At 42.2% G+C, this 72,089-nt stretch overlaps 3 protein-coding genes, 1 long non-coding RNA gene and 1 pseudogene across 4 annotated transcripts in view; 3 read left to right on the plus strand and 2 right to left on the minus strand.

The window, feature by feature from the left end:
* Positions 1-12,039: 12,039 nt before the first annotated feature.
* On the minus strand, positions 12,040-19,981 carry LOC134320348 (G-protein coupled receptor family C group 6 member A-like; annotated as a pseudogene).
* Positions 19,982-35,987: 16,006 nt separating this feature from the next.
* LOC134320273 (uncharacterized) lies at positions 35,988-41,438 on the plus strand. The gene is made up of 4 exons (XM_063001612.1): positions 35,988-36,115; positions 36,563-37,193; positions 37,274-37,939; positions 38,020-41,438. Exons 2-4 carry the CDS (start codon positions 36,563-36,565, stop codon positions 38,145-38,147), a joined length of 1,425 nt encoding a protein of 474 aa, XP_062857682.1. The 5' UTR covers positions 35,988-36,115; the 3' UTR covers positions 38,148-41,438.
* Positions 41,439-54,029: 12,591 nt separating this feature from the next.
* LOC134319733 (uncharacterized) lies at positions 54,030-55,016 on the plus strand. Its single transcript, XR_010013560.1, has 3 exons — positions 54,030-54,131; positions 54,668-54,823; positions 54,930-55,016. It is a non-coding gene; the product is annotated as an uncharacterized LOC134319733 (long non-coding RNA).
* An 8,538-nt stretch (positions 55,017-63,554) lies between these two features.
* Positions 63,555-66,500, plus strand: LOC134320355 (SAYSvFN domain-containing protein 1-like). Its single transcript, XM_063001709.1, has 2 exons — positions 63,555-63,590; positions 64,497-66,500. Exons 1-2 carry the CDS (start codon positions 63,555-63,557, stop codon positions 64,830-64,832), a joined length of 372 nt encoding a protein of 123 aa, XP_062857779.1. The 3' UTR covers positions 64,833-66,500.
* Positions 65,929-72,089, minus strand: part of LOC134320274 (dynein axonemal heavy chain 8-like) — a 56,392-nt gene continuing 50,231 nt past the window's right edge. The window contains exons 81-92 of the mRNA XM_063001613.1: positions 71,470-71,672; positions 71,318-71,391; positions 70,779-70,931; positions 70,528-70,683; positions 70,338-70,454; positions 69,711-69,812; positions 69,452-69,612; positions 68,134-68,290; positions 67,859-68,011; positions 67,559-67,748; positions 66,743-66,864; positions 65,929-66,373 (exon numbers count right to left, since the gene is read on the minus strand). Coding sequence (XP_062857683.1) covers positions 66,086-66,373; positions 66,743-66,864; positions 67,559-67,748; positions 67,859-68,011; positions 68,134-68,290; positions 69,452-69,612; positions 69,711-69,812; positions 70,338-70,454; positions 70,528-70,683; positions 70,779-70,931; positions 71,318-71,391; positions 71,470-71,672 — 1,876 coding nt within the window. The 3' untranslated portion in view covers positions 65,929-66,085. The remainder of the gene's footprint in view (positions 66,374-66,742; positions 66,865-67,558; positions 67,749-67,858; positions 68,012-68,133; positions 68,291-69,451; positions 69,613-69,710; positions 69,813-70,337; positions 70,455-70,527; positions 70,684-70,778; positions 70,932-71,317; positions 71,392-71,469; positions 71,673-72,089) is intronic.

Consider the following 72,089-nt stretch of genomic DNA (forward strand, 5'->3'; position numbering starts at 1 on the left):
TTTGTGAACGATATTATTAAAGTGTGAAGTTAAAGCTCTTAAGGGAAGCTAAATCTCGTGCTCTAGGGCCATAGAGAGCATGAGTTCACTACCAGTCTGAAATAATACCCACATTCTTCCCTGTGTCCCTGCCAGCAGTAATGCCCAGTCACACCGAGCTGTCCCACAGTGGCTGGCATTTGTTTGGCACCCAGTTTTTTTTTTTTACAGTGTGCATGCACATATAATACATTAGTGACATAAAGTAAAATAATACATGTCACTATTTGTAATAATTAGATATAAACAGCTTTAAAATAAATGTGCAGATGAGAGTTTCCTGTAGAAGACATGTCCAAAACACAGATATCAAACTTAAACGTTTTAAAACCCAAACTTTAACCACCAAACACTAAATTATCTGTATGTAGCTGACAATAAATTAACCAACATCAAAAAATACGGTACCCCAAGAGCTGTAATAATCACAATATATATTAGGGGAACACCCCAATTCTCAAATGTGAGGGACATATACTGACATAAAAATGACAAATAAACCTGTTGAACTTTCTAGCATTAGTCGTTGATTTGGCAGAAATGTTTAGAACATCAGGGACCCCCAGTAGAGTTGGTCCCCCCAATACTCAATTCATGGCTACTGGACTCTTGGGCTACTGGACTCTTAGGTCTTGGGTTTAAGAGGATTGCTACACTGACACTGAGATGCTCACTCTGACTCTATGATCCCATGAAGAAAAGAGGATTTCATGCACAACTTTAGATTTTTCTCAGTGCAGCCATTTTTATTCCCCACTAGGTGGAACTAAGAACATACAAAATGAACCACTACACTGCATTCAATACAGCAGGGTTTTTCAAACTTTTTTCTGGTGACCCACATCTTGTCCATGATGTTTTAACGCGACCCAGGCAACATAAAAATATATATTTCTATAAATGTATACTAAAACACAAAACAAACAAAATTCACTTACTCAATGAGAAGGATGGGCCTGTTTGCTATGTATGATCTGGTCCCATTGTGGTTCACAAGAAGAGAGGGCAACACACATATAAGCACGTTTCCTTTCAGTGCTAACGGCAGTTGGCCTATTTATTTTCAGCTCTTATATATATATAAGATATATATATATATATATATATATATATATAAGATATATATATATATATATATATATATATATATATATATATTTTTTTTTTTTTTTTTTTTTTTTTTTTTTTTTTTTTTTGTAAAATATCTAATAATATTAATGGAAAACTGGTCATGTTTAAACTATTTACTGGCTCTATCCTAGATCTGTCCTATTATTACTTAATACACCTGTCAGCCAATCAAAAACAAGGACCTTTTATAATCTTGTATTAAATAGCAGCAAGTATTTCGTAATAAGTGACCTGTATTACATTTAATTAACATAAAAACGCTAACAAATTTGCATCCAAACACAAATAATTACACCATTATAAACACATGATCACCTGACAACAAAGTGTCTCCTATTTCAGCATCTGGACGTATTTTTTAAAATCGCCCCTCAGAATGATGGAGAGGTTAAAAAAGGACTTAATCCTGATTATCTTTAATCTGGCTGGACTCGGGTTCGACCTGCTGCGCTGTAAACACTGTCCTGCTCCAAGTCTCTTCTAGAAAAGAGCAAAGATAAAAGAGCAACCATTGTGATCAGATCCAACAGAGGTGAATCATTACAAACTTACCGACATTCACTGATTATTTTATTATAAGCTTTACTCACCGAACAGATGAGATTTAAGAGAAAAGTTTATATCAGAATTATGAAAGTAGTGTTGAGGGTTACGGCTGAGTCCTTAAGTGAAGTTTTGGTTTTACAAAACAAGCATTAAGGTCAAGAATTAAATCAGTGATCTTATAATGACAGAATAAAGCGGCGCTCGGTTGGCACAGTGGTACATTTGTCCTTTACTGTTGAGATCTGGGGATCCAGGGTTTGGATGGTCAAAACAGCACTAGGAGGTGCACTTGTAAGTGCTGGTTCCAAGCCCAGACAGAAACAGGAGGGTTGTATCAGAATAAAAGCTGTGCCAAGCTATGTAAAGACCAGATACAGATGCTGTGTTGACCCCTAATATACCGGAGCAGCCAAAAGAATTATGACAGAATAAGTAAACAATCAAAAATCATTTTTAAATGTATTTTATTTATTTTTATCTATCCAAAACTCAGTTTTTCTGAGCTGCTCAGTCTGAATAAACTGTTTAGAATAACTCTTATTTATTTAAATAGTTACACACTCTGTTACATATTTTAGAAGATTAAAAGGGCCCTAGAACAGAACCTTGTGGCACACCATGCTGCATTATTTTGGCTCTGAAGTATCTGCTAAGGCCAAGATTTTCAAATGCAGTGAAGCTAATAGTAAAACTCATTGAAAGGATTATTATTATTATTATTATTATTATTATTATTCAGCTTTGGGTTTGGAGAATGCAGGGGAATTGTATGTAAGGCAGCAGGGCAGGCGTCTAAGCTGTTGTTCAGTCATGATCAGGTAAATCTTAATCTAGGGGGATTAAACTTAATCCTCCCAATCAGACTAGGTGAATGCGCTAGTGTTGCAGCTCCACGCTGCATCCTGGTCACGAGTTCAGAACGGTTCAGCAGCTAATGTGGAAGCGTCTTGGTTCTTACATAAACACTCACGAATCTTCTCACCTGGAGCGCAGTGTCTTTATTAATAGTTGACTAAAAAAGCACTATTGAGGTTCATGAGGTTCTTACACGTCTACCTCTAATTTACCTCACTGTCACACACTATATGGACAAACGTTTGTTGAACCTCTCGGTACAAAACCAAGGGCTCTTCTTCACTCCTCTTTTCTAGAAGGGCTTTCAACAGGGTCATGAAGTGTGTCAGAATTCCAAATTCTAAAAAAGGTGTGGAGTGTGGTTTGGGACAGGATGTGCATTCAACTGGAGTTCTTCCACACCACACACATTAAACCACACTTAGAGTGATTGGTATGGCTACACCAGGACTCAATAATACCTAGGGTGGTGGTAACTCAGTAGTTAAGGTACTGGGTTAGTAATCAGGTTGCCAGTCAAGCCCCACAACTGCCCCTGATCAAGGCCTGTAGTTGGATGGTCCCATAAATATAATTAGGATGGGGTGTCCACATGCTTTTGACCATATAGTGTATTGCAGATGGGTTGACACACATTTTCACATAAAGATCCTTTATAGTGATTGCAGATCATCTTGATGGCATGAAGATTCACCACAAAAACAGAACACACATTCCTCACCATGATATTTATCTGACCTGATTAGAACATTTTTCAATCCTGCAGCATGTCCTGTTACGTTAAAGAAAGTTATAGCACATCGTTTACATGGTGTTTTATGTGTTGGGACACGTTTACCTCTCACTGGCTGACGTATTATCATCACTGCCTTCATTGTGTGGTTCTGAGACACTGGATAAAGATGGTCGCTGCCTGGGAGTTGGTCTGTAGGCTAAAAAACAACTTCCTGTAAAGGTCTGGCCAGAGCAGGAACTCTGCAGTCTCCCTCTGGATACCTCTCCCCACGGTCGTGGTAATGTGGACCTACAGGAAGGTGTCAGAGCCTGGGAGGACGACTGAGTCTTCAGCTGGGTCTGAGCGCTACCAAATGATGATGAATTAGAGGCCAACAAAAATCCGTTTTCATCATCACTGCTTTTTCTGGTCCAGCTTTGGACACATGAAGATGGTGGAGCTGTGAAGGTTTCACACTGAACAGGACAGGTTGAAGATGAAGATACAGTGGGTAGACTTGGATCTCTGTGGCGTACAGAGTAACTTGAGGGTGGAATTTGGGCCCTGGAGGCCGGTGGAGTAGTGTAACTACTCTGATCTCCTGGGCTGAATTTATGGGAATGCTGGAAAAGTCTGTCAGCTTCCTGTTTATCTGAAGCAAATGTGGCAGTCAGTCAGAGATCCCTCTGAATTATTGTCCTGGCTGGGAAGCAAAGGTACCGTTTGTAGTGACACTCGTAGTCCCTGAATTCTACCACGATCCTGTCTTGGATTGCAATCATCATTGCTGTTAAAGGAGCTGTCCATTAGTACCTCGGGTGGAGGAGGTGGAAGACTGTCAGCGTCCACTTCCTCAGGCTGTACCGAGAACTCCTTTTCAGGAGGATAATTGTTGTGGTCAGTGGTGGAAACACTTGCCCTGTAGTTAGTTAATGCAGGCAGGAAAGACCCTTCTGCTTCTAAATCTTGCAGACCTGTTGCTGGGCTTGTGGTTGGACGTGTCCTGTACCCCCTGGCTGAAGGTGCAGATAAGTCGTTTGACAGCATTTTTCCCAGGTGGTTCAGGTACAAATACAGGAGGCAAGCGAGGAACTAGGTTAGGTTTAACTGTTACCCTGTTTCCATATTGTGGACTTTGTGCCGTCTTGTTTTTTTTGATGCTCTGACATCTGTCCTGCCTTTGCACCATGTAGTCTATTTTACTGTATAAGCAATCAGCAGACTGTGACCTCCATGTGCCTCTCAAACCAGGATACATAGGTTTACCTGGACAAGGTACAGGGGGGTTATTTACAGTTTGGGGTCGTCTGATGTTTCTATCTTTTCGATAAGTCTGATCAACAGTACTATTGTCTGGCCAGTTATTTTGTAGGCTGAACTGAAGCTGCGCTTTGAGGTCTTTCTGAGACTGAATCGACATATTTTTGGCTTCCAAATTACTATTCATTTCCACTTCATCTTGTACTTCCTCTTTCACATCAGGCGTGTTGTCAGCATGATCATCATCAGCAAAATCTTCATCATTTTTATCCCCTTTATCTTCTCTAAGCTGATCAGGTGAATCTTCAGGATTCTCAGGATGTCCAGTGGAAGAACCAGGTTTGGCTCCAGACCCAGAGCTTTTGCGATGGACGCGAACTCGTGCTGAACCGATCTGGCAGTCGTTGTCTGCACCGATGCCGCTGTCCTCGCTGTGCAGAGAGGAGTCTTCTGGACTGGACTTCCCTAAGCTGGCAGCTTCCACACTAGCCAACACTTGATTCAATTGTTCCTCAGCTGTTCTCTTGGCCTGCCAGTTTTTCCCCCAGCAGTTGTGAGACTGAGCCAAAATATTCAGCTGCTTCCTCTATGGCGGCGTCACCAAGTCCTTTCAGTGAATCTCCAACTTGCTTCATTTCGTCAATGAAGTGTTGGAGCATCTGCGGTAGGTCTGGAGGGGTTTCATCTGAATTCACATCATCTTCTCGGATGTCTGGGTCTATCTGTCGATCCTTTTGTGCCGTCGGCCAGTCGGCCATGTCTTTGCGAAGGTCCAGCAATTGTTCCCCCTGAGTCGTCATTTCCTCTAAGGTCTGGATGATCTCCTCATACTGTAATACTAGTAAATCCACCAAAGGTTGTATAGACAGTTGGGTTTGGGTTGTCTTGTCCAAGAGTCCTAGCAGGGACTCGTATTTGGGGGAATTGGGTTTCAGGTACTTGTAAGCTGTTTGTTGATCAATTGCTGCTCTTTTAAGAAAACCGACACTTTTTCTTTGCCTCTTTTCCTCCTGGCTGTTTTGCTGCCGTTTTTATCCTTCATGTCTGTTGTTTCCTCGGTCAGTAATTCCTCCTGTGAGTTTGTCTCTGGTACATCAACACTTTCATCAGCAGTTGTAGTAGTTTCACATAACACGTCACTGGGTGCAGATATTTTACCTTGGAGTGGTGCAGCACTGCTTTCTTCTTCTGAAACCGCTGGTCCAGTGAGAACTTCACCTGTCTCGGTCCAGCTCTGTACTTCTGTCCTGTTAGACGAGAAGTCACTGCTGCTTTGAAGCTGCAGATCTTTCTGGCTGTGGTTGTAGACTCCAGTACAGAGCTGACCTTTCAAAGGTGAGCATCCCATTTTTTATGAACCAAATGAAAATGATCCGTAGCTTTTTTAAATTAGATTGAGTTAAAGCAAACCTTACTTATCACAGATATTCCACAGTCATCTTCTTAGATTCTCAGTTTCATCCTATGACTCCTGTCTTGGCTCCTTATTATTCCCTGCAAAATCTTTCCTTCAAAAACAAATCAGTATAACCAGAAGTTTCTCATCTGTGCCGTGCCTTCTTCCACTAGTCAAGTGACTAAGAGGATAAAGCAGGATTGGTGATCCTCGCTTCTCGCAGATGGTCACTATAAGGGAATAAGGTGCCCACGTAAGAGCTCCGTTTAATCTCTTCACAGAAGTCAGGTGCCTCGGCGATTATTCCTGATTAAATAAAAATCATCATGGTTATTTAGTACCTGATACAGAAGGCATACCTGGATTATTATCTATTATTAGTATCTATAAAAAATTTCCACTGTTATGCAGATGACACACAGCTATACAAATCAGCCATTTACTTTTTTATTTAATTTTTAAACTGATTATTAAATTTCAATTCAGTAAAATCCCATTAATAAAAATAAAAGCATTTTCACTACTGGTCTTTTGGCTTCCACTATATAGCATATCGTTGCTGTCTGATGAAAAACATAAAGCAGTTTTCACTTTTTTTCATTTCATTTCATTTCCGCCTGTGGTCCCGTCTGGGACATAGGCCGCCGACAAGCTCTCTCCAGGCATCACGGTTCCGGGCGAGTCTCTCCAGCTGTCCCCACGTCTTGCCCATCTGGTTGGCGTCTGCATCCAGGTCTCGGCGCCAGGTATTTCTAGGCCGTCCTCTCTTCCTCTTCCCTTGAGGGTTCCAGGTGAGGGATTGTTTGGTGATGTTTGATGTAGGTTTGCGGAGGGTGTGGCCAATCCATCGCCAGCGTCTCTGAAGGATGTCTTGGTCAACAGGCTGCTGCTTTGTTCGTTGCCACAGTTCTACATTGCTGATCTTGTCGGGCCAGCGGATCTTTAAGATCTTCCTGAGGCAGGTGTTAATAAAGACCTGGATTTTCTTCATGGTGATGGCGGTGGTTCTCCAGGTCTCTGCTCCGTAGAGTAGTACTGGCTTTACTAAGGTGTTGAAGAGCCTGATCTTGGTGGTGATGCTGATCTCGCTGGATCCCCAGATGTTCTTCAGCTGATGGAAGGCTGTTCGTGCTTTACCGATGCGGGTTCTGACGTCTGCATCTGTTCCTCCATGGTTGTCCAGGATGCTGCCGAGATAGGTGAAACTATCCACCTCTTCCAGCGCCTCACCCTGGACTGCGATGGGTGTCTCGTTAGATGCATTGATCTTGAACACCTTGCTCTTCCCTCTGTTGATGCTAAGGCCCAATCTAGCTGAGTTGTCCGCAATGATGCTGGTCTTTTCCTGCATCTGTTGTTGGGTATGGGAGAGGAGAGCCAGATCATCGGCAAAGTCTAGATCGTCCAACTGCTTCCAAAGTGTCCACTGAATGCCGTTACGCTTCTGGTCTGTAGATGTCTTCATGATCCAGTCTATGGCCAGCAGAAACAGGAAGGGCGAGAGTAAGCAGCCTTGCCTCACTCCAGTTCTTACTTCGAAGGCGTTGGTGAGCTGTCTGCCATGCACTATTCTGCAGGTCATTCCTTCATATGACTTCCTGATGATGTTGGTAATCTTCTCTGGCACTCCGTAGTGTCTCAGTAGTCTCCAGAGGGTCTGCCTGTTGACGCTGTCAAACGCCTTCTTGTAGTCGATGAAGTTGACGTAGAGAGGCGAGTTCCATTCTAGGGACTGCTCCAGAATGATGCGCAGGGTTGCGATCTGGTCCGTGCACGATCTTTCCTTACGGAAGCCGGCTTGTTGGTCACGAAGCTGCGGGTCAACAGCGTCTTCCATTCTGTTAAGCAGGATGCGGTTAAACACCTTCCCTGGGATGGACAACAGCGTTATCCCTCGGTAATTGGAGCAAGAACTGAGGTCACCTTTCTTGGGGAGTTTAATGAGGTAGCCTTCTTTCCACTCAGTTGGTTCTTCTTCATCTTCCCAGATTTTACAGAAGAGTGGGTGGAGGAGCTCCACACTGGTCTCGACGTCCGCCTTTAGCGCTTCTGCCGGGATGCTGTCAGGTCCTGCAGACTTGCCGTTCTTCAATTGCTTGAAGGCGCTTCGGATCTCTTCCTTCGTGGGTGCACAGCACCTGATTGGCAGGTCGCTTTCGGCTGGCGGTATCTCCGGTGGGTTTGCAGGAGCTGGCCTGTTAAGTAACTCCTGAAAGTGCTCGATCCACCTCTTCTTCTGTCCTTCTTCGTCTGCTATCGCCTCTCCATTCCTGTTCTTTACTGGCCTCTCTGGCTTGGCAAACTTTCCAGATAGTTTCCTGATGATGGGATACAGGTCCTTGGTGCTGTTCTGATGCGCTGCTTCTTCTGTTTCTATTGCCAGTGACTCTATGTAACTCCGCTTGTCTACTCTGATGCTTTGCTTGACAATTCTATTAGCTTCTGTATATTCTTCTTGTGCTTTTACTTTTGTTGCTCTTGTTCTGCTGTTGTTCACCATTGCTTTCTTTTCTCTTCTTTCTTCTATCTTCTGTAGCGTCTCTGCTGAGATCCATTCCTTGTGTGTGTAAGATTTGAAGCCCAGAACTTCTTGGCATGTTGAAGTCACCGCTTCTTTCACTTTCTGCCACTTCTGTTCTATCGTCTCATCTTCAAGCAGCTCTTCTAGGACCTGGAACTTGTTGGAGAGGGTGACCTTGAACTCGTCTTTCTTCTTGCTGTTTTTCAGCGTAGCGATGTTATAGCGCTGTCGTTGGCTGGACCCCCCTGTCCAGTTCTTCTTCAGTTTCAGCTTCAATCTAGCCACAAGGAGATGATGGTCGGAAGCAACGTCTGCTCCTCGTTTGACGCGTACGTCTTGAAGAGAGCGGCGAAACTTCTTCCCGATGCACACGTGGTCGATCTGGTTTTCCGTCGACAGGTCTGGTGACACCCAAGTCGCCTTGTGTATCCTCCTGTGATGAAAAACACTTCCTCCGATGACCAGGTTACTTGCGGCGCATAGATCGGCAAATCTCTCCCCGTTTTCGTTCATCTCGCCCAGCCCTTGCTGCCCCATGATCTCCTCGTACCCTCGGTTGTCGTTGCCGATCTTGGCGTTGAAGTCACCCATTACGATGACGATGTTCCTCTTTGGTCTGTCTTGTATGGTGGTTGACAGTCTGTTGTAAAAGTTCTCCTTCTCCTCCTCTTCACTGTTGTTCGTCGGGGCGTAGCACTGGATTATGTCCATATTGATCCTCTTCCTCTTTGTATGGAAGGAGGCTGTCATGATCCGTGGTCCGTGCGCCTCCCACCCAATGAGCGCTCTCTGTGCCGACTTGGAAAGCATCAGGGCCACTCCATGGGTGTGTGCGGCTTCTTCCTGCTCGTGTCCCGAGTACAACAGTAACTCGCCGGAAGTCAGTCGCTTCTGCCCGGAGCCAGTCCACCTTGACTCGCTGATTCCTAAGACGGTGAGGTTAAACTTCCTCATCTCTGCGGCCACTTGCGCTGTCTTTCCAGTCTCATACATGGTCCGGACGTTCCATGTAGCGATGGTAGTGGTGGTCCTGGTGGAGACGATGGTCTTCGGCCCGACGGCTTCTAGATGACTCTGGCTTTCACCGTCCGACGTCATACGCCTTCCAGCTGGAGGTCCATCTTCTCCCAGGTCCGTGGTGTCTGTTAGTATTCTTGTTGGCGTTTCTGTAGCTAGGGTTTTTTTTTACAGGGTGGGGTAGCTAGCCCCACGCCCAACCCTCCTCCTTTTGCAGCCGGGCTTGGGACCGTCCTTGGCGGAGTTTTTTTACATGGGTATAAATCTCTGTCTGTCCTTAGCAGCGAATATCAAAATGACCAATAAAAAGATGAAAAATCATTCAATCTCTTTAACGAGTATTTCCATTGGCTGCTAGACCTGTCCATCAAAACCGTGTATCTCCTCCCCGACCCCCCCCCCCCCCTTGGTACTGCTTTTATTTGTTTTCTTTATTTTTATTTTTGCTTTATTTTGTGATTATATTGTAACTAATATGTAACTAATAAAGCTCAGTTTGAGTTGAGTTGAAAGATTTGGAACTTGTTTGCTGCGTCCGAGTAGTTCAAGCCTTTAAGGTAAGAATGAAACTTCTGTTTCTTTTTAAAATGAGCACTTTGGTCTCTAAAATACGCTTTTATTTGTCACAATCGTGTGTGAGCTCGCGTTCATATGAGTGGTTCTTATTACATGTTTACTTGAAGATTAGCTTGCATATTGACTAGCCAGCTAACCTTAGCCAGCTAACTTACCAAAAACTAACTAGTTCACTTTATGTTTTGCGTGAACTCAGTCTTTTTCAGACTAGAAACATCTTAGATAAGTTATGTGCAGTGGTAAATGAGCCCTATTGTATCTAAATTGCGTATCTGTGGTTTGTTTGCACCGTTACTGTCAGAGGAAAAAGTTCCTGAAAAGTTGGGTTTTTGGAGATACGTGTTTTTCAACAGACAGCGACGATATGTACAATAAATTCAGAAAATAAATTCAGACCTCTCGAATGTCTCGAAACTTGCTGTTTGGTGTTTGGAGAATTTAAAAAAAGCTAACAAAACGAAAACTGAAGTCTCTTATTCACAAAAGTATTCAGACCCAATACTTTGTAGAAGCCCTTTGGTAGCAATTACACCTGCAAGTTGCACTTGGATATGTCTCAACAAGCTTTGCACACGTGAGTTTGGGTGTAATCTTTGGGAGAGATTACAGGGTTTTTTATTTTAAATTACATCTCGGAAAACTCAAAACGTTTTCACTTAAAAACAGTAAAAAATGATAAATTATATTCTTGCAAAATCAAATTCACATCACAGAGCCTGTAAACGTCAAGGGGTCTGAATACTTTCTGAATTTACTGTATTTGTTTGAACGAGTCTGAAGATGAAACACAGACTGAAATGTTGTTCTTGTAAGAGTTGTTATGTGAGTGTTAGGTTATTTATATTCTGTTTACCTGCAGAGCAGCTTGAGCTCGGCGCTCTTAATGTGATTGAGCTGAAAGATTTAAAGTTGTTTTGCTCTTTTTTTGAGCCCCTGAGATACGTTTATACAATCTGTGTACAACCTGTAAAGATCGTATGTCTGAGATTATAGATGTTACACGTCATAACATTTTGGCCAGTGATCTGATTTTAAGGTCTTAATGTTTGTGACCCCAACATGAACCACCTCAGTGCTTCATCAGCCTTTTATCCCAGTGTGTGCCAGTAAAAATGGCTCATTAACAAATTTATATAAACACTTGAATATTGAATATTGTTAAACATTTACAGCTTTTCTCCAGTTCTCAAAGCATACAGAAGAAACATACAGTGTAAAATGTAGTAAAATGTTTTAATAAAACAGTAAAAAATACAAATACACTCATACCATTCTCACCATTCAGCATTTCATGTAAAATATACTTCATCAGTGAAATATAGAGCATACTGTACATACATGTATAATAAGATTATTAGGTAAAAAATTATTTGGCTAATTTTGTTATTACCAGGCGGCACGGTGGCTCAGTGGGTAGCACTGTCACCTCATAGCAAGAAGGTCCTGGGTTCGATTCCCAGGTGGGGCGGTCCGGGTCCTTTCTGTGTGGAGTTTGCATGTTCTCCCAGTGTCTGTGTGGGTTTCCTCCGGGAGCTCCGGTTTCCTCCCACAGTCCAAAAACATGCAGTCAGGTTCATTGTAGACACTGAATTGCCTTGTAGGTGAATGTGTGTGTGTGTGTGCCCTGTGATGGACTGAGTCCCGTCCAGGGTGTTACTGTGTGCCTTGCGCCCATTGAAGAGCTGGGATAGGCTCCAGCACTCCCTGCGACCCTGATTGGATAAGCGGTTAGGAAAATGATTAAATTTTGTTATAACCATCTTAGTAAAAACTACAAACATTCTGGCTTTTATTTTTCTTCAATGAAAACATCCTAAAACCTTCTCTTAACCTTAACACTGAAACAGGGATTAGCTTTCTACACTTCTGTCATTTAGTTTTTTCATTAAATGTTGGCGCTTTATCTTTTCTGCAGGATTTGGTACTATTTTAGGCCGTTTTTTAAACAGCCTGGATAAAATTCCTCCAGATGACATTCTGTGTAGTGAATGAACTTGTAGAGCAAGTACCGCCAGTATGATTACCAAAACTGATCAGAAGTAATTAAAAGTCATTTTGTGAGCTGATTCCTGCTTCTTGCAGCCTTTTACCCCATTTGGTCATTGAAGTCTTCATGCCAAAGTTGGGTTTGTGATGATGCGCTGGGTGAAGGTAACTCTTCTTCAGGACTAAGTCCTGAGTCCTCAGATGTTTCGCTCATGTCATCTTCGGGTTTTGGCTTCGCGTCATCGATCTTTTTCGAGATTATTTTATGCCACTTTGGGAGGACGTGGCAGACGATGACTCCATAGTTGGAGACCATCATGGCAGAGACCTGGATGAGGGTACGCTGATCCGTTTGGGTGATGAAGAGTGGAATTGAACAAAGCCAGACGAACAAATGAAAGAGCATGCTGAAGACTATCGGCTCAGTATTGTCCACTCTTCCTTTGAAGGCTAAGAAGAAGCACGACATGGCTAGAGCCGCAATGTAGACATGCATCGCTCCGACCAGAGAGCCCTGAGTGCACTGACGGATTTTGATAACTGACTCAGATAACTCCTTCTCTTCAACCTTTGGAGAACCGAATATGAACCAGAAGAAAAAAACAAGAACTTGAGCACCAGTCAGTAGAGCGATGATGATATAACGCTTGTTAAACTTACTGAAGAAGCGCTGCCTCTCAGGGCTGATAGACATGATGGCTAAGAACGACACAAAAGCTTTCGTGAGAATGCACGACACACAGAGGGTGAAGGCCAGACCATACATGGCCTGCTGGGCCCTGCAGTGGTGGTCGCTGGGCCAGCCTAAAAAGAGAATCAGACCTCCGAAACTCACCATCAGGCCAAACATCATAATACAAGACAAGACTACGTTGTCCTCGATTATGGAATTGTTCCTGTGTAGAACGAAATAGATCAGCGATGATACCAGTAGCAGGATTCCTATCACTGTTCCAATCAACACCACAATGGAGTACGCTGAGGACCACTCCAAATACTGAATCTCCCACTACAGAACCTGATAGAGAATAAGTTCCCTCTGGACACTTTTGACACTTTACTTCATCTGTGAAGAGAAAAAAGGTGGAAAAGCTACATTAGGAGAACGGCAGTGAAGGTACAGACCAGACGAGTGTTCTTAATAAAATGACCAAAGACAAACAATTGATGTAAAAGTGCAAAATGACAGGAATGTACATGTCAAAGACCGAATGACTGATAAAAAACAGGTTCTGTACAGAGCAGAGGACGTATTTTGACATTTCCAACAGGGATGCTTATAAAGGAACAAAGACTCTGGTTTAAATTTATTACAAATTCAAATCCAGTAAAGTTGAGAAAGTGAAAAATGTTGATTGATGATTTGTTAACCTCCTTTTCATTTTTTTTCTTTCAGCTGATCGCTTATATAGAGGTCTCTACAGCAAATCTGGATGCCCTCCTGAAGCAACCCTTCTATTTGTATTTGGGTTTGTGAGAGTGCACAGACAGGTACTGGTTTTTTCAGCATCGTTTTTTAATCTTACCTTTTATCCACAGAGATCGTTCATGGTTTTCTGAATGACTGAACAAATGTGACAGACTGTAAAGTACAGAGGAAACGCTGTCTGCGTCGAGCTCGCAGCATTCTTAAGGACTCCTCCCATCCTGCACACAGACTGTTTGCCCTCTTGCCCTAGACAAGACCAAGACCAGCAGATTGAGGAACAGCTTTTTCCCCAGAGCTGTCTCCATACTGAACTCTGCCCCTCGTTAACCCGCCACATCTCTCCTCCTGGTAAAGGTTGCGCTACAAACCTTTTCTCATTTGTTCATAATTTCCACCTATATCGTATACATCTGTCTATTATGTTCATTGCACCTTAATCTGTATCACCTTAATTTCAATCTGTATATTATGTCTATAGCACTCCCATCTATACATCATGTTTACAGTACATTCAATAATATATTCACCTGTATATATTGTTCATACCACTGCCCGTATTTTGTAAATAATGTATATCGTAGATACTGTACATCCTGCACTTGCTGCTTATTGCACTTCTGGTTAGATGCTAAACTGCATTTCGTTGCCTTGTACTTGTACATGTGTAATGTTAATAAAGTTGAATCTAATCTAATCAAATCTAAAATCCTTGCCTGATGAAGCTTCCCAAAAAATGACAACCCTCGACCCATCCTTACTTATGACTGAGGCTTTTGTTAATGCTCCATCACCTGTTTTTTACAGGGATCATTTGTCCACATTTTTGATACCCTTTTCCGGGCTTGGGATCAGCACTGAAGGTGCACTGATGTGCGTCCTCACAACATCCAGGTTCATGAGCCACCATGCACCATGTATTTGTAAACCATGCCCTGGATTTAAACCCCCTGAGCTGAGGCAGTACTGCTACCAGCAGCGTGGTTACCATCACACCACACCAGCTCACAGGATAAAGCAGTGCATGGTGAAAAATATATTAAAAATAAATAAATCACTGCTTTCTGTTTTGTTTGTTTTTGGTTTATTTATATTTTTCACGTCATGGAGCACATAACTGCACTAAAAAAAATACTCCAGCCGGCAGATCTGCGTAAGAACCGGATCCTTCTGTTTTAGAGGAAATGATTCTACATCCATCCATACTCACCTGACACGTAGTAAAATCCAGCATCACACTTTTTACATTCATAGCAGCAGGTCGAAAGTTCTAATATCCTAAATTCTACAGGCTCGCAGGTCTTTAAACACTTTGAGATGGGCACCTAAGATTTAAAAAAAGGTTTAGTTAAAATACTCAAAGAGGTCTGAACCTACAATTAAAGTCAAAAGTTTACATACTCAGGAGTGATTTGTATATCATGTTACATTCTGACTTTCATCATTTTTGCTTTTTAATTTTCCTTTTCTTTCTATGACTGCCATTCATAAAAATAGGAACGAACGAACTTTAATTTTAACTGTCATAACTTTGTATAGATCTGTATCCTGGCATATTTAACACACAGTTCATGTCGTACAGGTCTGAAGCACTGAACTCAGTCTCACCGTGTTGTTGGACCGTTGGATTTTGCTCTCATTGACCTCCACTTTCCCATTTCTGATGAGGAATCTTCCTACCACGTCAAGCACCCTGTCGTCACCACTCTTCTTCCACATGACGAGGTTGTATCCGTTTTCGAATTCCCCCTTGTCGTTAAAGGAAAGTGTCTGGTTGTCCATGCTAAATTTTATCTGGCGTAGAATGCTTAACAGCTAAACATTATAAAGAGTCATTTGTTACTTGAGTACTTGAGTTTTATTTTAATAATGAGTTTGTTAAACAGCTTCGATGTTGTTAACTGTTTCCCTTTTTGCATCTCGATTTAGAAACGATTCAACGACTACATTTCTCTCATCATAATCTTCAGCACTTTACTGCTGAACCACCTCAGCACCTAATAAGAAAACGTTAAGCGTAAACCACACTTTTCAGTGGACTTGGCTTTGGTGGTGGAGGTGTTACCCTGGAAGTGTTATAAGAACTAGAGAGAGTGAACAGCATTAGGCTCTGTTTTAATACAGTTTGCTTGGTGGTGCAGTTAGCTGCCCCAAAAAGGGGCTGAATTTAAGTTTTTACCGACATAAATAAACAACATTTACCTTCCAAGGAAGAAAGTCTGCGTCTCCAGAACAGGAAGTGTCGCTGCAGTTGAGGAGTTCCCTGATGGCGTTAACGATGGCATACACCGGAACTCTCTGACTGTAAGCAAGGACGGATTAAGGATAGTCTGGGCCCCTTATGAATGATTTGTATTGTATCAATTCATCTGCCAGGCTCATGTTCAGATCTGAAGGATATGCTGCAGTGAGTGAGTTAACCTTTAAAGTGAGCTCACTGTTGGACATATTGTCAGGCATGAAAAGAACATCAAATAGCTCAGTTAAGTGTGTGTATGCATTCAAACTGCTTGAAATTGCTTGTCTTAAATTTAAATAATTGCAAAATTGCTAAATTAATTTGTGTCTCTGCGCTTAAGAGAAATTGAACATAATAATTTTGAAACAATATAAATTCAGAAACATTAAGTAAGGGCCTGAATCGCATATTTGCAACAAAACGTCTGTTATGAAATATGGTAGCTTGCCTGGCAATTTGTAGGTCCCTAGAAAGTCAAGGAGCCATGATAAATGACTTCTATGGAAGTCATGGGCCCCATAGTAGGGGCCCTCGTGATCAAGGGCCCTCTAATGGTATGCCCTGCTCTTCTCTAGGGCCCTCTGGTAGGGGCTCTCATAACCAGGGCCCTCTAAAAATATGCCCCCCTCTTTCCTAGGACCCCTAATAGCCAGAAGTCGAAGTCAGAGCAGTGCCACAACGCCTCATCCATTTTCATAAGGGGCCCAAAAGCATGGCTAGGGCCCCCAAAAGCATGGCTAGGGGCCCCAAAAGCATGGTTAGGGCCCCCAAGAGGCCCTGGGGTCAAAGTCCCTAATAGTCAGAGGATCCTTAAAATGGAGGGCCCTCGGAAATAAAAATATATTGTATCATAAATGTTGATAGGCATCGCAAAATGTTTTGGGCCAGGGCCCCACGCCCTGGTGATGTACGGGAGTGTCCTACCCCAGAGAGCTGCCTTAAGGTCTTAAAAAGCTCGTTCTCGAACTCACGGCCCTGGTCGTGATGCAATTTTAAAGGGAATCCAAAGCGGAGAATAAAATCATTGAATAGCTTTTCTGCTGCGGTCTTCGCTGACTTGTTTTTGGTGGCATACGCGTGAGCAAATCTTGTGAAATGATCTATCACGACAAGTATATATTCAAACCCGCCTTTACTTTGCTCCAAGTGGAGGTAGTCGACTGAGACAAGCTCAAGGGGCAGGCTGGTGGAAATCCTACCCATTGGGGCTCTAACATGAGTCACTGGTTTCTTCTGTTTGATGCATGGACATCTTCTTGTCACGTGAGTCTCAATGTCCTTTTTCATGTAAGGCCAGAAGAATCTTTCACGAGCTAAGGAAAGGACTCTTTCCACACCCACATGGCCCATGTCATCATGGAGGTACCTTAATGCCATGCTTCTGTACTTGGTGGGTAGAACAAGTTGGCAGTGCTGACTGGTTTTACGATAGAGCAGCCCTTTATCAAGGACCAGTTTTCCCCACTCATACAGAAGCTTTCGACTGGAACCATTTACTCTCTGTTTGGCTTCATTTGTAAGTATTTGGTGTGTCTCTTTCAATTTTAGTACTTCCCCAATAGCAGGATCTTCTCTTTGTGCTTTTTCCATTTCATCATGGCTAACAGCCAACAAGGGACTCTGAACACTCTGCTCTGTTGACGTATCCAAAGTGGCCATCCAGGCTATGTCTTTACTTTTGGCCACTTGACTGCCTTCCCATGTTGCATGTATGGCTTCAGGAGACAGCTCTTCTACACAATCTGCCACATACTTGTCGATGTCTAATGGCCAGCGAGACAATGTATCCGCATCAACATTGACGGCACCTGGCCGGTATTTGATGTCAAATCTGAACTCGGAAAGTTCTCCCACCCATCTGTGACCAACTGCATTTAGCTTAGCTGTTCGCATAATGTAGGTCAAGGGATTGTTATCAGTGTATATGGTAAAGTGAGGGGCATAGTAAAGATAGTCCCTGAATTTATCACACACCGCCCACTTCAGTGCAAGGAATTCTAATTTTCCTGAGTGAAAGTGATAGTTCTTTTCTGCAGGTGTAAGTGTTCTGGACCCATAGGCGATGACCCTCAATTTTCCATTTTGGCACTGATAAAGTACAGCTCCAAGTCCCTGCTCAGAAGCATCAGTATTAAGTACAAAGGGCAACTCAAAATTTGGGTAAGCGAGGACAGGGGGGTTAGTCAGAATGTCAATTAACTTCTCTAGGGCATTTTGGTGCTCCTCTGCCCACTTGACCGGGTCTTTAGAGGGTAACTGAGTTCCTTTCCCTCTGGTCTTACTCATTTTATTTACCCCTGCAGCTGGTGGCTTTGCTTGCAAAAGCTCATAGATGGGTTTGGCAACTCTGGAGAAGTCTTGTATGTAGCTTCTATAATAGCTCAAGAACCCCAGTAATTTCCGTACCTCTCCAACAGTTGCTGGGGCCTTATCCCTAAGTGAAAGTACCGCCTCCAGATCCTTTGGATCGATTCTTACACCATCTGCTGAAACTAGGTGCCCCACGTAGCGGACCTCGCTCTTGAAGAACTCACATTTGGTAGGCCTGAGTTTGACTCCCTGTTCCCGGAGGGCTTTTAGGACTTTCCTTACACCTTCCACATGATCCTCAAATGATTTGGAATAACACAGCACATCATCAAGGTATGGGATACAATGTTCATCACGCAGTGAGTTCAACATTTCCTCCATGCTTCTTTGAAAGGCTGCAGGAGCATTTGATAAACCGAATGGGATACGCACCCATTCATACAATCCCCAAGGGGTAATGAAAGCTGTGAGATGTTGTGATCCATCAGCTATGAAGCCTTGATAATAGGCCTTCCCTTGGTCCAGGATTGAGAACCAACTATAGCCTCCAAGAGTGTCAAGGAGATCCTGGATCCTGGGTAGGGGATGCCTATCTGAAATGGTCTTCTGGTTTAGCAACCGGTAGTCAATACACAGCCTTAGTGTACCATCTTTCTTGCGTACACATACTACTGGAGCAGAATAAGGAGATTTAGATCTCACAATCCATCCCTTAACCAGTAAGTCTTGAATGTACTCCTTGACTTCTTTGTAGAGTGGCTTTGGGATAGCAGAATAGGACTTCTGAACTGGGATATCATCTTTAAGTGAGATTGACATCTGGAGACTAGGAATACAACCAATGTCATTCTCATCACGAGCGAACACTGTGGATTCTTCATAAAGCATCCTTCTAACAACTTCCTGCTGACTTTCTTCTAAGTGGCTTAAGTTGACAGGAGGGTGCCATAATTCTGCCCGATGGGTTTCCTCAACTCTCACCTCAGGTGTAACGCCAAACTGATTTACAGTGTGGTGGGCAGCCTGGTCAGTTTCAATTACTTTGGAAATGGCATGGATGGTACCAATTACTGTCTTCCGTGGAAGCATGATATTGTGCTTGGTATAATTATTAATGGGCACTTCGACATATGGACTACTAGTACGACTGACTTCCACGAGCCCTTCAGCCACAATCAGTTGCTCTAATGGTGTGCTATTGTTGTCTGTCTTAAACAGCACTACTGGTTCATGTGGACTAAAGTCAACAGGGATATTGCACTTTATGCGTGTAACTTCGCCTGGAAGGACAACAATGTCCTGGGGCCCCACCTTTGCCGGAGCTTGTTCTAAGTCAGTAGTCCTTGACTGGATGAAATTTACAATGACACTAGCCTCCTCCTCTCTAATCTCCATTGCCCCGCTCAAAAGGTTGGCCAGCGTAAGCGGTATACGTGGTCCACTTTCTTGCCCTTCAATAAGTTCTTCAATAACATTGAACCCTAGTACTGGTCTTTCAAGGCTCATGTGGCTCACTAAGAAAGGCACTTGAATGGACAAATCTGGATCATCATTCCCTGGCAGGTTCACCCTTGCTTCTACCCAACCATCAAAGGGGAGAATTTCTCCGTTTACTGCATGGACATTAAGAGCTTTGGTCCCCATCAGCTCACTTAGAGATCGGATAGGCAAATCAGGTAAGTACTTGGCTCTCCATGAGTGATCAAGAATGCTACTTGAGCTCCAGTGTCGAGGAGGACTGTTACAGAATATCCATTTATGTAACACTTGAGCAGACATTTACTACCAATTAGCTGAGCCATTTTTTCATTATTTGGTGGTCCCTCACAAGTAGCTGGCATCAGTGTCGGCGTAGTATTACGTGTTTCGACATCAGAGTGGGACTGCTTCCTTAAGCCGGTCACAGGTTGTCCCTCTGCCGTGACCGAACCTCGTTTCCCGAAGGCTTTGGTTTCCTCATGCATCCTATGACTTTATGCTCTTCTTCACCACACAGGAAGCAATGAGTGCAGTTCGTTAGGCCCTTTCGCACACACTCTGGGCATCTGTAAGGTCGACTCCTTTTTAGCATGTGGGGCTGATTAACACTACATGAATATGCATGTTCATTCACTTTAGATTGTCTCAGCGAATCAACAACAGTGGTAAGTGCTTCAATATGTGCTGTTAATTGCTGTAGTGTTTTGACTTGGCTCTTGGGTTCTAATGTCTTTTCTTGGTTTTCACAGTCAGGAGATAGCTGTGCACTATAGGCAGTAGGTGGCCTTTGACGAGGTTGGTGTCCCAACCTGCGTTGTCGTTCACTTTCATCACTTGTGAGTTTAATTACTTGTCTCAAGAGCACTTCATCAGTGACTGTATCATCGGAAAGAAGGGACCTTAATTCTCTCCTTATGTCACTGCATTTAGTGTTGAAACCTTGGAAGACTGTGTGAAGAAATACGTTCTGGACAGTATGGGCATCATACCTAATATCCGAGCCAGCCTGCCTGGATGCGAACATCACCTTTTGTTTCAGTCCTATCATACTGTAGAGAAACTGTTGGGGGGTTTCACCATCTAATTGCTTTGCACACATTAACTCTTGGAATAGTTCAGTGCTGTTCCTCTCGCCAAGATGGGACTGCAAGAAGCTTTTCAACTCTTCAAGAGACATGTCTTCCTTGTTGATCAGCATATCTTTGAAATGACCAGGTTTGATAATTCGCAATACACCTCGGATAATTTCACTGCTGCCGAAGTTTTCTTTCACACCCTCTTCTATTTGTTTCCACAAGTTGTTGTAGCTAATGTCAGCAGAATGGTCTCCAATCTGACCACCTTGAATCTTGAATTCTCTCCGTTGTAATAAGGGGAGATCTTTTAGTGGTATCATACTGTCAGCCCTAATCAGAGGTGAGTGTGCCCTTTCAGTGTTACCAGAGGATGTACTGTGATGCCTATTTGAGGGGAGTCTATCCACTGTGTGTGTCATGTGTCCTAATCCCTCTTCACTGAATGTTGGTTGATTATTATTAGCTTTGTTTGTGCTGGGACCAGTGCCTGCAATTTTAAGTGGGATGGCTGGAGGTGTGGCAGCTACCTCAATGTCTGTGTCCCCACCTAAAACGGGTGTACTTAGGTTACGCTTCTGAATAAACTCCTCAATCACATCCTGCAAAAACAGTAACTGTGCCATACCCCTATCCTCAAGTGCTAGCAAGGTAGTACAATTCAGATATTCAAACACATATTCAAAGCACGTTTCCTCATCATCTTGGCTCAAAATAGACTGATCTAGTTCAGGTACCGGAGTGATGCTTTTGGCAATCTGGAAGACTTCATCGGTGGTTAACTTGTGCAGGCTTTTCTTGATGGCCCAGACCAGTCCCTTCCTTTCTGTGTCAGACATGATGCACGCTTTTGGATGCTTGGCTCACTGTGGCACACGCTCCTGGCTAGGATTCCCCTTTCGTTTGGTCACCTTCGCCTCTCTAGCTGCCCACTTGGAGCTCCAGCTCCTTGCACGGACCTCGCGCCTCACTGTCACTCAGGAATCACTGGATCTGCTCAACCAGACTGGACAAGCGATCCCGGACGAGCCCCCATGAATCTGTTACACATCTAGGATACAAGATGTTGTAGCAGATATATCCTGTGAAAACAGGAGAAATAAAGACACAGGAGAACAGCAGTTGTGCTTCGTTTAGTGTCTCTTCTGGAATGAGCCAGAGAGAGCAACTTCCCGGTTAGCTAGAACATGTTCTCCTGTACAAGAGTGCCCTCTAGCGGCCATAGCTGGAATGAACTTACAAGGGTTTTTTTCTTTTAGATTTGAAGAATGAGTGACCCTAATAATTACAAGCATAAAAAAAAGAATTATTGTGACCATGTATGAATTTCTTTATATAGGGGTCACAAATGCGTTGAGCAACGGGAAGCCAATGAAGTTTTTGTAGAACAGGTGTAATATGATCACGGGAGCGAGTATGAGTAAGGAGGCGAGCAGCTGAATTCTGGATATACTGAAGTTTTTTTAGGATTTTGTTAGATGTACCATAAAGGATGCTATTGCAATAATCAATTCTGGATGTAATAAAAGCATGAATCAAGGTTTCGGCGGCAGAAAAGGAGAGTGATGGACGTAGACGTGCTATGTTTTTTAGATGAAAGAAAGCAATTTTGGTGATGTGATTTACATGGAGGTCAAAAGAGAGGTTGCTATCAAAAATTACACCAAGATTTCGGATGTTAGAAGACGGAGACAAAGTGTCATTATCAATGGTAATTTGAAATTTTTTTGTGGTTTTTGCCAGGGATGTAGGACCTACGATGATCATATCAGATTTTTCACAGTTTAATTTGAGGAAATTAGCTTTCATCCACAATTTCATTTCAGTGATGCAATTTGTCAGAGTGGAGTGAAGCTCAGTATTAATGGATTTGGAGGAGATGTAAAGCTGAATATCATCAGCATAGCAGTGGAAATGTAAACCATGCCGACGTATGATGTCACCAAGAGGGAGCATATAAAGAATAAACAAAAGGGGACCTAACACTGAGCCTTGGGGAACGCCTTGGGACAGTGGAGCAATGGCAGAACTACAATTGTTGATATTAACAAACTGTTGTCTGTTTACGAGATATGACCTTAACCACAAAAGGGCAGTACCAGTGATGTTGACAGAGGATTCAAGGCGGGACAGAAGAATGGAGTGATTAATGGTGTCAAAAGCTGCAGTAAGATCAAGGAGGACGAGAATATTAATTTGTCCAGAGTCTGAGGAAAGAAGAAGGTCATTTGTGACTTTGAGGAGGGCTGACTCAGTGCTGTGCTGGGGGCGGAAACCAGACTGAAATGATTCAAATAGATTATTGGAATTTAGGTGATCTTTGAGCTGTGAGGCAACAACACGTTCCAGTATTTTCGACAGAAATGGAAGATTGGAAATGGGCCGAAAGTTACTCATAATGTTAGAGTCAAGTCCAGGTTTTTTAAGTATGGGAGTAACAGCAGCCAATTTGAGTGATTGAGGGACTGAGCCAGAACTAAGAGAGGAATTGATTATCTCTGTGATAAGTGAGGAGATATCTGGAAAACAACCCTTAACAAGTTTTGATGGAGCAGGATCCAAAACACAAGTGGAGCTTCGCATCCCTGTCAAGATCTCAGATAGGTCCAAATGAGACACAGGTGAGAACTGAGACAGAGGCTGGGTAATAAATTGAGGTGAGACAGGCGGAGAAACAGAGATGACAGGGGAAACTGTCAGAAAATTGTGGATATTCTCAACTTTTGTTTGAAAAAATTAGAGGTAAGAGTTACACTTGTCAACTGTAAAGGAATTGGTAGTATTGTCAACTGGTTTGAGAAGTTTATTTATTGTGGAAAAGAGAGTCTTAGGATTTGTTGATCCAGCATGTATGAGTTCGGAATAGTAAGTGGATCGGGCTGCCGTAAGAGCGTCTTTGTAATGTTGAAGATAATCAGAATAAATCTGATAATGTACTGTTAGACCGGTTTTCTTATAAAGTCTTTCAAGCTGGCGTTTATGGGATTTCATTTGGTGAAGCTCAATTATGTACCATGGTGCAGAATGACTAAATGAAACAAATTTGGTTCTCAAAGGAGCCAGCTCATCAAGACATGAGGCGAGTATGTCATTATAGTAATCGACAAGGTCAGATGAATTACTAGACAGTACAGGACAGACAGACATCTTTTTAACAAGAGAATCTGAGAAAGCAGAGGGAGAGATATATTGAAGATTCCTGAAGGATATTTTATGTTTAGCTCTAGTGATGGGTTTAGTGACCTCAATGTCCATGATGATTGTCAAATGATCAGAGACAGTAAGGTCATGGCTGGACGGCTGATGAACTAGGACACCAGTAGAGCATACAAGGTCAAGAGTATGACCTTCTTTATGAGTTAGAAAATGTATATGTTGTGTGAAATTAAAACACTGTAACTTCCAAAAATTCCCTGGCAAATTTACAGTTGTTGTCATCAATATGGATGTTAAAATCACCCATAAGCAGTACAGAGAGAGGGCACTAAGCTGGGTTATGAGAGGGCACTAAGCTGGGTTAAAAAATCTGAAAAGTCAGAGAGAAAGGAAGCGTTTGGCTTTGGCGGACGATAAACCACAGCAGTGACCAGAGGAGTAGGCCCTGAAAACTTGAAAGCCAGGTGTTCAAAAGAAAGAGCAGCAGGAAAAGACAAAGTGGTTATTTTAATATCATCCCTATAGACTGCAGCAACACCACCACCTCGCCCTTCCATACGAGGTTCATCAATATACGAGTATCCCATTGGCGTGGTCTGATTTAACGTAAAATAATCCAAGGGTTTATGCCAAGTTTCAGTGAGATAGAAAAAGTCTAGTTCACTGTCAGATATAAATTCACTGAGTACAGTACTTTTTGTGTTTAGTGAATGAACATTAAGCAATGCCATTTTCAAGTAATATTGTTGTGTAGTTGGCTGTGAGGAACGAGGAAGAGAACGGAGATTTGCAAGGCTACTCCGTGTTTCCCATCCCACTCCGTGGACAGCATTGTCATGGAGACTACACCGCTACTAGTGTGCAAGGCAGCAGTGCTCTGAAGATGTGTTTGCGGAGCAGCAGTGCGCACGGCTGACCAGAAGGATGGAATAGCGTTACCGTTTCGAAAATAAACAAGCTTTCTCCGGGAGCCCCTGTGAATATAACGAGGCCGGCGAAGGAGTCCAAGCTGTTTGATGACTGAAATACACGATGGAGTAGTGCAATTGTTGAACTTCCTCAGCTGGTCAACGGAATAGTTCAACATTGTGCCGATCCCAGGAAAACTCATCCACCGTTCACCACCGGCCGCAGACGCGATGTGCAGTAGAAAGAACAAAAAGTATCAAAAGAACAAATAAAAATATCAAAAGTAACATAAAAGAAATAGAGCCACAAGGTGTGTAAAAAGATGAAAACGAAAAACGATAAAAATTCAGTAAAATACGATAAAATACGGTAACGGTAGCGGCAGCCAAATGCGCCAGCGTCCACCATCAATATAAAATACATCAAGAAAACTGAAATAATTGAATCTAATTCTGCACACGGGGTGGAGCTGTCTGCAATATATGCATTACACATGTAAAGTTAGATTTTAGTTCATAACTTTCTGTTTGACAAACTTGTTAGACATCCCATTCCAAAACTATGGACTTTAATATGGTGTTTGTCCCTGGGTTTGCCTTATCACACCTTGTGTTAGAGTGGGACCTCACACCTCTACATCCATCAGCCTCAGCTCAGGCTCTCCACAGGGCTGTGTGCCGAGTCCCCTGCTCTACACCCTGTATACTTACGACTGCACCACTGCTCACACCAGCAATACCATCATTAAATTTGCCGGCGACACCACCATTGTAGGGCTTATCTCTGGAGACAATGAGACTGCCAACCAGGACGAAGTGGAGCGGTTGTCGTTGTGGTGTAAGGACAACAATCTGCTTCTGAACATGGCAAAGGCAAAAGAGCTGGTTATTGATTTTAGGAAGGTGAGAAGTGTCATTCAACCCATAACCATAAATGGGGTCTGTGTGGAAAGGGTCACATACTTTCGCTTCCTGGGCATTAATATCGAGGAGGACCTAACCTGGGGTGTGAACATCACAGAACTGATGAAGAAGGCACAGCAGAGACTCTACTTTCTGAGGACACTCAGGAGAAATAACATCGATCAGAGACTGCTGGTGTCCTTCTACCGTTCTACCATAGAGAGCATCCTCACTCACGTGGTTCTCCAGTAGCGCTGCAGCACACAAAAAAGAACTACAGAGGATTGTGAGCTAACAAAATTGTAATGGACAAATCTCACCCCGGCCACCATCTGTTTCAGTTGTTACCGTCAGGCAGACGGTATAGGACTTTTAAGACAAGGACAAACCGGCTCAGAAATAGCTTCTACCCCACCGCGGTACGAACCTTGAATATTTCTTTGTAGGGTTGTTTTTGGAACACACGGGACTGTGCAATTTTCGGACAGTGTTTACAGGGGTAAATTTCCGGGCAATTTCACTATGTTTACAAGGGTAATGTGCAATTTTTAGAATTTTTTACAAATGGTTATGTGCAATTTTTCACCAGCCTGCTACCAAACAGAAATCTATTATTCTATTGTCTATTGTCTATTGTCATTGTAAAGTCTGTAAATTTTTACATTTTTGATATTTTGTAAATTCTAGTTTTTCTCTTTGGTTATTGTTTGTAAACACTTGAGAGTGTGGCACCTTAATTTCGTTATACCTGGTATAATGAGATATTCTGATTCTGATTCTGAATCAACAGTGAATCTTTAGTGAATCTACAGTGAATCTATAATAAATCAATAATGAATTAACAGTGAATCTATAATGAATCTTTAATGAATCAACAGTGAATCTTTAGTGAATCTACAGTGGATCTATAATGAATCTATAAGGATTCAACAGTGAATCTATAATGAATCAACAGTGAGTCTGTAATGCATCAACAGTGAGTCTATAGTGAATCAACAGTGAATCTATAATGAATCAACAGTGAATCTATAGAGAATCAATAATGAATCAACAATAAATCTGTAATGATTCTATAGTGAATTAACAGTGAATCAATAGTGAATCTATAATGAATCTATAATGCATCAACAGTGAATCTTTAGTGAATCAATAACGAATCAATAATGAATCTTTAGTGAATCTATAATGAATCTATAATGAAACAATAATGAATCAACAGTGAATCTATAATGAATCTATAATGAATCTATAACGAATCAACAGTGAATCTATAGAGAATCTATAATGAATCAACAGTGAATCTATAATGAATCTATAATGAATCTATAACGAATCAACAGTGAATCTATAGAGAATCTATAATGAATCAACAGTGAATCTATAATGAATCTATAATGAATCAACAGTGAATCTATAGAGAATCTATAATGAATCAACAGTGAATCTATAATAAATCTGTAATGAATCAACAGTGAATCTATAGAGAATCAATAATGAATAAACAATAAATCTGTAATGAATATATAGTGAATCAACAGTGAATCAATAGTAAATCTATAATGAATCAATAACGAATCAATAATGAATCAACAGTGAGTCTGTAATGAATCAACAGTGAGTCTATAGTGAATCTATAGAGAATCTACAGAGAATCTAGAATGAATCTAGAATGAATCTATAAATAATCTAAAGTGAGTTAATAGAGAATCTGTAGCGGAGGAAACGGAGCTAATTTCTCTGTCTCAGACTGCGATGGAACCGCCGCGACGCCGGAGCGCTACGTCGTCGCGCGTCGGGTCATGACGTGAACTGAATTATGGGCCGAGGGGCGAGTACACGAGGACATTTTGTCATCCGGTACAAACCAGTTCAAGCATCGTGGTCAGAAGTATGTGGACAGGGCGCCCAGGTGAGATTCTGAACTCAGCTCTGCTACTGGTCAGCTGGGCGCCATCTAGTGGGCACAATTGGCATTGCCTACAGCAGACACCAATTGGCCACTGGAAGGAGCATGAAGCAGGCAAATATACCCTCCTCGAACGCATTCGGGATCCCCAGCAGTGGAAGACTATGCTAAATCAGGAGAAAAATGGACAAAAAGCAGAAATAAATAAAAAAATTAAAATTTGTGGACGCCTGAGCATCAGCTTGTTAGCATTAAGGGGTTAAAGGGTCCCGGGTTTATACCTGCTGTCCATCCAGTGATTCCAGGTAGTTCCGGACCCGTCATGACCCTGACCAGGATGGAACAGTTACTGAAAATAAAATAAACGATGAGTGATTGAACAGACAGGGGTGCAAATAACAAAATGTCCTCGTGTACGAAGCCTGAGTCTGTTTTTTTAACTCCAGTCCAACCCCAGCTCGGCCTGAACACCAGGACGCATCATCACGCTGGATCAGACGTCCTGATGTTCAGGTCTGTAAAGCATGAAGCTGTGCAGATCCTTCAGGACTGGAGTTAAAAATAATAATAATAATATAATTCATGCACTCAAAAAAGAAAAAAACAACAAATTATATTTATTTTATGTTTTTTTTAAAATCTATTTAGATCAATCTCATTTAGTCAGTATAAGAGTATATACGTCCACACGATTTTTTCCACTTATATCACATATTTATGTGTATATTTTAATCTACAGTGTATCACAACAGTGAGTACACCCCTCACATTTCTGCAAATATTTTATTATATCTTTTCATGGGACAACACTATAGAAACAAAACTTGGATATAACTTAGAGTAGTCAGTGTACAACTTGTATAGCAGTGTAGATTTACTGTCTTCTGAAAATAACTCAACACACAGCTATTAATGTCTAAATGGCTGGCAACATAAGTGAGTACACCCCACAGTGAACATGTCCAAATTGTGCCCAAAGTGTCAATATTTTGTGTGACCACCATTATTATCCAGCACTGCCTTAACCCTCCTGGGCATGGAATTCACCAGAGCTGCACTGGTTGCTACTGGAATCCTATTCCACTCCTCCATGATGACATCACGGAGCTGGTGGATGTTAGACACCTTGAACTCCTCCACCTTCTGTAAAGGAAAGGATCGGAGGCTTTACTTTGCTCAGGTTAACTTTTATTAATGAGCTTCAGCCATGCAACAGCATACACACACACCGTCTCGGTAACCCTCTCCTTGTGTTTATCTCCCCTCCCAGCCCACCTTGAACTCCTCCACCTTCTGTAAAGGAAAGGATCGGAGGCTTTACTTTGCTCAGGTTAACTTTTATTAATGAGCTTCAGCCATGCAACAGCATACACACACACCGTCTCGGTAACCCTCTCCTTGTGTTTATCTCCCCTCCCAGCCCACCTTGAACTCCTCCACCTTCTGTAAAGGAAAGGATCGGAGGCTTTACTTTGCTCAGGTTAACTTTTATTAATGAGCTTCAGCCATGCAACAGCATACACACACACCGTCTCGGTAACCCTCTCCTTGTGTTTATCTCCCCTCCCAGCCCTCGGCTCTCTACTGCCGTAAATAACATCGTACAAGCGCAAACACATTTTTTACTACCGTATATGACATCTTCCCCCTTTTATTTATTTATTTATTTTTTTAATGTTTAGTAACAACATATTTAAGTATCTCACGTACTTTAACATAGTACTGCATTATCACCAACACAATTACGTCACAAATCAACATTACTGACAACAATACAACTTATTCCCATTTCTAACTTTACAGTTAACTTTTCACCATTTTCATATACAGATATTTTTTTTCTATATATATTCACTGCCACCCCCTCAAAAAAAAATAAGATCCATGTTAGTTTTACAGGTCAAGCCTGTTTACTGGCCTACACACTCTACCAGACCTAGTCACAGTCGGAGTAGACAAAGCGTTTGCGGGTTTGTCCAGACTCTGACTAGTAGGAACAGTCACAGACGTAGTGACTACATCAGAAAGAATACCTGTCTCTTTGTTTTGGTCAGCTGTTACTTGGGCAGGTTTAGAAACTGGCCCTAACTGAAGATGACGGCGATTCCGCCGCAGCTCCGCTCCCTGCTGCGTCCTGACAACAAAAGATCTTGGGGTTGTGCTCTCACTCGAGACCACTGCTGGTAAAGACCACGACCTTTCATGATCCAACCTACAGAACACAGCACCTCCTGGTTGCAGTGCAGGTAAGGGCTTGGCTCCATGACGGCGGTTGAAGTAGTAAGCCTGTTTAGCCTTCTCCTTACTGTCCTTTACCTTCACTGCAGTTCTATTTGGCCATTTTGGTAGTAGATTCTTCTCCAAGGTAGGTAGTGTAGTTCTGATTTTCCTCCCCATCAGCAACTCAGCTGGGCTGAAACCAGTGGAGGAACATGGAGTGGACCTGTAGCTCATCAGAGCCATCACAGGATCATTTTGTTTGAGAATTTTATTTGCCGTTTGCACAGCTCTCTCAGCATGTCCATTACCTTGTGGATGGTGGGGACTCGAAGTACAGTGCTTAAAGTCAAGCTGTCTAGCAAAGTCCTGAAATTCAGCACATGAGAACTGTGGTCCATTATCGCTCACTACCTCATCTGGGATACCAAATCTAGCAAAAACTGTTTTCAGTTTATTTATCACTTGTAAACTTGTTGTTGTTGGCAAGTGTAAAATTTCAATAAATCTGGAGTAATAGTCTGAAATTACCAGGTACTGATGGTGTTTGTACTCACACAAGTCCATTGCAATTCTCTTCCAGGGTCGTTCAGGAAGTGCTGTAGAGATGAGAGGTTCCTTTTGTTGTGTTCTTTTCAGTTCACGGCACACCTGGCATGATGTCACAAGCTCGCTTATTTCCTTGCTAATCTTGGGCCACCACACAGATGAATTTGCTCTCTCTCGACATTTCACTAGTCCCTGGTGCCCTTCATGGATTTTCTGGAGAATTTCGCTCCTCATCAGCCGTGGCACAACAATTCTACTCCCTCTGAGGACAAGGCCATCGTAAACTGACAGTTCAGATTTCACTTGGATGTACTCTCTTGCACTCTCAGGTACGCTGCTTAAGTGCTCAGGCCATCCAGTTCTTATGAGTTTCATGACAGACAGCAATTCAGCATCAAAGGATGTAGCTGCTCTAATTTCCTCCATTTTGCTTGGAGAAGCAGGGATTCCCCCTATTACACTAGCCACGTAACATGCTACCTCACTGTGCGTTTTGGATTCTACCCCCATGGCAGCCAGCGGACTGCGTGACAAGGTGTCAGCGATGACCAGATTTTTCCTGGAGCATATTCTGCAATGGGGTTAAATCTCATAAGCCTCATGAGAAGACGCTGACAACGTAAAGGTACATTGTCCAGGCTGCGGTTGTTGATAAGGGGTACTAATGGCTTGTGGTCTGTCACAAGTTTAAACTTCTCCAGTCCATTGAGGTATCTGTCGAACCTCTCACATGCCCACACGCCAGCCAAACTCTCCTTCTCTATTTGAGCGTAGCGCGTTTCTGCTTCAGTTAGGCGTCTGGAGCAAAATGCCACAGGTTTCCACTGCTCTCCATGGAGCTGAAGGAGAACTCCTCCCAGTCCATAACTACTTGCATCTGCTGGCATAGCAGTGGGCTTGTTTACGTCATAGTAGGCAAGTACTGGTGCAGTCGTCAGCAGTTCTTTTATGTTTTCAAAAGCTGTTTGTTGTGCATGATCCCATGTCCATGTGTTCTTGTTTCTTTTTAGAAGCTCATATAGTGGTTGTCCTACAGTTGAGAGGTTGGGAATGTATCTTCCTAGATAATTCACCATTCCCAGTATTCTTTTCAACTCCTGCACGTCTGCAGGTGGCGGTAGCTGCCGAATGGCTTCCACCTTGTCGGGGTCTGGGCGGATACCGGACTGGTCAATTAGATGTCCGAGGAACCGTAGCTGGTTCTGCCTGATAGAGCACTTCTCACGGTTGAGTTTCATGCCAGCTGTCTCAATGCGCTGCATCACCATCTCCAGGCAACGATCGCGCTCTTCTGTTGTAGTTCCATAAACTAGAATGTCATCCATAAAGACTTCAACGCCCTACAGCCCCTGTAGTGTCTCTTTCATCTTTCTTTGGAAGATTTCTGGAGCGCTGGTAATCCCGAATGGAAGACGCTTGAAATTGAATCTTCCGAATGGTGTTATGAAAGTGGTTAGTTTACAGCTGTCTGGGTGCAGCGGTATCTGGAAGAAACCACTGGCAGCATCAAGTGAGGAGAATACAGTGGCTCCACTTAGTTTTGCTGTGATCTCTTCTGTAGTAGGCAGTATATACTGTTCTCTTTTTACAGCCTCGTTCAGTTTCTTGAGATCAACACAAATACGGACTTTACCTGTGCTCTTCTTTAAGACTGGCACTATAGGTGCACACCAGTCAGTGGGCTGCGTCACTCTCGCAATAATGCCATTTCTCTCCATCCTCTGGAGCTCCTCTTTGACCTTTTGCAACATGGGGAAAGGTACACGCCGTGCTGCATGTACTGCATATGGCTGAGCATTGTCTTTCAGCTGTATTTTTACAGGTTCAGTCTTTAATGTCCCATGCTCACCGAATGCTTGTGAATGTCCTCTGTTGCACACTAATTGATTTACTCTTTTTACCAGATTCATTTTCACTGACAGTGGTCTGCTAAGCAGGTTGCTTACAGTGTGCCCGCGGATGACATATGCTGTGATTGGGTGTGTTTCTCCTTTATAGGTCACAGTGCTCTGAACTCGCCCTATGCACTGCAGCTCACCACCTGGACTATCCAATGGAATATTTGCAGGCTCTAGTGGTCTTCTGGGGATGAGTGAGTGGTAGGCCTCCTCGCTAATGATGCTCACATCAGCGCCAGTGTCGATTTTAAATTCTACCGGTGTGGAGCCCACCAGCAGCTTGACAGCCCATTGTTCTGATGAACCCTCTGCCTTACTCACGGCCCCTAGAAAATATGACTGCGCTTCTAGTTCAGTCACCTCTCTCACAGCTTTCCTGTTTCGACACACTCTACCCCAATGTCCAATTTTACTGCATGCATTGCATTTGGATTTTCTCGCTGGGCAGTTTTCATCTTTACTGTGCCTTCTTTTGCCACATTTCCCACACTGTCCATCATATCAACTTTTTGGCTTACCTTGGTGCTTGGTGTATTTGCTGCTCTTGTGCGTGACCTCATGTATTACTCCTGTTGCTTCTCCCTGCATGCTGACTTGTGAAGTAACCTCCTCCGACTGCCTGACTGTCTCGATGGTCAGTGCTAGTGTCAGGTCCTTCATTAGCTGCAGTCTCCGTGAGACATCTTTATCGAGTATTCCCACCACAATTCGGTCGCGAATATTCTCGTCTCTACTAGCGCCAAAGTCGCAATGTTCAGACAGTTCATACAGAGCTCTTATAAAAGTTTCGGCTTTCTCACCGGGTCTTTGCACTCGCTGATGGAAACACGCGCGTTCGTGTATTACATTCCTCCTGGGCACAAAGTACTCATCGAATTTTGCAAGCACTCTGTCAAAGTCATTTCTGTGTCCCTCTTCGTCAAATGCGAATGAACGGTAGACATTTTCAGACTCGCTTCCCATAGCGTATATCAGGCTACTCACTTGCACAGCGCCATCCTCCTTGTCCAGCTTAGTAGCGGTTCTGAATCTCACGAAACGCTGCTTCCAATCCGGCCACTCACTCGGCTTGTCGAAAGAAAAGTTTGTCGGAGGGTTGAATTTCGCCATTACTTTTTCACTTCTGACACCATGTAAAGGAAAGGATCGGAGGCTTTACTTTGCTCAGGTTAACTTTTATTAATGAGCTTCAGCCATGCAACAGCATACACACACACCGTCTCGGTAACCCTCTCCTTGTGTTTATCTCCCCTCCCAGCCCTCGGCTCTCTACTGCCGTAAATAACATCGTACAAGCGCAAACACATTTTTTACTACCGTATATGACACCTTCCACTTGAGGATGCGCCACAGGTGCTCAATTGGGTTTAGTCCATCACCTTTACCTTCAGCTTCCTCAGCAAGGCAGTTGTCATCTTGGAGGTTGTGTTTGGGGTCGTTATCCTGTTGGAAAACTGCCATGAGGCCCAGTTTTCGAAGGGAGGGGATCATGCTCTGTTTCAGAATGTCACAGTACATGTTGGAATTCATGTTTCCCTCAATGAACTGCAGCTCCCCAGTGCCAGCAACACTCATGCAGCCCAAGACCATGATGCTACCACCACCATGCTTGACTGTAGGCAAGATACAGTTGTCTTGGTACTTCTCACCAGGGCGCCATCTGAGCCAAACAAGTTTATCTTGGTCTCGTCAGACCACAGGGCATTCCAGTAATCCATGTTCTTGGACTGCTTGTTTTCAGCAAACTGTTTGCGGGCTTTCTTGTGCGTCAGCTTCCTTCTGGGATGACGACCATGCAGACCGAGTTGATGCAGTGTGCGGCGTATGGTCTGAGCACTGACAGGCTGACCTCCCACGTCTTCAACCTCTGCAGCAATGGTGGCAGCACTCATGTGTCTATTTTTTAAAGCCAACCTCTGGATATGACGCCAAACACGTGGACTCAACTTCTTTGGTCGACCCTGGCGAAGCCTGTTCCGAGTGGAACCTGTCCTGGAAAACCGCTGTATGACCTTGGCCACCATGCTGTAGCTCAGTTTCAGGGTGTTAGCAATCTTCTTATAGCCCAGGCCATCTTTGTGGAGAGCAACAATTCTATTTCTCACATCCTCAGAGAGTTCTTTGCCATGAGGTGCCATGTTGAATATCCAGTGGCCAGTATGAGAGAATTGTACCCAAAACACCAAATTTAACAGCCCTGCTCCCCATTTACACCTGGGACCTTGACACATGACACCAGGGAGGGACAACGACACATTTGGGCACAATTTGGACATGTTCACTGTGGGGTGTACTCACTTATGTTGCCAGCTATTTAGACATTAATGGCTGTGTGTTGAGTTATTTTCAGAAGACAGTAAATCTACACTGCTATACAAGCTGTACACTGACTACTCTAAGTTATATCCAAGTTTCATGTCTATAGTGTTGTCCCATGAAAAGATATAATGAAATATTTGCAGAAATGTGAGGGGTGTACTCACTTTTGTGATACACTGTATATATATTAACCTGTATTATGGATGCAATGAAAGTACCTGTTTTTATATTCCAACCTGTAAAATGAGTAACGTGGCTCCTGCCTTACTAAAAAAAACCGAAGTTTGTAAACCAAACGTCACCATTTTTACTAGATTTTTGTCATCAGCGTTTTATCATTGTGAAAAGCTGAAAGAAAATTAAACATAAAACTGGACGTGACGTGAGACGATGTGAAGATGTTCGAGGTTAAAGCTGCAGTGTGGAACTCGTTCATTATTTAATACATTTTATACCCAGGTCACCGATGGTTACCGGATGACGGAACAGCTGACGCTACAGGTTAAACATTACAATCAGCAATAGTGCTAGTGCTATTAGATCCATGTTTATATTTTACCGTCACCCCACTTCGTTCAGACGGAGGGATTTAATGGAGGTGAATAAAAGCGGTTGTTGTGAGGAACTGACTGCAGCATCGGTGAGGGTTTAACACAGGAAAGAACTCTTATAAACCTGGAACATTAAAGTGTTAAAAGATTTTATATTAAAAATTAAATTAATTATACTTAAACAATCTGATCACAACAGAGCTGTTTTCTTTTCAGCAGTAAACAACAGGTAAAAGTTTCCTACATTTCACCCAATGAATTGGACCCACTGCGACCCTGACCAGGATTAAGCACTGGTGAAACAGACAGTGAATAAATAAATGAAAAATAAAAGAAATCTAGATGCAGCATTTTTTCCTCCATCAATCACTTGCAGTTGCGCTTTTCTTCCACAGGGGGTCTCCAACTCTCCAAATCCTGAAGAGTTCCACACTGCAGCTTTAAACCTCCTGAACAGACTCACTGATGTTTACGCTGTTTATTTATTTATTTGTTCGTTTAAAAGCTGCAATATGTCACTTTTTTGTTAAAATAAAGTCAGTTGCATTTATAAGAGTGGGAGGAATCACGTCTCTGTGTGAGATTTCTGCAGGACGGTTCTGATCTAAGATTTGCTCAAATATCCTTTAGTTTTATTTTGTTTATTGAATTATAATATAAAATAGTTTTAGATAAAACATAAACAGTGCATTTTACTCTGTACATTCTCAGAATTCGCAGCATTTGCAACTTTAACTAAATTCCACAGAAGCTTTATAAAACGTGACATGCAGGAGTTTAAACCTACACTCAGTGTTGAGGTGTGAGATGTACAGAGCTGAATGATCACTGGAACCAGTTACTGATCTTAGTTTAAAACTTCATGATGATTTAAGCCGCTTTAAAACCAATTATTACAATAATACATAATACTTTTAAACCGTTATTTTAAACTCATCACGTGACTTGGCAGCGGTGCGGTGACGCGACACACCTGCGCTGAGCGGCTGCTTCACCTACTGTGACGTCACATGATTCCTGATCGCGGTGCTGCAGGTCCTTCAGGAGGAGGGAGAGAGTTCATCATTTTACTTCTGCACCCAGAGAAGCAACAAGCAACAGAGAGAGAGAGAGAGAGAGAGAGAGAGAGAGAGAGAGAGGTGAGAACAAACAACCATCTGATTTTATTTAATGTCTAATCTAATATCTCATTTCATCTGATCTCATATAATCTCATCATATTTCATCTAAAATAATCTAATATCTCATTTCATCTCATTTTATTTAATCTGATCTCATGTAATCTTAAAATATCTGATCTAAAATAATCTAATATCTCATTTCATCTGATCTAATGAACATTTGACAGTTTCAGCTCTTATCTGAATGTAATAAATGAGACGTTTCAGGACGTTTTAGTATTTGTATATGAAATAAAAAAGAATAAATAATAAAAACTGATCCACAACATCACCAGTGTTGTGAATTCATTTCAGACTCGATATTTAATCAGTTCAAAAGAATTTTGCAGCATTAATAACAGAAATGATTTGAAATGAATTTTTAATAAAAGAACTGAATTAAATTTCTTCTCCTGGGTGAATCAGATGGAGATCCAGAGAGAATCCACACCGACGCCTGAGGACGACGACATGGAGATCATCACCATCTACATTAACAGAGAATTCATGAAGCAGGTCCAGGACTCGCCGGGGAGCGCCAACGTCCGTCTGTCCGATAGTGTGGACGAGAAGGTTGGGGTCACTAAGTCCACCATCAGCGTCATGTCAGAGGAGCTTAATGTGGCCTCCTCCCTGCTGACCGACTCCGTCCTGGATGAGGACGAGGTGACCAACGTCCCCCAAATTAAGGACGAGAAGGTTGGGGACGCTGAGTCCACCATCAGCATCATGTCAAAGGAGCTTAATGTGGCCTCCTGTCAGCTGACCGACTCCGTCCTGGATAAGATCAAGGTGACCAACGTCCCCCAAAATAAGGACGAGAAGGTCGGGGGTGCTGAGTCCACCATCAGCATCATGTCAAAGGAGCTTAATGTGGCCTCCTGTCAGCGGACCAACTCTGTCCTGGACGAGATCAAGGACACTTTTGGTCAAAAGGAGAAGAGTGAGAAATCCACCATGACTGACCCGATACCAGAAATCGATCCAACCTGCAGGAAGATCCTGGTTCAGCCGGTAAAGAAGCTGCCCGCTGAAGCTCCAGCTAAAGAAGCAATCTGTGAGTAACGGCTCCACATCCAGTTCTTCATCAAACCATCATCACCAAACCGTGTTTCATTCTTCTTCTCTCATCCAAAGGCACTGCAGAAAAGATGAAGAAGAAGAAGAAGAAGGACCAGATCCTGGGATTCTTCAGAAGATCCTGGCAGACCACGAAGAGGATCTTCAACAAGAGATCAAACATGGAGATCGTTACCAAGCAGGTCCAGGACTCACTGGGGAGCACCTACGTCCACCTGCCCAATAGTGTGGAAGAGAAGGTTGGGGTCACTAAGTCCACCATCAGCGTCATGTCAGAGGAGCTTAATGTGGCCTCCTCCCCGCTGACCGACTCTGTCCTGGATGAGGATGAGGTGACCAACGTCCCCCAAAATAAGGACGAGAAGGTTGGGGGCGCTGAGTCCACCATCAGCATCATGTCAGAAGAGCTTAATGTGGCCTCCTGTCAGCTGACCGACTCCGTCCTGGATAAGATCGAGGTGACCAACGTCCCTCAAAATAAGGACCAGAAGGTCAGGGGCCCTGAGTCCACCATCAGCATCATGTCAAAGGAGCTTAATGTGGCCTCCTGTCAGCAGACCAACTCTGTCCTGGACGAGATCAAGGATACTTTTGGTCAAAAGGAGAAGAGTGAGAAATCCACCATGACTGACCCGATACCAGAAATCGATCCAACCTGCAGGAAGATCCTGGTTCAGCCGGTAAAGAAGCTGCCCGCTGAAGCTCCAGCTAAAGAAGCAATCTGTGAGTAACGGCTCTACATCCAGTTCTTCATCAAACCATCATCACCAAACCGTGTTTCATTCTTCTTCTCTCATCCAAAGGCACCGCAGAAAAGATGAAGAAAAAGAAGAAGAAGAAGAAGGACCAGATCCTGGGATTCTTCAGAAGATCCTGGCAGACCATGAAGAGGATCTGCAACAAGAGATCAAACAAAGTTTCCCCCCTCTAATTTCCCCACAATCCCCCAAATGATATTCCCTCCTCAGCTATATAGCACATTCTCAGACAATTCTCCATGTAAGATCATTTTGGTGAGGAGCAGAAGATTCAGAACTTAAACCAGCTTTTTCACCTTCAGGACTTCAGCTTTTATCGACGTGAAAATGCCGTTCCCTTTACCATCCGCCTGGCACTGCTGCGTTCTGCCCCATGTTGGTCCCTCCAGACCTGGACCGGTCCATCTTGTTCCCTCTTGCTCCCTCTTGCTTCTTGGCTGAGAGCTTCGTGGTTGAGAGCTCCGGTGTACCGGAATGTTCTCCGGTGCTCTTAGGGTCGGGGTTGTCTTAAACTTCTCTGTGCAGGATACGATCGCTGTTCCACAGACTTGGTTCCATCTTGGTACCAGAAGTCCTCATGATACCAGAGTCTGTGGTTCCTGGTAGAGATGGGAGGATCGATCGGCTATGTATCGAAATCGGCCGATTTTTTATCAAAATATGCGATCGGCCGATATTTCCTAAATTCAGCAGATCCGATCGTGTGATATACAAACATCATCTCCATGTTAAGCTTAACAGCTCAGTGGATTGATCCAGACATTGAGCTACAAAGCTCCAACCATCGTATCACCATTCAACAAACATCGCACTTTACAACCTAAAATAACATAATTAACGTTGTGCATCATACATACGATGGAATTTTGCCGATTGAAATATTTACTTTAAAAAGATAATTCAACCCGACCCCATCTAAGTCAATTCTATGAGCACATTATATGAACTCGTGGTTCACTTTGGTAAATCGTAAGCGGTTCTTGCTTTTGATGTAGATGAGAGCAGAAAACGTTACAGAGCCAATCGGAGGCAAAAGTTTATTAGTTACTAAGTTGGTTAGTTCAGGATCATTTGCAGTGACTGACAGAAAACTTTTAGCTCCACAGACAGAACGACTCTGACTCGGTTACCGCTCTGTGGTAATAGCGGTTTAATGAAGCTTTTTAATGTAAGAGAGTCACACAGAATGTTCTGTAGTAGCTGGTGTTTATTTAAAACCACGACATTAATTAATTAATTAATTAACACGGAGAGATAACTGAGAAGAGAAACGCTTCGCATAAAATGAATCGACTCGTGAATCACTTATATCAATACTGCGAACAGATCGTCTCTCTTAAAGACACACACACACACACACACACGTGGCAGCATTTGGCACCGGTTTATCTTCACTGTTTCCCTATTTCAAGTTTTTTTCAGACTGAACTGGATAACATTAAACCTGCGTGTGTGGTCAGTTAGACTAATGAAATATGTCTCCTGTGGGTGAAAAAATAAATTGCTTTAGTTTAAAAAGTAAACCCCCCGTCAACCCCCCCCCCAATCCGAATCGGCTATCGGCCTATCACCCTCAAAGAAGATTAGAGATCGAAATCGGTGCCAAAAACCCTGATCGGTACATCTCTAGTTCCGGGTGCTTCTGAGAACTGTTGGTTGCTCGTGGTGGTGGTGTTGGATTTCAGAAGGAATTCTGGGACTTTGTGAGCTGAGCTTGATCATCTTAGATGTTGGGCTCCCCCAGTACCAGGATTCTGGCTTCAACACCTCAAGTGTTGGATTTCTGAAGGAATTCTGGGACTTTGTGAGCTGAGCTTCATCTTCTTAGATGTTGGGCTCCTCCAGTACCAGGATTCTGGCTTCAACACCTCAAGTGTGGGATTTCTGAAGGAATTCTGGGACTTTGTAAGCTGAGCTTCATCTTCTTAGATGTTGGGCTCCTCCAGTACCAGGATTCTGGCTTAAACACCTCAAGTGTTGGATTTCTGAAGGAATTCTGGGACTTTGTGAGCTGAGCTTGATCATCTTAGATGTTGGGCTCCTCCAGTACCAGGATTCTGGCTTCAACACCTCAAGTGTTGGATTTCTGAAGGAATTCTGGGACTTTGTGAGCTGAGCTTGATCATCTTAGATGTTGGGCTCCTCCAGTACCAGGATTCTGGCTTCAACACCTCAAGTGTTGGCTTTCTGAAGGAATTCTGGGACTTTGTGAGCTGAGCTTGATCATCTTAGATGTTGGGCTCCTCCAGTACCAGGATTCTGGCTTCAACACCTCAAGTGTTGGATTTCTGAAGGAATTCTGGCACTTTGTGAGCTGAGCTTGATCATCTTAGATGTTGGGCTCCTCCAGTACCAGGATTCTGGCTTCAACACCTCAAGTGTTGGCTTTCTGAAGGAATTCTGGGACTTTGTGAGCTGAGCTTGATCATCTTAGATGTTGGGCTCCTCCAGTACCAGGATTCTGGCTTCAACACCTCAAGTGTTGGATTTCTGAAAGAATTCTGGGACTTTGTGAGCTGAGCTTCATCTTGAGAGATGTTGGGCTCCTCCAGTACCAGGATTCTGGCTTCAACACTTCAAGTGTTGGATTTCTGAAGGAATTCTGGGACTTTGTGAGCTGAGCTTGATCATCTTAGATGTTGGGCTCCTCCAGTACCAGGATTCTGGCTTCAACACCTCAAGTGTTGGATTTCTGAAGGAATTCTGGAACTTTGTGAGCTGAGCTTGATCATCTTAGATGTTGGGCTCCTCCAGTACCAGGATTCTGGCTTCAACACCTCAAGTGTTGGATTTCTGAAGGAATTCTGGGACTTTGTGAGCTGAGCTTCATCTTCTTACATGTTGGGCTCCTCCAGTACCAGGATTCTGGCTTCAACACCTCAAGTGTTGGATTTCTGAAGGAATTCTGGGACTTTGTGAGCTGAGCTTGATCATCTTAGATGTTGGGCTCCTCCAGTACCAGGATTCTGGCTTCAACACCTCAAGTGTTGGATTTCTGAAGGAATTCTGGGACTTTGTGAGCTGAGCTTGATCATCTTAGATGTTGGGCTCCTCCAGTACCAGGATTCTGGCTTCAACACCTCGTGTTGGATTTCTGAAGGAATTCTGGGACTTTGTGAGCTGAGCTTCATCTTGAGAGATGTTGGGCTCCTCCAGTACCAGGATTCTGGCTTCACCACCCCATACAGAGCATCATCAGTTATCTCAGCATCGTCATATTCTTGATGTACCTGCTCAGCATGTCTTCTACCCTGTGGAACTCTTAGATCTGGAAAATTAAATCATTTCCTCTTGGGGGCAGAACAGAGCTCCGTAGCAAATAAAGCCGAAGACGTGACGCCCGCTCCTTACCCAGGTTCTGAAACGAGATGTGGATCTAGCTGAGAACGTGAATATCTCCGGCCGGCTGCTTCCTTCTCTTCCCTTTCCCTTCTTCTCCATCAATAAAGCTGGTGTCAGATGAATGCTGGTTGTAGGAATCGTGTTTGTGATGAGATTTTACACACAATCATCTAGAGCAGGGGTATTCAACTAAAATTTAAAGGGGTCCAGTTAGAGAAAATTTCTTGAAGCGAAGGTCCGAAATGTTTAACTATATATATATATATAATGTAAATATATTGATATTTACATTTACATTTTCAGCATTTAGCAGACGCTTTTATCCAAAGCGACTTACACAATGAGCGGAACACAATGAGCAATTGAGTGTTAAGGGCCTTGCTCAGGGACCCAACAGTGGCAACTTGGTGGTGGCGGGGCTTGAACCGGCAACCTTCTGTTTATTAGTCCAGTACCTTAACCACTATAACATATATACAATATAGTATAATGTAGCCTAGTAGTTGTATCAACATCTGCATGTTATCAATAACTGTCAAATCAAATGTCTGTTTATTTATTAGGATTTTAACGTCATGTTTTACACTTTGGATACATTCATGACAGGAACGGTAGTTACTCATTACACGAGATTCATCAGGTCACAAGGTTATATCGAACACAGTCATGGACAATTTAGTATCTCCAATACACCTCACTTGCATGTTTTTGGACTGTGGGAGGAAACCGGAGCACCGAAGGAAACCCATGCGGACACGGGGAGAACATGCACACACAGAGAGGACCCGGACCGGACAATAAATTGTGTTCCAGTGGGAAGTAAGAACAGAAATGAGTCTCTCCATCATTAAATGCTGTAATTTCGCTGTACACGTTTCTTTTTTGGAGAGCGCCATTTGTCTCCTGTCTCACTCGTCTTTTTCTCAACTTTCTCCTGCACAGTTGTCTGTATCTCTCCCTTAATTTTTTCTACATTCGCTATCTTTCTTTTAATTTCCACCGTCTTTTCACATGTAACTCGCCTCTAACTCTCTCAACTGTCTGCACTGCAGTCGCAGTGTTTACCGGCTGGAATGCACAGACTTGATTGGCTGAGTGGTGTCAAGTGATTGGTTCTCATCCGCTAAACCGCTACCGTAAAGACTACAAAAGCTGCGCCGGTTAAAATAGAAGCGCTCCGTCAGGTTTCAAATCCTAACTTTCTGTTTTGGCTATAGGTCCGGGTCCGTATGGGACAGCTTCTGGGTCCGGACCCGGACCGTGGTCCGCCTGTTAGTGACCTCTGATCTAGAGAATCGAATCGAACCGTGAAGAAGCTCAGCAGAAGCTCAGCAGTGGATCCGAACCAACATTCACAACAGAGACTTTCATTCATACTGAGATTCTTCAGGTTTCTTTTAGGTTTTAATTCTTATAAAAAAAACAGAAGCTGGAAAAAGTCAAATAAACACAAAGAAACTAAAACATAAAAGAATGAAAAGATTTTCTAGTAAAGAGGTGTGTGTGTGTGTGTGTGTGTGTGTGTGTGTGTTTTCTGCCTTTTGCTCAATTAATCGGACCCACCACAACCCTGACCAGGATAAAGCAAACAGAATAAATATATTAAAATCACCTCCTGGTTTCTACACTCACTGTCCATGTTATCAGCTCCACTTACCATATAGAAGCACTTTGTAGTTCTAAAATTACTGACTGTAGTTTATTTGTTTCTACATGTTTTGTTACCCCCTTTCATGCTGTTCTTCAATGGTCAGGACCCCCACAGAGCTAGAGATAGATATAGATAGATAGATAGATAGATAGATAGATAGATAGATAGATAGATAGATAGATAGATAGATAGATAGATAGATAGATAGATAGATAGATAGATAGATAGATAGACAGACAGATACTTTATTGATCCCGAAGGAAATTAGAGTCCCAGTAGCATTGTACATCAAATCAAATCAAATACACACTATAAAGAAAAAATACAACAATATAAATTCGAAAAAAGTACAAACACTTTGACAGATTGAATGTAACCTGAGTTTTACATATACTGCATAGCAGTGGCGGCTGCTGGTCTTTCAAAGAGGGGAAGCTCATTGTCGGCTTACATCATAAAATTTGTCAATTTATTTACACATAAATTCTGCCCTCTGTTCCTTTTACAAGAAAATGGCCTGAAATGGGTTACAGCAGTTTGTCTTTCGACTTCACTTGCAAAATCCGCGATGGGACTGAAGCTCCTAGTGATTAAGTGACTAATGAAGTGTATTGCTTTGGCAATACGAATGTCCCTATTTGTCATGCCAATAAAGCCTCTTCTGAGTTTGAGTTTGAGAAGTGACGGTGTAGCGCTCAAACTAGCTGTCAATCAAAACGGGATTCAGCGTTTCGACTGATCCTCCAATCATCTTGCAGAAGCTCAGCGTCCACACCCGCCCACAGCTCCATTCACCCCCAGAGACGCTCAGCGTCCGGGGGCGGGACAAAATCGAGGCATTTATCCAATGACCGGCGAGTTTCGAAGCAATGAAAAAAAAACCTCAACGCAGTCCCATAGAAGTGAAGAGACGCTCAGCTTCTGTGGGCAAATGCATCTATACGGGAATGTATGAGTTAAGTTAAGAAAATCGAGTCGATTTGTGATAATTAGCTGATTCTGAACGAACTCATCCTCGAGATATACGTATTCTAACGCATTTGTAGTCAATGAAATGTTAACACAACTGTACATATTTGACCATTTAATTTTGGACATTTTAGGGGAAGCTGAGCTTCCCTTGCAGTCTTAGAGAAATCGCCACTGCTGCATAGCTACAGAGCAGTTATAAATGATGAGGATGGATTGAACAAAATAACCAAATGGAATGGAATTAAAAGTAAAAGTGCAGGAAGGTGCAGTTCCAAGTATACAGTACACGGTCCAGATTAAATATAGATTAAATATTAAATATAAAGTGAAGTGATAAGTGACAAGTATTGCACATTGGATTGGGCCAATATAGCCATAACTACAGGGGTTGGACAAAATAACTGAAACACTTGGTTTTAGACCACAATAATTTATTAGTATGGTGTAGGGCCTCCTTTTGCGGCCAATACAGAGTCAATTGGTCTTGGAAATGACATATACAAGTCCTGCACAGTGGTCAGAGGGATTTTAAGCCATTCTTCTTGCAGGATAGTGGCCAGGTCACTACGTGATGCTGGTGGAGGAAAACGTTTCCTGACTCGCTTCTCCAAAACACCCCAAAGTGGCTCAATAATATTTAGATCTGGTGACTGTGCAGGCCATGGGAGATGTTCAACTTCACTTTCATGTTCATCAAACCAATCTTTCACCAGTCTTGCTGTGTGTATTGGTGCATTGTCATCCTGATACACGGCACCGCCATTGGATGCACATGGTCCTCCAGAATGGTTCGGTAGTCCTTGGCAGTGACGCGCCCATCTAGCACAAGTATTGGGCCAAGGGAATGCCATGATATGGCAGCCCAAACCATCACTGATCCACCCCCATGCTTCACTCTGGGCATGCAACAGTCTGGGTGGTACGCTTCTTTGGGGCTTCTCCACACCGTAACTCTCCCGGATGTGGGAAAAACAGTAAAGGTGGACTCATCAGAGAACAATACATATTTCACATTGTCCACAGCCCAAGATTTGCGCTCCTTGCACCATTGAAACCGACGTTTGGCATCGGCACGAGTGACCAAAGGTTTGGCTATATCAGCCCAGCCGTGTATATTGACCCTGTGGAGCTCCCGACGGACAGTTCTGGTGGAAACAGGAGAGTTGAGGTGCACATTTAATTCTGCCGTGATTTGGGCAGCCGTGGTTTTATGTTTTTTGGATACAATCCGGGTTAGCACCCGAACATCCCTTTCAGACAGCTTCCTCTTGCGTCCACAGTTAATCCTGTTGGATGTGGTTTGTCCTTCTTGGTGGTATGCTGACATTACCCTGGATACCGTGGCTCTTGATACATCACAAAGACTTGCTGTCTTGGTCACAGATGCGCCAGCAAGACGTGCACCAACAATTTGTCCTCTTTTGAACTCTGGTATGTCACCCATAATGTTGTGTGCATTGCAATATTTTGAGCAAAACTGTGCTCTTACCCTGCTAATTGAACCTTCACACTCTGCTCTTACTGGTGCAATGTGCAATTAATGAAGATTGGCCACCAGACTGGTCCAATTTAGCCATGAAACCTTTATTATGCGGTAATGCTGCACGGAATGTGTTTTAGATTTTGAAAATGTATGTGACAGAACTTCTCTTTTAAAATCCGTAATAAATGGTAGTTTTTTTTTAAAACGTTACTATTGTAAAACAAGCTAACGCTTGTGTAAATAGACTTTATATATATGAGATAACTTCATTAGTTAAATAATATTATAATTCTTTAGACGGTGTTGGTCAGTTTTCTCATTATAAAAGCCTTTATGGAGTCTCACTGTATATTCCTATGGTTTATTTTACTTTACAAATAACATTCTTTTTGACGTTTAGACGTTTTTTTCATCTAGTGCCATTGTTTGGCCTCTTGAGTGCTGTTCCAAAGGTTGTGCAATTGTGATGAGTAAATTTTTTTTTTCATTTTGAACAAAATCTTGGTGGTTGAACTGAGATTTTAATGTAAATGTAATGATTTAACACTTAAAAGTATATGTTTGAAATTTATATAAACAGACCACAAATGTGTTTCTCTAAATTGAAATGTGGATTAGATGTTAGATTTACTTGATTTCTATGAAGTAGTTAGTTTAAAAAAAAAAAAAGTTTAAAATTATTTTAAATGAAATAATATAATTTATTTTGTACTTTATAGGTATCCTCCAACTTTGCTCTGAGTGCTGTGTCAAAGGCTCTTTAGTGGTGAGCATTATTATTCAAATGCATTTGTTGGTTTACTTGTTCCACAGCATGACTGATGCTATTCATCTTAAAAAATTTGCTAAAAGAATTGCAAGAATATAGATAATTTCTATTTTTTTAGATGCACATCATTGTTATGTACTTTTTTCCAACAGCCCTGAAGTGAGTCTTACTTTCTTTAAGGTTCTAATGTTCATTTTTTTGTTGAAACTGAGACAACAAAAAGGTCTTAGAATATTTTTATTTGTTACTTTTTATTTTATTTCAGATACCGAATTCACTACGAATTTGAAGATTCTAAGACAAGGGTTTTAGAATATTTTTATTTGTTTTATTTTATTTCAGATACCGAATTCACTACGAATTTGAAGATTCCAAGACAAGGTTTTGGAATAATTTAATAAGGTATCCGAATTTGTTACGAATTCGAAGATTTTAAGACAAGGTTTTGGAATAATTTATTCTCTGGACTGTGCAAACTAGAATTTGTGTAGGGTTCCGAATTCACTTAAGAATTCGAAGATTCTAAGACGAGGTTCCCAGGTTTATAGGAACCTGAAGATTCCGGAATATATAAATACATAGGTATTAGCTTAATGCATAGAAATTACGGTACTGTCCAGATACTAATGATAAAGGTGTGATGTTAATATTATTTATAATAGCGCTAAATGATTACTCTATTATTAATATTCTATAATTAATATTACTAATTACTAATACTATCAATCAAAATATAAAAGAGAAGGGGAGTGACTTAATTGAACAGTTTATTGAACTGGTGTGTTTGTGTGTCTGTGTTGTATGTGGCAACATATGTTTGATGAAGTAAGATGTAGGAGGAGTTAGATACTAGTGTTGCCTTTGTTGTTTGTGTTGTAATTGTTTAAATAATCTGTCCAGGTGAACTTAAGAAGTACAATGGGTAAAAGTAAAAGGAATTTAAAAGTTTGTGGAAAAACAAATACATGTTTAAATTAAGATTCTGTACACACATTAGTGTTATATTTATGTAAAAACTATGAAAAAAATGTTGTTTTACATTTTGCAAGGTGGGCAGAGAAAATGGGTTTTTAAGAAAAAGGTGGTTTTAGTAAAAGACAACTAAAAGAGTTCAAATTAAGTTAAAATAAAAGGAATGTGCAAGTAGGGAAAAGAAAAGACGGTATAAAAAAAGTGAAAATGAGAAGAAGGAACAGAGAAAGTGTAGGGACAAACTTAACCAAGTTATGTGTTAAGTAAAAGTTACAGGTTAAATCTCATCTGGACTCCTGCCCTGCCAGAAGGAGAAAGAACCAGGAAAAGAAACCAGCAGCAAATGGAGGAAATACAGGAGAAGCAATAGTGTCAGCTCCCCCAGCATTCTATCCTGAGGAGCCACAGAACCAAACTTCACCTCCCCGTTAACATTCAGCTGTTATCATCACAAGCAACACGTTCTGGCCTGCAGTTTTGGAAGCAGATGACAAACTCACCAGTGGGGGCAGACAAAATGGGAAAGGTGAATGTGATTCTTCAGTTGCTGTATACGGAGTTTTGGTCCAGCAAATATGATTTTGATCAACAGACTATGGACTATTGCTGATATCAGGGATGAAATGACACATATAACCATCCTGAGGAAAAGGCTCAAGAGGATGAGTGACGTAGACTGGAGTATGACAATGATGGAACGTACAGAGATGTGGTCAGAGGACTACTGGGAGGAATAAGAACTGTGTTTCCAGTAAAGATAACAGCTTGCATACAGGAGGACAAAGAGACTGTGCAGAATTATCCTGAACGACTGGAAAAGGTCCATAGTATTGATATTGGACTGCTGAAAAAACAAAAAAACAAACAAAAAAAAACTTCTTAAATGAACTGAACCAAGCAACAGAGACAGAGGAATAGGAAAATCATCATTTGCAAGTGCTGTGTGTTACACCTGTGGCAGAACAGGTCACATTGCAAAACAATACAGGATGGACTTACAAACGTTTATTGACAACATGGCCTGTTTTCAAATGTGGATTAACTGGACATTTTGCCAAAGACTGTGCACAAACTATACCTGGTTACAACAACTGAGGGCTGGAGTCCAGAGAAAGAGGCAACCTGATCAACAGATGAGTAGTCATACACCCACCCAATATTTTATTGTGATTATACCAATATGATACATACACCTAGGTATCTACTGGATAGCTAATAGCATGTATAGAGATTTCAGATTTTTAATAAACTTAGGAGCAACCTACTAATGTATTCATAAAACATAACATTCTACTCATATATGTTTTAGTAACAAAGAGTTTAAAAACATCAGTTCCTAATTTCTGCGATCTGTCCTATGAATCTTATGGGGAGCTATCTTATGTGTGCCTTTTGGAATTAAATTGGAAACAATGCCTGGAGGTATCACTATTTCTGTAAAAGACAGGGTCTGATCTCTTCTAAAGCTGGGAAAATTTTGCCAAAATTGTCCACTTAATTGTTCTGAATGGAAGTTGGTAGCTGATGTTTTGACACAAACAAATAATCATTAAACTTTTTGGTTAGGGAAAGAATTTTAGCTGGTGGGATTAGACTTAAATGTTTTGCATTGTACTGCTTATTTGCATAAAGGACCAGATTAAGTTTTTGAGCGCTCCTGGTTTATTGACCAGTGTACATCTAATTTTTGATGGAGATTTTTATTTTTCCTTTTCTGAATGGAAGTCAGTACTGTTTTTTCAGTAAAATTGAAGCGATGCATGGATAATTGTTTTTGACCGCGTTTGGAATAAGTTTGGCCAGTTTTGTGTTTAATGACTGTGATTCCACTAGCCACATTTTTTGATTACACCAAAGATAGGTCAGTGGAAAGATAAATATTATGTAAATTTGGAAAAAGGGGCTGCACCGGTGCAAATCAAACCAAAATTAGATTACAGATCATTCTTCATTCGTTGCTAAATGCTAACATTGTTTTCAAATAAAAAAAATAAAAAAATGATGCCCCAGAGAAACTTATCCCTAAGTGCAATAAACAGGCAGTAAATTTTGTTATCTCTGGAGCATCTGGGATCCCAAAATCTGTGAACTATTCTCAGCCAGGTGTCAAATGATAGCAAATGGTTTTTGATCTAGCTAAGGCCTTCTTTAACATTCCTTGGCACAAGCATAGTTAATTTTGAGTTGCATTTAGTTTTAATGGAAAATTCAGACACCTTTAAAAAAAAAAATTTTTTGGATGATGATTTTTTTTTCAGGGTAAAATGATATTTACATACTTGACATACTTTTCTGAGTATGTGCTCTTTTTGGTGCCATTGTGCTCTTTTTGGTGCCATATTTTTTATTTTTATGTTCTTGAGGCTCTGTTATGTGACATTGGACCTAAAAGCCCATAGTCATATTCAAAGGACACCTGAAGCTAAAAAAGTTGTTCAAGAAAGGTGGACCATGGTTTTTGTCCTTGTACAATTTCATGGTGATAACTTAGTAGTTTTAACTTTCTTTTTGTCTGCTGCAGAAAAGGCTGTAGTTATACCATGTGATCATGAGGGTTACTCATATCTAAACCCTGTTGGTGCTGAATGATGTTTTTGTTTTAACTAAAAGGAGAACTTTTCACTTATCAACTTAACAGTGATTGAATAAAAAACTACATTGTAGTCCCTAAAATAAACATTATTCTCATATGCCTTAATGTGCTTAATCCCACGCTCTTTTCACTAATTGCAGGAGATGGTGAACCTTGTGACTGTATTATTCTAATCTTATTTCTTCTAGGCCTGATTAGAATACTGAATTGGAGCTGTTTGTGGATAGAATTGCTTCCACGGATGCTGCAACAGACAGGAAACAAGTGGGCTTAGCTGAAATTTTAACACGTGATATTTTTATATAATTTGTCCCTCCTATCCAATTTATTGGCTCAAGCTGCTGAACTACAGGTTTTAATGACAGCTTATAGAAAGTGAAAGCAAAACTGCTTACGTGTTTATGAACTACGTGTTTCATAGGAATTGAACACAATTGTATTTGATGAGAGAGAGGTTTTTGACTAGTTTTGAAAAATGCCCACCATTACCTTGTTGCATAACTTGTGGATGCAGTTCTATGGCCCAAACAAATGACTGTTTGTAAATGTTAATGTTTTTTGTCCCAATTTCACAGGACAATGCCAGAGTTGACAGTGCTGACAAAGCAGCTGCACACCGCCACTGCTTACTAACAAACTATTAGTTTATAGGTCCAGATCACACCGGATTTTGATTTAACTAACATTCAATTTTGTGTTTTCCAACAGGAGAAATACATTCAGAGGGAAAACATGCCTTCCTAAATTACTTTACTGTACTATACCAAATTGACCCATGTGTAGGACCATGTGTCAGAGAGAAAAAAGGGGGAGGGAAACACCAATTAAACAATTTATGCAAAACTAAATTTGCCAAATGCAACAAAGGCTCTTAGTGCAGGACATCCTGTCTTTGATAAACCTTCTGAACTGAGATACCACTGTGTTTATCACCCAGCTATTAGAGGAGCTGTGGTTAGGGAAATGGGCACTGTTAAAAAAAAATATATATATAGATATAATAGTAATAATAATAAAATAAAATAAAATAGACTAAGTGCTGAAACTAACAAACAGAGGACAAAGGCCTTTTCAATAATTCTCATGCAGATGAGGATGAGATAAACACCGAAACATGGCTTTAGGCCTTTTGAAATTCTATTTGGATGACCCCTACACAGGCATAGGATCAAATAATTCTGAACAATTAAACACAGGCCAAAAGGAAAATGTAATGCTTGGTTACTGTCACTTTGCTTTCTATTCTGAATTTTGTTCACAGGAAGGTGAAGGATTCTTTACCCAAACCAGCTGAGGGACTTCTACATAGCCTGAAACCGATGGGTAGTGGTGAATTGTGAATTATCTCAGATGAACCGGGTAGAACATGGAAAGATGGACAGGATTATTTCAAGTGCTGCTAACTGCTTAGACTGCGGTTCGAGTAGCTGAGAGAGATTCCTGGATTCATTGTTCACACTGCAGGAAAATTCACACACCTGATCTAAGCAGTTAAAGATGACTACTACGATTTACATCTGTACATTGTATTTCTTATTTCCTGAACAAACTCAGTAATATTCAGTTACCTTAATAAAAAAATTGTGCTGGATTTTATGTATATAATAATTTGTGTATATATGTATATATGTATTAACTTGTGTGATTTTAATTGTTGTAAGGTTTATGATGTGTATGGGGTAATTTAGGAGCTAACAAATGGTTTACAACTGAAGTTTACGACTGGAAGGTAACACCAGGGACAGGATTCACTCATGGGGGGTCTGGAATTTACAACTGGGCTCGTTTTTGAAGTTTATACATCTGTTTCACCCTGGGGGGGTCTCTTGATTCTCTTGAACAATGCATGGGGAATTAGTCAATGGGATACGAACTGTATGTATTTGATGTTGAAAGTATAAAAGACACAAGTGTTAACATCTCGAGGAAGGTTTTGTCAGATCTGTTCTGAAGCCTTCCTGCCGGCGTTACGTTCTTAAGAATAAAGGGTATTCTTAATTCCTAAGGCAAACTGGTCTGGTTTGGTTATTATCGCGGAAAAGTATTTTCGCCACGACAGTACCAAGAGCTGTTCCCTGATGTCCGAATTCTACCGAAGCACCACTATCTTGAGCACTATCCTTCAGATGATAAGATGTTTTGGACCAGTAGTTGCAGTTTGGACAATGCGATTTGAAGCCAAGCATGGCTTCTTTAAGAACATTGTGCAACACACCAGTTGCTTTAAGAATATACCTCTTACTTTGGCTTCAAAACATCAAATGATGATTGCTTTTCACATAAACTCACCATCCTATGGTACATCTAGCCTAAATGTATCTAATGTATCCACAGTTCCAGTTGATGTACTGAAGGAGGAAGTGGCTGAGGCTATTAGGCTAAAATGCCCTAGCATGTCTGAAGTTCATCTTGCCAAGAATGCATCAAGTAGTGGCATAGCCTACAGCAATGGCATGATAGTTGTCCATGGATCAGCAGGTGGATTACCAGAGTTTGCTGAAATTATTCAGATGTGTGTAATACATGAGAGTCTGTTTTTTATTGTAAAAGTTCTGTGTGGGTGGTACAGTGAACACTACAGAGCCTTTGAACTAAGCTTGTCCCCGTCCAGAGAAATAAAACTTGTGGCACTCAGTGAACTCACTGACACATATCCACTGGCCTGTTACATGGTTGGATCAAGCCGTATGGTGACCTTAAAAAGGCATATCATTATTAAAGGTTGGTTAACCCTCCCCAAAGTTGTCATTAAAAGTGTTCTGTTTTGTACATATATGCAATTTTGTTGGCTTGTGTGATCTAATGAACTCCAGGGCTAGGTTGCCAAGAGCTCCCAGTAGGGTCTCCCAAGGTGAACAGGTCTGGAGTGAAGATCCAAACAAACACGATCCATATTTCGCCCTTATGAACCCAAAGGAGAGCACACTGTGTGCCCTGCCCAGGAAAGGGTTACCAGGACCTACCCCTGGAGCTTGGCATGGGGGTAGTGTCCAACAACGAGTTTCTGGTGGCTAGGCAGCCCATTTAACCCTGGCCGAGCTCAACCCAAAAAGGCAACGTGGGAGGATGTTGTGGACCCACTACCCGCAAGATCCAGATTAAGGGTGTGGTGCAGTGTTTGTTGGGCACAGTGTGGGGGAAGGGGCCCCTGGCAGAAACATCTGGGTTTTTTGCTTGCCCTATTGCCACCATGACCCTAAAAGGATAAGTGGAGTAGTTGATGATGTTTTATGATTTGACTACAAAATAAAAGCCTGGGCTAGAATCAGTTTAAAAATGAGAAACCTGACATCCTATTCAATACATGGTTGTTTCAATACAATAAAAATAAATAAATAAAATAAAAAATCTGATTAACCTAAAATAATAAGTAATTATGCTTTAACCTAATCAGAGTTATCCTGGGTGACAACAGCAGTCAGAGGATAACTTTCCAAAATGGACTTCCTGAATCTATTAAAGAACTTGTTGATGAGGTACAAAGACAGTGTGAAGTTCACTTTAATTTTAGGCTTCAATTTATGGATGCACTATTTGGAAATGAGTTTATGAACCTTACTTCAATTGATGAAGTACAGGATAGAGGGACAATCAGAGTAATTCCCATAAGTGACGCTTCAGCTCCCCACTGTGCTAATATCTCTTTTACCTCAGCTACTGCCCATCGCTCGGTTGATGAATCCTCATCTCTGTCTAGTGTTGACACAGATATACTCTCTTCACCAGTCATCGTCATCAAGCTCTCGGTCATTTTGGCCTAAAATCTTTCATGTTCCTAAGTTTTGTTATGATGCAGAGTTAACACTTCATCAGGGCAATGCAGCTTACAAGGAAAATGGTACATTGCTTATTCCAGATCCAAAACTGAAGTCAAACATTCCTGACGGCCTGGTGCAAGAAATAGTTACGTTTATGTCACTGATAAAGAGTTTAACACTGTTGGAGAGGCCCTCATCTCAAAGCATCCTTGCCTGACTGAGAAAGGCTCCCTCACTGGATTTGCTGGATGGAAAGCTAGCTTGAAGAATAAACTGGCAATCTACCGCACTCACTTGAGAAAGCTTGGGTGTCCAGAGGTGACAATAAACTCTCTTAAGCACAAACCAGAGGGCAAATCAAGTGCTGCTTTTGGCATAAAAAACCTAGGAGGTCTGAAGTGAACTACTGTCCCTCCTATCCTGCTGGAGAATCTGTTAAGAGCCTTGAGAGTGTGATAGTTGAGCTTCTTTCAGATGTTAAGAAGAAGAACAACAGGGAAGTACTGAGAATGAAAATGGAAAAGACATTTGCATACAGGAGACATGAAGTGGTTCGTGATACACCAATGATACAAGACTTTCAGGCAAGATGGCCAGCACTCTTTGACGTAAGCGAGGTATGTAATTTATAACATTCTACACACAGAGATGTTATGAACAAGCTAAAACAAAAGCTGTTTGTATGAAGCCTAACTGTTGAGCTTTGCCACAAAGCTAAACATTTGGCATATTTTTGTAAAATTATCTGCTGGCTGCTTGACGGCCCCCCTTAGTTTTAGACAAATTATCGTCATTATGTAGTCCGCTTATGTGCCCAACAAACATGTGGCCAACAAACACTGCACCACACCCTTACTTTGGATTTTTTGGGTAGTGGGTCCACAAGATCCTCCCATGTTGCCTTTTTGGGCTGAGCTTGACCAGGTTATGTGGGCTGCCTATAGCCACCAGGAACTCCCCGTCGTACACTACCCCCAGGCCAAGCTCCAGAGGTCATAATACTAATTATTTGTGAACTTTGGAACTGCTGTACAAATTAAACTTAAGCTTCCTCTTGCTTATAGTAAATAAACGGGTGACAAACGTTTTCATTGTATTTCTTTCCAAATTCCTGCTTCACAGCACATTTATGTCTAATCATTCTTGTTTTTAGATAAATGCTGAATTTAAGCGGATTACCACCATGCCCCTTCAGTCCAGATTTCTCTCTCAGTTAGATGTGCACTCTGAGAAACTGATGGTTCTGTTTAAAAAAAGAGGAGGACAAATAGGCAAACACCTAGAGAGCATCATAGCACCCATGGCTCAAGTAAGAATGCTTCCTTGAAAAAAGTACTGCTTTGTTGATGTAGCATTTGATTAAAAGGAAAAAGACTTTAAGCAAACAACTTGCTCTGCTTATTCCCTTTGAATAGAATGATGATGTTGATTTAGGACGAGAATGTATCATCAAGGCAATTTGTGTGTACCTCAACGAGGATCCAGAAAACCTCTTTAGAGAGTATGTGGTGAGTACTATTTTTGAGGTTCAGATGCCCAGATATTATCTTTAATATTTTGTAAACTTTACAATGTCTATTTATTGAAATTCTATATCAGCCAAGTCAGATATCAATATTGTAATGATGGGGCTGTGACAGTATGGATTTTTACTATGGTGAAAAAGCAAAATATGCCTGCTCTTTGGCAATTTATTGCCAGTGACTTGTTAGCATGTAAATGAATATGGGTAATAAAATACAGTAAATAGAATAATAATTCTGATGAGAATATTGCAGTTGAAATCCATTTTGGGGCCCAGTGCGATCATTCACAAAAATGTGTAGGCTGATTTTATTATTACTTTATGTTATTTATTTATGTAATTTAGATGGATTGGGGTGTTGAGTCACTTATTAAATCTCATCTTTAGATTTTGATTGATCCTGTTTTTCTGAGAGCCGGTATGTCTCAGATGGGCGGGGCAGCCTGTTATATAGTAAGAACCTGTTCTTTTTTGTTCTGAAAATGTTTGTTTATATTCCACATGAAATTTAAAACAATTATTTATTTATTTGTTAAATAATCTTTATTATATCTTGTTTTTACCTAGAACAACAGTTTAATAATATTCTACTTTATCTTTGATTCGTTTGTATACATTAAATGTGATATTTCACATAGATTTTACCACAATTCTACCTTACTGGTACTTCTATATATTTTTTTACTGGCACAGTAGGTAGTGTGGGTGCCACTCAGCTCCCGGGTACAGGTAGCCTGGGTTTGAACCCTGCATCACACACTCTTTGGTAATAAGAGGAGTATTTGTGCAGGGCTTCTGTGTTATTTTGTTCCTTCAGGTCGTTTATTCCTTGTGTTATTTTATAAATATAAATGAATATTAAAATGTTGTATTTATTTTACGTTTCACTGGGGTTCATAGCTGTACTGGTGTAACTCAGACTCACTGGATCATAAATAACATCCTGAATATGTTTATTACAGCTCTGTGTGTTTGTTGGGTGGAAACGATTCAGATTCGTTCTTCAGATGCCTGGACAGATCAGGATCACAATTCCTAATATACACCGATCAGCCATAACATTAAAACCACCTCCTGGTTTCTTCCTGGCTCCACTTACCATATAGAAGCACTTTGTAGTTCTACAATTACTGACTGTAGTCCATCTGTTCCTCTGCATACTTTTTAAACCTGCTTTCATGCTGTTGATGATCCAGGACCCCCACAGAGCAGGTATTATTTAGGTGGTGGATGATCTCAGCAGGATCTCAGCACTGCAGTGACACTGACATGGTGCTGGTGTGTTAGTGTGTGTTGTGCTGGTAGGAGCGGATCAGACACAGCAGCGCTGCTGGAGTTTTTAAATACCGTGTCCACTCACTGTCCACTCTATTAGACACTAGTTGGTCCACCATGTAGATGTAAAGTCAGAGACGATCGCTCATCTATTGCTGCTGTTTGAGTCGGTCATCTTCTAGACCTTCATCAGCGGTCACAGGACGCTGCACACGGGGCGCTGTTGGCTGGATATATTTGGTTGATGGACTATTCTCAGTCCATCAGTGACAGTGAGGTGTTTAAAAACTCCAGCAGCGCTGCTGTGTCTGATCCACTCATACCAGCACAACACACACTAACACACCAGCACCATGTCAGTATCACTGCAGTGCTGAGAATGATCCACCAACTAAATAATACCTGCTCTGTGGGGGTCCTGACCACTGAAGAACAGGGTGAAAGGACTACAGTCAGTAATTGTAGAACTACAAAGTGCTTCTATATGGTAAGTGGAGCTGATAAAATGGACAGTGAGCGTAAAAACAAGGAGATTTCTTCTCTCTTTCTGTGAGGTGATGCTGAAGATGAAAAATTCGGCGTCCCAGAATAATTTTTCTCCTGTTTTAGATTTCGGCGGCGTGAATAATTTACTTGGGATGAATTTTCACTCTGGAGTTTCGGATCTGCGGCGCAGTTTAGTTTTGCGACGTATTAAAAACCACAGACGCTTTAAAACCGCTTATTTATTATTATTATTATTTAGATTACGTCTGATCTCGTTAATCTCTTTAGCAGTGAGACACAGACTCTTTTTCAGCTTCTTATCCTTCAGAGAATCTTTCAAAGCCTCAATTTCACCCTGTTTGAGCTTCTTCTCCAGGTCATCAATCAGTTTCTGGCTGTTTTCAGGATCAGAGACCCAGTCTTCCAGTTTGGCCATGGTGGATAAGGTCTTGAGATCTGTTGAAATGTAGATAATGTAGTTGTTTACACAGTGTATCAGATTTTCATTTGTACACTGGCTACTGCAGTTGAAGGTCAAAGCTTTGCAAACACTGGTAGGGAACACATTATCGTAAAAAGGAATTTGTGTCCTTACTGGTTTATTTTATTTTTGCATATTTGCAACTTTTAGTTTTTTTGCACCTCTTAAAAAAGTGTAATATAAGACAAGGGGCAGATAATTTGTCACAGCACACATATCATGACAGTACTACACTTTAAATAATTTTCTGCAATGGTTTCTTTTCTTTGACCGAATTATTGAAACCCAAACCCTGAATTTGATGCCTATAACACATTCCAATAAAAGTTACAGAATGTTGAAGTGGAGAAGGGTTTTGGGACTTAACAAAGATACAAGTTACCATCAAGGCATCTTTTCTTGGGAAGTCTGTAGTTATTTTAGCACGGTGATACCAGGCCTCATTCTGCCTGCACTACAACAGTGCGGCTTCCTAGACACAGAGTGTGTGTGTGCTTGACCAGCCTGCCTGCAGTCCAGATCCACAAGAAACACTGCAACAATCAGTGTCCTCAGTTCCAGACGCATTAAAAAGTCTCATTAATAAAAATGCTGATGGGACTTGGTAGGGAACACACCCCCGTCCTGACTTTTTTGGAGTTACAGCATCAAATTCTAAACGTGTTTCTATTTACAAACTAGAATGAGGTCGATCAGTGAAACATTAAGAATCTTTTCTTTGTACTTTTATCAGTTAAATAAAGATTTAAGGGAAGTAACACATCACACATTCTTCTTTTTACTGTCATGTATTAAACGTGACCCGTCTGTGTTGCTCAATTACAGATTAATAAATGATTGCCGTAGTTTTGAATTTTTTTATTGTCGTCCTGGTCAGGGTCGCGGATGGTCTGGTTTCACCAGAAAAGACTGGGTGCAAGGCAGGAATACCCTGGATGGGATGACGACATTAAAGCATTAATAGATTTTAGTGGGTTAGTAAGAATTTAGTTTTTACTTACTTGGAGAATTATTGAGACGGTTATCTGGTTCATCCACGCCGTCCTCTGTTTGACTCCTAAACCTCTTCCCTGTGTAAACATGTAAGAAAAAATAACACACACACAGAAAAATCACAAATACCTTCAAATCATCAAGCAAGACCTTAATATACCTAAAAATGACTAAATGTATAAAGGTATTTTAATGATTTACTTTAAGTGTTTCAGCCAAATCAGTTATATGAAATAAATGATGTCTGGAAAAGAGTAGGGCTGGGTATCGCCACTAATTTCCTGGATCGATTCGATTCGATTCACAAGGTCCCGATTCGATTCGATTCGATTTCGATTCAACACATTTAGGCATATTTGAGTTACATTAACAGGTTTTGTTTAAATATGTACAGATGTTCAGAGAACGAATGTGATAATTGTACAAAGAACATAATATTTTCATTAATAAAAATATTTGTGTATTTTGTTTACATAAATAATTACTCCAAAACAGAAAACAGTAACATTCATTTTTTATTATTATTTTATATGTCTGACACGCTACAACATTGTAAATGTAATGTAAACATACACCTGGCTGTTGAACAGCTTATGCCAAGTTTACACGACACGACACTCTGATTAACACCTGGTCGCTGTAATGTTCACACTACACGACTGATCGGCGATGGGGGGTTTTACACTACACCATCTATCACCAGGGGGAATCACAGGTGAGCTTCTCTGCTCTCCAAAACTACGTTCTGTCACGAAAACACACGTGAGAAGTGATGAAAGGTTTAATGATACCACGTCCAAACATGCACATCAACAAGTAGCGAGAGATGAAAGTTTGTGCGCCGATGAAATAAATGAATCTGAGTGGATTTGGCAACACGAGCAGCATGGCTTGTTCTATAGTGAGTTGGAGGTTAATAAATATTTTGTTTTGTAGAGAACGATCAGGTCAGAAATACTGTAAAACTCGCGTGTGCTGATGTATTCTGATAGAAACTATATTGCGCTCCTGAACCACCTGTTTACAACCTCGCCCCTGTGTTTCCCCTCGCTGTTTCTCACATTGATTGAGAGCCGAGTTTTGATCGCAGAGCGAACACCGAGTTCCTCCCGAATCCAGCACCGACCCGTCACCGAGCGAAAATCAGGGCTAGAATCATGTAGTGTGAACCAGGCATAACTTGAGCTTCTGCCATGCTGAACTGATGTGCAGGTCAGATCTCGTTGCGCAAAAAAACACTGGCTGGTCACGCGAGATTAAAGGGGGTAACAGATTTCCGTGTGCACCGTAAAAAAGGGGCGTATTTAAAAGATCGATCTCGAGTTTATATGAATCGATATCGGATCGTTCAAATAAAGATTGATTCGAATCGAAAAATCAATTTTATAAACCCACCCCTAGAAAAGACTGTTCCAGAATTTCTGTGTTTGCTGTGTACAGACTCCAGTGGCCTGTACACAGCTCTGTCCCTAACCCCACTGAACACCTTTGAGATGCACTGGAACACTGAGGCCCTCTTGTTCAACATCAGTGCCTATAGGCAGTCCAATAATCTCATGGTCGAGTGTCCACAAACTTGTGGCCTAATAGTGCCCTACAGCAGTGGTCCCCAGCCACTGGGCCGCAGACCGCTACCAGTCTGTGGGTCATTTATTACTGGGCCGCACAGAAAGAAAAAATAATTAGAGACGCTACAATAGCAATGAAAACACTGCGCCAATTTTCAACACACTTCAGGCGCTATTGCCTCCTATCACCACTAGGTGGGAGCTACATCTTGTTGCATTGAAAAAAGCTGATTTTCCATTATTGTGAGTTAGTTATTACACAGTTACATAGTTATTTTATTTTAAATCCTCCCACCCTGCCAGTCCGTGACATTATGTCTTAAATAAAACCGGTCCATGGTGCAAAAAAGATTGGGGACCTCAGCCCTATAGGTCAGAGTTTTACTGTGACTTACTCTCTGGTTCGGCATTGTCAACCTCATTTCTGTTAGAAATGTTAATAAATCAACCAACAAACCAATGATCATGATCAATTCTGTCATTTCTTACAGCCAGCAGTTAATATTCGGCTCCTTTAGTGAATAAGTTCTCTACAGAACTTGTTATCAACCTACACCAGTAAAATGCTTAACTTTGCACCCCTGGGATCAGATGAATCCCCCCCCCATCTCCAAACCGGCAGGTGTAGCAACAATTCATAACAAGTATGTTCTTTTTTGTCTAATAATTATTAGTTTTAAAGCTAAAAGTGACCAAATTCTTTTGATGTTACTGTTTTACTGCCATATTTGTTATGTTGGGCTGGTTTTTGATTCAGTAAAGCATGAAAACTTATTGACCTCACACTCAGTGATGTGTTATTCTGAAGGATCACTATATATGCCCATTGGTTACTGGTTACCATCAACTAATGACCATTAGGACTTGGTAAGGGGAAGAGGTATTTATCTAAAACACAGTCGTCAGCTGGAACAAAATCACAGAAGCAATTAATAGAGTTCTATTATTATGATTTAAAAACAAAACTCAAAAGTCAGGCTTACCCAGTTCTTTCATTAAATCAGACTCGTTCTCTTTTAGCCAATCATAAACACACTGATAGGCTTTCTCGCTGTTCAGGTGCTCGTATAATTCTCTCATTTGTTTCTGGCTGGTTGTCTGTCTTTTGATGTTAGAATACATTTCAGCTTTAATAATGCCCTTCCCACGCAGAACATCAGCCAGACCTAATGGATTTCTTGTCCTTTTGATAAGTTCCGCCTGGTGTTTCTTCAGAAAATGCTTTGCACCGAGTTCTGCCATGGCGCCTGTACAGCAAACAAACAGTGTGTTAGAACAAACAACCCTACAGAGAGCTGCTGGTGACCTTATCAATATGCATAATTCATGCCCACGCTCTGTTAACATGTGGGATGAGAGCCTAATGCACGGCCATGACTAACATTTGTGAACGATATTATTAAAGTGTGAAGTTAAAGCTCTTAAGGGAAGCTAAATCTCGTGCTCTAGGGCCAGAGAGAGCATGAGTTCACTACCAGTCTGAAATAATACCCACATTCTTCCCTGTGTCCCTGCCAGCAGTAATGCCCAGTCACACCGAGCTGTCCCACAGTGGCTGGCATTTGTTTGGCACCCAGTTTTTTTTTTACAGTGTGCATGCACATATAATACATTAGTGACATAAAGTAAAATAATACATGTCACTATTTGTAATAATTAGATATAAACAGCTTTAAAATAAATGTGCAGATGAGAGTTTCCTGTAGAAGACATGTTCACTTACTTTCACTTAGAAAATCAACTCATAATCAAATAGAGGAGCACAAACTTTACACCATTTATTCCTTTTAAAGCCAGAATGTAATAATAATAATAATAATACATTTTATTTATAACGCACTTTACATTTGAAAACAAATCTCAAAGTGCTACAGAAAAACAGTAATATAAAACATGAAATATAAAACAAATATAAACATAGCATTATGAGACATACATCATAAAATCAGCGTTAATTTAACAGTCATAACATCTGTTAAAAAGTAAAGTTTTTAGACCCTTTTTAAAACTCTCAATCGTCTGTGGTGCCCTCAGATGGTCAGGAAGGGCATTCCATAGACGAGGAGCAGCAGAACAGAAAGCCCGATCACCCATGGTACTTAGTTTAGTTCTGGGAATGTGGAGAAGATTTGATTTTGCAGAAAGGAGGGATGAAATTTTAGGGGTAAGAAGTTCTTTCATGTAGGGCGGTGCATTTCCATAGATGCACTGATATGTAAGGAGAGAAATTTTATATTCTATCCTTGCAGAGACAGGGAGCCAGTGGAGTGAAAGAAGGATAGGTGTAATGTGCTCGTGTTTCCGTACTCTCAGCAGGATCCGTGCAGCACTATTCTGGATATACTGCAATCTCTGGAGACTCTTGGTAGAAATCCCGATGAGAAGTGCATTGCAGTAATCCAGCCTGGAGGAAACAAATGCGTGAACCAGCTTTTCAGCATCTGAGATGGTGATGGTAGGACGAAGTTTGGCAATGTTTCTGAGATGATGAAAGGAGGTCTTGCATAGATGTTTAATATTGGCTTCAAAAGTGAGTTGAGGGTCGAATTTTATGCCAAGATTGATAACCGTTGAAGAGGGAGAAATAGTATGACCAGCCAGTGTAATACTGGTTATAGGGGATGACTGGGTCTGGAGTGAGGTGCCAACCAACATCACTTCAGTTTTTGCACTATTTAGCTGAAGAAAGTTGTGTTTCATCCACAAACTTATCTCCTCCAGGCAGGCAGAGAGTATTGAAAGAGATGCTGATGAAGATGATGATGAGGGAGCAGCAGAATGGAGGGAATTTGTGTCAATTTTCATGTAAAGTTGTATATCATCAGCGTAGCAGTGAAATGAAACTCCATAGCGTTTTATAATTTGGCCAAGGGGAAGCATGTATAGGGTGAAAAGGACGGGGCCCAGGACTGACCCCTGGGGGACTCCGCATGTCACAGCATATGACTGGGACCTTGCATTTCCAATAGAGATGTACTCTGTTCTGTCGGTAAGATAGGACTGAAACCAAGCCAGGGCAGCATCAGTGAGTCCAATGGTGTGGTATAACCGGCGTAAGAGCATACCATGGTCAATGGTGTCAAATGCTGCCGATAAATCCAGGAGGACAAGCAGAGAAGGTGAGCCAGCGTCAGCCATCATCAGAAGGTCATTGGTAACTTTAACCAAGGCCGTTTCTGTGCTATGAGCAGAGCGGAAACCAGACTGAAATTTTTCAAAAAGGTTGTTGTGTTTAAGGTGATCCTGGAGATAAGTGTCAACTACTTTTTCCAATACCTTAGAGAGAAAAGGAAGATTGGAGATAGGCCTATAATTTGCCAAAACTTCAGGATCAAGTGCTGTTTTTTTTAGAAGTGGTCTAATTATGGCAGTTTTTAATGAAGGTGGAACATAGCCAGCTTGGAGGGAGAAATTTACTACAGTTGTAATCAGAGGACTTATAGTAACGGTGTGCACTTTTACTAAAGCAGTAGGAAAGGGGTCCAGGGCATTTATGTAGAGTAAATGTGGACTCTTACCTGTGCAGGTTAGATAAAGATGTAATTAAACGGAGCGATATATAACCCTTATTTCCTCCACAATAATAACAGAACTGGCGCTTCTGTCATGCAGTACTTGTATTTTTGAACAGACGTTTTGGCGCAAAGCGGCGTTAACCAATAGAGATTCGCGGTTTAAGCCACGTGTCCTGTTCGCGCCAACGTTACTGCGCATGTGGAGTGAGTCAAATCATTGCGATTCGACTCATGTAAGCTTGTAATGAGCATTTCATTGTTAAACATTCCAGTTTCCTCATTTCCACCTTCTAGTCGTCGTCAGTAAGTGTACAGAATCTGCATGTACTGATGATCTGTATTCATGTATTTAGAAGAACAGGATCTTTGAGAAAGCTGTTTTCTGTCGGATGTTAGAGTCGATCATTTGACTCGGCTCACTGAGTCGGTTCTTTATATAAACTTTTGATCCGACTCGCGATAAAGTGAAATACGGAAACTTAAACTTGCAGTAAAAAGCATTATTGTGTTAATAAACTGAATAATTAGGTTATTACAAGTTATATCATCTGTTTAGATGCAGTTTAGTAATCTGATCATGATGTTAGGATTTTCGGAACATAACATAAACTCAATATGGGAAGTTTTACCATGTTTCCTTGGTAGGGTCCCTCCCTGCTGTTGAGAGTGTTGTTGAGTGCTGTTGTTGAGAGTGCTGTTGAGAGTGTTGTTGAGAGTGCTGTTGAGTGTTGTTGAGAGTGTTGTTGAGAGTGCTGTTGAGAGTGATGTTGAGAGTGTTGTTGAGAGTGCTGTTGAGTGTTGTTGAGAGTGCTGTTGAGAGTGTTGTTGAGAGTGATGTTGAGAGTGCTGTTGAGAGTGTTGTTGAGAGTGTTGTTGAGAGTGCTGTTGAGTGTGTTGTTGAGAGTGCTGTTGAGAGTGATGTTGAGAGTGTTGTTGAGAGTGTTGTTGAGAGTGCTGTTGAGTGTTGTTGAGAGTGCTGTTGAGAGTGTTGTTGAGAGTGATGTTGAGAGTGTTGTTGAGAGTGCTGTTGAGAGTGTTGTGAGTGTTGTTGAGAGTGCTGTTGAGAGTGCTGTTGAGAGTGTTGTTGAGAGTGCTGTTGAGAGTGCTGTAGTTTGATTGTATTTTGCTCTGCCCTGTAGCAGGACAGCTCGGACTGGTTGCTGGACAGCGCGGTGGGCCGCTGGCTGGGCGTGGACCGTTTGGCCGTCACTAACCTGACCCTGCTGAAGGTGCTGCTGTGGCTGGTTCTGCTGGGTCTCTTCTGTGAGCTGGACTTCGGGCTTCCCTTCTTCCTCATCTCTCTGTTCTACTGGCTGTACGAGGGTCTGCGCAGCCCCACGCTCAGGAGACCCGGAGAGATGAGCGCCTACTCCGTCTTCAACCCCGACTGCCAGCCCATCCTGGGGACGCTCACCGCCGAACAGCTGGAGGGCGAGATGGGCTACAGACTCCTAAACACCGGGGCACGGACGTAACGCACGAGACCCTGACGGAACCGCTGGAATTCGGAACATCCAGGTCCGAGTGCAACGGTCAGACTTCAGCTGGAGCCTCGGGGGCTGAACGAGGACGTCGGTACATTTATATAAATTACTGATGAAAAAAGAAGAATGTTTTTTATTTTATATATTTATCTACACATGAAACTATGAAATTCTTTCTTTGTATATCCCAGCTAGTTTGAAAGCTGGGGTCAGAGCGCAGGGTCAGTCATTGTATGGCACCGGAGCAGACGGGGTTAAGGGCCTTGCTCAATCAAGGGCAATTTTCTGACTGATAGCCCAAAGCTCTACCCACTAGGCTACCACTGTCCAATAAGAACCTTTTTTTAAAACAAGAATTTATGGCGTGTCTGAGGGAATTTGTGCCTGTTCAGTCAAAAGAGCATGTGACGTCGGGCACTGATGCTGGATGAGAAGGTTTTTGATCACCATGACCCTGACCAGGCGGTAAAAACAATTTAAAACTGTAGTCGTGCCAAACAAGGGCCATAAAGTATGTAGATGTAGAAAGTGTGTAAGCATGCAAATTCTTTAGCATAATTACTAAAACACATGAGCTTAATTAGGAAGGACGTCCACATACTTTTGGACAGGATTTTGTAAATGGCAAGTTTATGTTTTTTACAGGTTCTAAATTCCTATTTCACGTTCAGTTTGAACAGTTTGTAGGATAAACCAGAACATCATCATCATCAGTACCCAGCCTTACTAATGCTCTGTTGTACTACAGAATGAGCACAAATTCCCACAGACACACTTTAAAGCCTTGTGAGAAGCTTCTCAGAGGAGCGGCTGCTGTTCTAGCTGAGAGATCACACAGAGGATCAGTCTGGTTTTTTTTTTAAATGGGACGTCCGACAAGCTAATGGTCGGGCGTCCGAATACTTTTGACCATACCAGCTGAATACAGATCAGCTACTTACAGTTCAGAAAGTCATTTAAGTGAATTTAATAAAGTAAAAGTCGTGGGTCTCAGACTATAAATTGATAATAATATAATTAATCTTGTTTATAAATGCAGAAAAACTGCAGTTGTGGTGACAGAACTTGTACCAAAGATCAAACACAGTTTAGTGAAGATAAACTCATATTTTTTTTATTTTTAATGCTGAACAAGAACCTGAACCTTTTAATAACAATTAAAATATTTTTCCATGAACTGAATTGAATAAAGAACAAAGAAACGGAACGCGTGTGTGGGTCAGTGTGTGTGTGTGTTGGTGCGATTATTTGATATCACACAGCAGGGCGACACCGCGCAGGATCCAGTGGTCGGGGGGCTGCACCGTACGCAGCACGATTCCGGTGATGTAGGTGAGGTCGGTGCGCCGGGGTTTCTTGTAGACGGGGCAGACGTACAGTCTGGGGTCTTTCGGGGCGGTGGAGTTGATGGCGAATATGTGCACCACGGGGAGAGGGGTGAACAGCACTTTGGGCGTGGCCTCGACGAGACAGCAGTTCTTGCGGTCCCAGCCGGCTCCGTCCAGATAGAGGCCGTACACGTACACGCCCTCCTACACCACAAACATAAATACATGAATAAATATAAGCATGGACAGTGTTGAAATTAGGAGCAGGCTGTGCTGTGGACTCACGTTCAGCCCTGCGTGACCCTGTGGAATAAAGAATTTACCACCTAAATCAGAATCTGCTTTATATAAAGTATGTTTACACACACGAGGAATTCGTTTCCAGCTGTTGTTATCTCTCTACAATATACAGACAAGATTATACAGGTAATGTACTAGACAGAATTTTGTATATATACAGAAAATAGAGAAATAGCACAGATAAATAGTAAATAATTAAAATGAAAATACAGCAATGTACAGTATGTACATCATTTGGTGTTGAGTGTTCTGCCCTCTGTGTGGCGCTCTTACCGTGGGTGCGGTGGTGATCTCCTCCTTGGTTTGCTTTAACACCTCGTTGTGTAGAGTGACGGTGTCCAGCGCCCAGCCTCGGTGTGCCCTCGTCACCTCCTGCATCATCGCTGTGAGGAAACCTGCAGCGGTCACACACAATAATAAATACTAACCATGGTACGGACGGTTTATTTACATGCAGTTGTTTAGAATACGGACTTTTGTGTAAAACAGGAATGCTCGTCATTTGGACACGTGATAAGATAAAAACTTACAGCCAAATAATAAAGCGGCTTCATTACATTTTATTCCTGAATTACTCTAAAAGATGCACTAAATCTTATTAAAGAGCTACGATGTGATTCCAGGATTAGGAAATGTACGACTGCTACCTATAATGCAAACCCGCTCTCACCTTTCTGTGTTTTTCCCACAATGCCATGGTTCTAATTGGGTTTTGTGAAACAATGCTTCACTTTTCACTGTCCTACTGGTGGTGCTTTGAAAAGGTAAGTGACAAATCAGATTAAAGTTTGAGTGTAGCGGTAAAAACCGAGCGTCAAAGAATAAATGGAGTAAATGTTACTTGAGGTAGCACCGAGGCAAGGTAAACGGCACGGCCTCACAAGGAACAGTGGCACAGCCGGCACTAATAAGTGTTTAATCCAGCCTTACTCATGCAGTACTGGTTTGACGTGAGCTGGTGTCTCATACTGGCTGGCTTTTCATTCATTCTAATTCCTAATACAATCTAAAAAAACTCCAAATTTAGTGATTAAATGTGCATCTTCTACATTTTTAATAAACAGAACAAAGTGATTACAGTCTGGTTACCCTGGGGATTGAAGAATCCGGTCATCCAGAATGTTTTGGGCCTCCCATCGAACAGCCAGCTATGGAACTGAGCGTTTCTCTCCAGGAGCTCGGTGAACCAGAACCCCAGGGTGGACGACTCCCAGGAGAGCTTCTTCCACAGGTTTGGGACTCGAGCGTCGAACATGTTGTCCAGCGCGTCCCTGAGGCTCTGCAAGCCAATACAAACGCTCGTTACTGGCCAGGCAGCCTCAGAATGACCGAGCTACAGTGGTGGTGAAAATGTGCAACAGTGGGTAAGACCCAGTCATCAGTTCCTACCTCACTCATGATGATGGTGCCCTCAATGGCCAACTTGAGATCGATCAAGCTAGTCCGGACCACGCTGATGACCCTCTGCATGCGGTCGATCTCCTGCCTCAGGAAGATGTTCATGGAGGTCAGGGCTCCCATTTTCACCAGCCTGGCTTTCACCTGGTCAGTGATGTTACACAGATTATTAATCGGGGACATTTAAGCGTGGCTGTAATTTAATAAGCACCACTTATAAATTCATTTCTTTATAAAGTAAACGGCACTGTTAAACACTCTTATACCTCATGAGGTACGTAGTTGGGAGGGAGTTTATCCAGCATGTCCTGGGCGAGGCGGTAGACGATCGACTCTCGCGTCTCTCCTGAACCTCCGGCGCTCTCTTTAGGCTGGATGTTTGTGATGGTGTCCAGGACTTCGGCTGAGGTGTTACCCTGATACCTGTCAGAAGTTCATTTCTAGCATTTAACAAAGACAATTATCCTCACAACTTACCAGTAACTAGTAAACAGAGGATTGCTGGTTTGGGCTCCTAAACGAGGCCCTTAGACCTTAATGGCTTGAACTGTGTTCGGTCACAGTTGTAAGCGTAGACGTACACCGATCAGCCATAACATTAAAACCACCTCCTTGTTTCTACCCTCACTGTCCATGTTATCAGCTCCACTTACCATATAGAAGCACTTTGTAGTTCTACAATTACTGACTGTAGTCCTTTTATGCTGTTCTTCAATGGTCAGGACCCCCACAGGACCACCACAGAGCAGCTATTATTTAGGTGGTGGATGATTCTCAGCACTGCAGTGACACTGACATGGTGGTGGTGTGTTAGTGTGTGTTGTGCTGGTATGAGTGGATCAGACACAGCAGCGCTGCTGGAGTTTTTAAACACCGTGTCCACTCACTGTCCACTCTATCAGACACTCCTACCTAGTCGGTCCACCTTGTAGATGTAAAGTCAGAGACGATCGCTCATCTATTGCTGCTGTTTGAGTCGCTCATCTTCTAGACCTTCATCAGCGGTCACAGGACGCCGCCCACGGGGCGCTCTTGGCTGAATATTTTTGGTTGGTGGACTATTCTTAGTCCAGCAGTGACAGTGAGGTGTTTAAAAACTCCAGCAGCGCTGCTGTGTCTGATCCACTCATACCAGCACAACAAACACAGTCCTGAGAATGATCCACCACCTAAATAATACCTGCGCTGTGGTGGTCCTGTGGGGGTCCTGACCATTGAAGAACAGGGTGAAAGGGGTTAACAAAGCATGCAGAGAAACAGATGGACTACTATATGGTAAGTGGAGCTGATAACATGGACAGTGAGTGTAGAAACAAGGAGGTGGTTTTAATGTTATGCCTGATCGGTGTAAATGTGAGAGTAAAACCCACGTCGTTATTTTATTATTAAGACATTTAACTTCATTGTGAGGTTATTAAGTTTAGTAGGGTTATGCTGGAACAAAAAAGGGCCTTCCCTAAACTGTTGCTGCAAAGATGAAGCACATAATTCCTTAAAGTTTTCTTGGGGTTTCTGGGTGGAGAGTGAGGTGTTGTGTTCAGGTGAGAGTGTGAGTGTGTGTGAGCAGCTCTGATGGACTCTTACGTGATATCAGCGTTGGGATGCAGACCGAACACTTGAGGGGTGTCGACGTAGGGCAGAGTGTGAATATACTCCAGGTATTCCTCCACCGTCTTACACACGGGAACATTGTAGTCGGTGTAGAAGCAGAACGAGGGCTCGAACAGCCGGTCGCCGAACCACACCTGGTAATCAGAGCGGCGGTTACGATTAAAAACGTCTCTCGTACATCATACGCTAACGTTATTATATTTATTATTAGGTTGGGGGGGTCGTGTGTTACTCGTGCAAAACAGTTCAGAAGTCGTTTGTCGTAGTCGTCCGTCACTCTGCCTCCGTACTGCACCTCTCCCAGCATGTAGCGCACGGTGTCCCACGACACGCCCTGCAGATAAACAAGCCAAACTGGTCAGCACGAGCAAAGGACACACACTGAACCTAGTGACCCGCCCTGCTCCCCACTGTAAACCTGATCAGCTCCCTCAGTACAGAGCATTCTAATCAGACATGGAGCTCATAATCAGATTATTTAGACGCTCTACGCCTGAATTTACAAATAAACGTCACTCCTGCACCTTTATACAAATTAAACATCAATGTGAATTTATTTACATGTCAAAGGAACTCCGTTAGTTGCTCTGGATTGATTCATCCGCCACGTTTGTAGTTTTTTGTGAGCAAAGTTGTGCCGCACTGAATGCTGGGATTGCCTTCAGCGCTAAGGAGACGCTCAGTCAGATCATCACTCAGAATTAAGGCGCCTCAGTAGGAGCATTTTAAGGGAGCTAAGAATTTAGACACGCCCTCTTCTCGGGAGTGTAGAATGATGGGAAACGCGTCTATGTACAGAGAGAGCTCGGTTTCACACAGACCCAAAGACTTTTTATCAAAGTAAGACATTATTCCGAACCTTTTTGGGACTGCACTCATCCAAATGGTTCTGGATGAACTGCACACTGGAGCTGAAGTCTGCCGAGTTGAACTCGTACGGAATATTCCAGCCCAGGGGTCCGAACTTGCGACGTTCCTGCGTAAAAAAAAGGTGAAGACTGTGTAATTCTGGGAAACCACGTATCCTGTAAGCGCCAGGTCGTTCCTACCTGCACCACCGTGTGCAAGAACGCGACGCTGTACAGCAGCGGCTTCCACATGGGCAGGTTGCTGACGTCCAGCTGAGTCTGAGAGATCCCGACGAACGTTCGCTTCAGTCCGGCTTTCACTCCCTGAGGAGGATCGTTGGAGAACTTGATGGAGGACTAAAACGACAAGAAGATTCTTTGATGATGATGATCGGAGACCTCGACCCCCTGGTTTCCCCCAAGTTTCCCCCCTGTTGATGATGTTACATTACCTGCAGCAGCGTGATGGAGAAGCGGTCGTGTGGCTCCGTGGTGATCCACACCCTGAAGCTCTCATGAACGTTCTCCACTGTGCTCACGGTGTCCAGCAGCTCGTCCATGAACTCCAGACCCAGGTGGCAGTTCTGCAGCAGGACCCAGCCTCCCTGTGGACCACAGACGGTCAGACACACAATTACTGGTGATGAGCTTTAAACTGAATGTATGACAAGAAGGTTTGTAAGGTCTTCTAAATAAGACTTGATGTTTGCTCCATACAGAAATGCTTTAGTCATGGCTATGCCAGGTCAGGGTCACGGCAGGTCCGGTTTCACAGACCGCATACTGGGTGCAAGGACTTCCTTCTATCCCTCCTCCCTCAGACACAGCCAATCATGTATGTGCAGACACCCTGTCAGCCTATAGCATCACTGAGACTGGAACCCCAGTACCCTATACCAGTTCTCAGACTTATCTTTAGTGTGATTAAATCTTATTTACACAGGATTTAATTTCTGAATATAATAAACGTCTCTGTAGGTAGTGTTGGTACCTGTGCGATGGACATCTGCACCAGCCTCCTCGCATGCACTTCCTGTCCCTGTCCCATAGATATAGCTCTGCATTCTAAACAAGCAACCCAACATACAGTAAAAAACAGTCCTCCACTTTTTGCTCCACTGTAATTAGTTACGGCTTTATTACCGAGTCTGAGTTTCTTGGAGAGAGCTTCTATCTGGTTGGTTGGATCCGAGCCCATGGAGAGGAAGCAGATCAGAGGGGTACGAGGGTCGCTCTCCCCCCACGTTGCCTCCAGATTGAGAATAACAGACTGGGCGAACCTCGCGCCCAATGCGTGCCCTACGTAGCTCCTGGCCTGAGACAGCGTGCGATCTGGACTCCAGGATCTGTCACATGACATTTGTTTAAATTCACTTCATTCACAATGGTGGTGCTTTAAAAGTCCTGGTCTGCTGATACTGTAATGATCCACACATGGTTAATCACAAGCGGTGATTAATTTTCATCCTCTTTTTAACTGAGAAAGCAATTTAATGAATGGTTCTGTTAATAAACACTGAAACTATCACAAAAGTAGATTTAGGGCACCCGGGTGGCACAGCGATATATTCCGCTAGCACACCAGTGCTGGGACTCTAGCGGGCACAAATGTGAGACAAAATTGGCAATCGAAGTCTGTTGTGTGGGAAAAGACGGGACTAAAAAGTAGGCGAGGTCTTCGATGCTGTGTAAGGACCCTGATAAGTAGCCCGAGGCGCGTGATATCCGGCCTCATGTGCCAATCCACTGAGGCGTGGGCAAAT

This window comes from Trichomycterus rosablanca, chromosome 9 (genome assembly GCF_030014385.1).
Source record: "Trichomycterus rosablanca isolate fTriRos1 chromosome 9, fTriRos1.hap1, whole genome shotgun sequence".
Lineage (NCBI taxonomy): Eukaryota > Metazoa > Chordata > Actinopteri > Siluriformes > Trichomycteridae > Trichomycterus > Trichomycterus rosablanca.

Coding starts and splice junctions, on each gene's coding strand:
- LOC134320273 (XM_063001612.1), top strand. CDS start 36,563: ATGGAGATCCAGAGAGAATCCACACCGACGCCTGAGGACGACGACATG. Junction 37,194..37,273: donor TCCAGCTAAAGAAGCAATCT/GTGAGTAACGGC, acceptor TCTCATCCAAAG/GCACTGCAGAAAAGATGAAG. Junction 37,940..38,019: donor TCCAGCTAAAGAAGCAATCT/GTGAGTAACGGC, acceptor TCTCATCCAAAG/GCACCGCAGAAAAGATGAAG.
- LOC134320355 (XM_063001709.1), top strand. CDS start 63,555: ATGTGGAGTGAGTCAAATCATTGCGATTCGACTCAT. Junction 63,591..64,496: donor ATCATTGCGATTCGACTCAT/GTAAGCTTGTAA, acceptor TCTGCCCTGTAG/CAGGACAGCTCGGACTGGTT.